The sequence below is a fragment of the Lampris incognitus genome, chromosome 1 (genome assembly GCF_029633865.1).
Source record: "Lampris incognitus isolate fLamInc1 chromosome 1, fLamInc1.hap2, whole genome shotgun sequence".
Classification (NCBI taxonomy): Eukaryota; Metazoa; Chordata; class Actinopteri; order Lampriformes; family Lampridae; genus Lampris; species Lampris incognitus.
The window spans coordinates 64213697-64285785 of NC_079211.1; positions in this window are offsets into that span (position 1 = coordinate 64213697).

Here is a 72089-nt window from a genome sequence, read left to right on the forward strand (position 1 = left end):
CCAGCACCTACTGAAACATCACTGTACCTACTGCCAGCACCTGCTGAAACATCACTGTACCTACTCCCAGCACATACAGAAACATCACTGTACCTACTGCCAGCACCTAGAGAAATATCACTACCTGCTCCTAGCACCTACTGAAACATCACTGTACCTGCTGCCAGCACCTACTGAAACATCACTGTACCTGCTGCCAGCACCTACAGAAACATCACTGTACCTACTGCCAGTACCTAGAGAAACATCACTGTACCTACTGCCAGCACCTAGAGAAACATCACTGTAGCTACTGCCAGCACCTAGAGAAACATCACTGTACCTGCTGCAAGCACCTAGTGAAACATCACTGTACCTGCTGCCAGCACCTACTGAAACATCACAGAACCTGCTGCCAGCACCTACTGAAACATCACTGTACCTACTGCCAGCACCTGCTGAAACATCACTGTACCTACTGCCAGCACCTGCTGAAATATCACTGTCCTGCTGCTAGCACCTACTGAAACATCACTGTACCTACTGCCAGCACCTACACAAACATCACTGTACCTTCTGTCAGCACCTACACAAACATCACTGTACCTGCTGCCAGCACCTTCTGAAACATCTCTGTACCTGCTGCCAGCACCTGCTGAAACATCACTGTACCTGCTGCCAGCACCTACTGAAACATCACTGTACCTACTGCCAGCACCTGCTGAAACATCACTGTACATGCTGCCAGCAACTGCTGAAACATAACTGTACCTGCTGCCAGCACCTACTGAAACATCAATGTACCTACTGCCAGCACCGAAAGAAACGTCACTGTACCTGCTGCCAGCACCTAGAGATACATCACTGTACCTGCTGCCAGCACCTAGAGAAACATCACTGTACCTGCTGTAAGCACCTACACAAACATCACTGTACCTACTGCCAGCACCTACAGAAACATCACTGTACCTGCTGCCAGCACCTACAGAATATCACTGTACCTGCTGCCAGCACCTGCTGAAACATCACTTTACCTGCTGCCAGCACCTGCTTAAATATCACTGTACCTGCTGCCAGCACCTACTGAAACATCACTGTACCTGCTGCCAGCACCTACCGAAACATCACTGTACCTGCTGCCAGCACCTGCTGACACATCACTTTACCTACTGCCAGCACCTGCTGAAACATCACTGGACCTGCTGCCAGCACCTACTGAAACATCACAGAACCTGCTGCCAGCACCTGCTGAAACATCACTTTACTTGCTGCCTGCACCTGCTGAAACATCACTGTAGCTGCTGCCAGCACCTACTGAAACATCACTGTACCTACTGACAGCACCTACTGAAACATCACTGTACCTACTGCCAGCACCTGCTGAAACATCACTGTACCTACTGCCAGCACCTGCTGAAATATCACTGTACCTGCTGCTAGCACCTACTGAAACATCACTGTACCTACTGCCAGCACCTACACAAACATCACTGTACCTGCTGTCAGCACCTACACAAACATCACTGTACCTGCTGCCAGCACCTTCAGAAACATCTCTGTACCTGCTGCCAGCACCTGCTGAAACATCACTGTACCTGCTGCCAGCACCTACCGAAACATCACTGTACCTACTGCCAGCACCTGCTGAAACATCACTGTACCTGCTGCCAGCTCCTAGAGAAACATCACTGTACCTACTGCCAGCACCTACTGAAACATCACTGTACCTGCTGCCAGCACCTACCGAAACATCACTGTACCTGCTGCCAGCACCTGCTGACACATCACTTTACCTACTGCCAGCACCTGCTGAAACATCACTGTACCTGCTGCCAGCACCTACTGAAACTTCACAGAACCTGCTGCCAGCACCTGCTGAAACATCACTTTACTTGCTGCCAGCACCTGCTGAAACATCACTGTACCTGCAGCCAGCACCTACTGAAACATCACTGTACCTGCTGACAGCACCTACTGAAACATCACTGTACCTACTGCCAGCACCTGCTGAAACATCACTGTACCTACTGCCAGCACCTGCTGAAATATCACTGTACCTGCTGCTAGCACCTACTGAAACTTCACTGTACCTGCTGCCAGCACCTAGAGAAACATCACTGTACCTGCTGCCAGCACCTACTGAAACATCACTGTACCTGCTGTCAGCACCTAGAGAAACATCACTGTACCTGCTGCCAGCACCTACTGAAACATCACTGTACCTGCTGCCAGCACCTACACAAACATCACTGTACCTACTGCCAGCACCTAGAGAAACATCACTGTACCTACTGCCAGCACCTAGAGAAACATCATTGTACCTGCTGCCAGCACCTAGAGATACATCACTGTACCTGCTGCCAGCACCTAGAGAAACATCACTGTACCTGCTGTAAGCACCTACACAAACATCACTGTACCTACTGCCAGCACCTACAGAAACATCACTGTACCTGCTGCCAGCACCTACAGAATATCACTGTACCTGCTGCCAGCACCTGCTGAAACATCACTTTACCTGCTGCCAGCACCTGCTTAAATATCACTGTACCTGCTGCCAGCACCTACTGAAACATCACTGTACCTGCTGCCAGCACCTACCGAAACATCACTGTACCTACTGCCAGCACCTGCTGAAACATCACTGTAGCTGCTGCCAGCACCTGCTGAAACATCACTTTACCTGCTGCCAGCACCTGCTGAAACATCACTGTACCTGCGGCTAGCACCTGCTGAAACATCACTGTACCACCTGCCAGCACCTACTGATACATCAATGTACCTGCTACCAGCGCCTACTGAAACATCACTGTACCTGCTGCCAGCACCTGCTGAAACATCACTGTACCTACTGCCAGCACCTACGGAAACATCACTGTACCTACTGCCAGCACGTAGAGAAACATCACTGTACCTGCTGCCAGCACCTACTGAAACATCACAGAACCTGCTGCCAGCACCTACTGAAACATCACTGTACCTACTGCCAGCACCTGCTGAAACATCACTGTACCTACTGCCAGCACCTGCTGAAATATCACTGTCCTGCTGCTAGCACCTACTGAAACATCACTGTACCTACTGCCAGCACCTACACAAACATCACTGTACCTTCTGTCAGCACCTACACAAACATCACTGTACCTGCTGCCAGCACCTTCTGAAACATCTCTGTACCTGCTGCCAGCACCTGCTGAAACATCACTGTACCTGCTGCCAGCACCTACTGAAACATCACTGTACCTACTGCCAGCACCTGCTGAAACATCACTGTACATGCTGCCAGCAACTGCTGAAACATAACTGTACCTGCTGCCAGCACCTACTGAAACATCAATGTACCTACTGCCAGCACCGAAAGAAACGTCACTGTACCTGCTGCCAGCACCTAGAGATACATCACTGTACCTGCTGCCAGCACCTAGAGAAACATCACTGTACCTGCTGTAAGCACCTACACAAACATCACTGTACCTACTGCCAGCACCTACAGAAACATCACTGTACCTGCTGCCAGCACCTACAGAATATCACTGTACCTGCTGCCAGCACCTGCTGAAACATCACTTTACCTGCTGCCAGCACCTGCTTAAATATCACTGTACCTGCTGCCAGCACCTACTGAAACATCACTGTACCTGCTGCCAGCACCTACCGAAACATCACTGTACCTGCTGCCAGCACCTGCTGACACATCACTTTACCTACTGCCAGCACCTGCTGAAACATCACTGGACCTGCTGCCAGCACCTACTGAAACATCACAGAACCTGCTGCCAGCACCTGCTGAAACATCACTTTACTTGCTGCCAGCACCTGCTGAAACATCACTGTAGCTGCTGCCAGCACCTACTGAAACATCACTGTACCTACTGACAGCACCTACTGAAACATCACTGTACCTACTGCCAGCACCTGCTGAAACATCACTGTACCTACTGCCAGCACCTGCTGAAATATCACTGTACCTACTGCTAGCACCTACTGAAACATCACTGTACCTACTGCCAGCACCTACACAAACATCACTGTACCTGCTGTCAGCACCTACACAAACATCACTGTACCTGCTGCCAGCACCTTCAGAAACATCTCTGTACCTGCTGCCAGCACCTGCTGAAACATCACTGTACCTGCTGCCAGCACCTACCGAAACATCACTGTACCTACTGCCAGCACCTGCTGAAACATCACTGTACCTGCTGCCAGCACGTAGAGATACATCACTGTACCTGCTGCCAGCACCTAGAGAAACATCACTGTACCTGCTGTAAGCACCTACACAAACATCACTGTACCTACTGCCAGCACCTACAGAATATCACTGTACCTGCTGCCAGCACCTGCTGAAACATCACTGTAGCTGCTGCCAGCACATACTGAAACATCAATGTACCTGCTGCCAGCACCTACTGAAACATCACTGTACCTACTGCCAGCACCTGCTGAAACATCACTGTACCTACTCCCAGCACATACAGAAACATCACTGTACCTACTGCCAGCACCTAGAGAAACATCACTACCTGCTCCTAGCACCTACTGAAACATCACTGTACCTGCTGCCAGCACCTACTGAAACATCACTGTACCTGCTGCCAGCACCTACAGAAACATCACTGTACCTACTGCCAGTACCTAGAGAAACATCACTGTACCTACTGCCAGCACCTAGAGAAACATCACTGTAGCTACTGCCAGCACCTAGAGAAACATCACTGTACCTGCTGCAAGCACCTAGTGAAACATCACTGTACCTGCTGCCAGCACCTACTGAAACATCACAGAACCTGCTGCCAGCACCTACTGAAACATCACTGTACCTACTGCCAGCACCTGCTGAAACATCACTGTACCTACTGCCAGCACCTGCTGAAATATCACTGTCCTGCTGCTAGCACCTACTGAAACATCACTGTACCTACTGCCAGCACCTACACAAACATCACTGTACCTTCTGTCAGCACCTACACAAACATCACTGTACCTGCTGCCAGCACCTTCTGAAACATCTCTGTACCTGCTGCCAGCACCTGCTGAAACATCACTGTACCTGCTGCCAGCACCTACTGAAACGTCACTGTACCTACTGCCAGCACCTGCTGAAACATCACTGTACATGCTGCCAGCAACTGCTGAAACATAACTGTACCTGCTGCCAGCACCTACTGAAACATCAATGTACCTACTGCCAGCACCGAAAGAAACGTCACTGTACCTGCTGCCAGCACCTAGAGATACATCACTGTACCTGCTGCCAGCACCTAGAGAAACATCACTGTACCTGCTGTAAGCACCTACACAAACATCACTGTACCTACTGCCAGCACCTACAGAAACATCACTGTACCTGCTGCCGGCACCTACAGAATATCACTGTACCTGCTGCCAGCACCTGCTGAAACATCACTTTACCTGCTGCCAGCACCTGCTTAAATATCACTGTACCTGCTGCCAGCACCTACTGAAACATCACTGTACCTGCTGCCAGCACCTACCGAAACATCACTGTACCTGCTGCCAGCACCTGCTGACACATCACTTTACCTACTGCCAGCACCTGCTGAAACATCACTGGACCTGCTGCCAGCACCTACTGAAACATCACAGAACCTGCTGCCAGCACCTGCTGAAACATCACTTTACTTGCTGCCTGCACCTGCTGAAACATCACTGTAGCTGCTGCCAGCACCTACTGAAACATCACTGTACCTACTGACAGCACCTACTGAAACATCACTGTACCTACTGCCAGCACCTGCTGAAACATCACTGTACCTACTGCCAGCACCTGCTGAAATATCACTGTACCTGCTGCTAGCACCTACTGAAACATCACTGTACCTACTGCCAGCACCTACACAAACATCACTGTACCTGCTGTCAGCACCTACACAAACATCACTGTACCTGCTGCCAGCACCTTCAGAAACATCTCTGTACCTGCTGCCAGCACCTGCTGAAACATCACTGTACCTGCTGCCAGCACCTACCGAAACATCACTGTACCTACTGCCAGCACCTGCTGAAACATCACTGTACCTGCTGCCAGCTCCTAGAGAAACATCACTGTACCTACTGCCAGCACCTACTGAAACATCACTGTACCTGCTGCCAGCACCTACCGAAACATCACTGTACCTGCTGCCAGCACCTGCTGACACATCACTTTACCTACTGCCAGCACCTGCTGAAACATCACTGTACCTGCTGCCAGCACCTACTGAAACTTCACAGAACCTGCTGCCAGCACCTGCTGAAACATCACTTTACTTGCTGCCAGCACCTGCTGAAACATCACTGTACCTGCAGCCAGCACCTACTGAAACATCACTGTACCTGCTGACAGCACCTACTGAAACATCACTGTACCTACTGCCAGCACCTGCTGAAACATCACTGTACCTACTGCCAGCACCTGCTGAAATATCACTGTACCTGCTGCTAGCACCTACTGAAACTTCACTGTACCTGCTGCCAGCACCTAGAGAAACATCACTGTACCTGCTGCCAGCACCTACTGAAACATCACTGTACCTGCTGTCAGCACCTAGAGAAACATCACTGTACCTGCTGCCAGCACCTACTGAAACATCACTGTACCTGCTGCCAGCACCTACACAAACATCACTGTACCTACTGCCAGCACCTAGAGAAACATCACTGTACCTACTGCCAGCACCTAGAGAAACATCATTGTACCTGCTGCCAGCACCTAGAGATACATCACTGTACCTGCTGCCAGCACCTAGAGAAACATCACTGTACCTGCTGTAAGCACCTACACAAACATCACTGTACCTACTGCCAGCACCTACAGAAACATCACTGTACCTGCTGCCAGCACCTACAGAATATCACTGTACCTGCTGCCAGCACCTGCTGAAACATCACTTTACCTGCTGCCAGCACCTGCTTAAATATCACTGTACCTGCTGCCAGCACCTACTGAAACATCACTGTACCTGCTGCCAGCACCTACCGAAACATCACTGTACCTACTGCCAGCACCTGCTGAAACATCACTGTAGCTGCTGCCAGCACCTGCTGAAACATCACTTTACCTGCTGCCAGCACCTGCTGAAACATCACTGTACCTGCGGCTAGCACCTGCTGAAACATCACTGTACCACCTGCCAGCACCTACTGATACATCAATGTACCTGCTACCAGCGCCTACTGAAACATCACTGTACCTGCTGCCAGCACCTGCTGAAACATCACTGTACCTACTGCCAGCACCTACGGAAACATCACTGTACCTACTGCCAGCACGTAGAGAAACATCACTGTACCTGCTGCCAGCACCTACTGAAACATCACAGAACCTGCTGCCAGCACCTACTGAAACATCACTGTACCTACTGCCAGCACCTGCTGAAACATCACTGTACCTACTGCCAGCACCTGCTGAAATATCACTGTCCTGCTGCTAGCACCTACTGAAACATCACTGTACCTACTGCCAGCACCTACACAAACATCACTGTACCTTCTGTCAGCACCTACACAAACATCACTGTACCTGCTGCCAGCACCTTCTGAAACATCTCTGTACCTGCTGCCAGCACCTGCTGAAACATCACTGTACCTGCTGCCAGCACCTACTGAAACATCACTGTACCTACTGCCAGCACCTGCTGAAACATCACTGTACATGCTGCCAGCAACTGCTGAAACATAACTGTACCTGCTGCCAGCACCTACTGAAACATCAATGTACCTACTGCCAGCACCGAAAGAAACGTCACTGTACCTGCTGCCAGCACCTAGAGATACATCACTGTACCTGCTGCCAGCACCTAGAGAAACATCACTGTACCTGCTGTAAGCACCTACACAAACATCACTGTACCTACTGCCAGCACCTACAGAAACATCACTGTACCTGCTGCCAGCACCTACAGAATATCACTGTACCTGCTGCCAGCACCTGCTGAAACATCACTTTACCTGCTGCCAGCACCTGCTTAAATATCACTGTACCTGCTGCCAGCACCTACTGAAACATCACTGTACCTGCTGCCAGCACCTACCGAAACATCACTGTACCTGCTGCCAGCACCTGCTGACACATCACTTTACCTACTGCCAGCACCTGCTGAAACATCACTGGACCTGCTGCCAGCACCTACTGAAACATCACAGAACCTGCTGCCAGCACCTGCTGAAACATCACTTTACTTGCTGCCAGCACCTGCTGAAACATCACTGTAGCTGCTGCCAGCACCTACTGAAACATCACTGTACCTACTGACAGCACCTACTGAAACATCACTGTACCTACTGCCAGCACCTGCTGAAACATCACTGTACCTACTGCCAGCACCTGCTGAAATATCACTGTACCTACTGCTAGCACCTACTGAAACATCACTGTACCTACTGCCAGCACCTACACAAACATCACTGTACCTGCTGTCAGCACCTACACAAACATCACTGTACCTGCTGCCAGCACCTTCAGAAACATCTCTGTACCTGCTGCCAGCACCTGCTGAAACATCACTGTACCTGCTGCCAGCACCTACCGAAACATCACTGTACCTACTGCCAGCACCTGCTGAAACATCACTGTACCTGCTGCCAGCTCCTAGAGAAACATCACTGTACCTACTGCCAGCACCTACTGAAACATCACTGTACCTGCTGCCAGCACCTACCGAAACATCACTGTACCTGCTGCCAGCACCTGCTGACACATCACTTTACCTACTGCCAGCACCTGCTGAAACATCACTGTACCTGCTGCCAGCACCTACTGAAACTTCACAGAACCTGCTGCCAGCACCTGCTGAAACATCACTTTACTTGCTGCCAGCACCTGCTGAAACATCACTGTACCTGCAGCCAGCACCTACTGAAACATCACTGTACCTGCTGACAGCACCTACTGAAACATCACTGTACCTACTGCCAGCACCTGCTGAAACATCACTGTACCTACTGCCAGCACCTGCTGAAATATCACTGTACCTGCTGCTAGCACCTACTGAAACTTCACTGTACCTGCTGCCAGCACCTAGAGAAACATCACTGTACCTGCTGCCAGCACCTACTGAAACATCACTGTACCTGCTGTCAGCACCTAGAGAAACATCACTGTACCTGCTGCCAGCACCTACTGAAACATCACTGTACCTGCTGCCAGCACCTACACAAACATCACTGTACCTACTGCCAGCACCTAGAGAAACATCACTGTACCTACTGCCAGCACCTAGAGAAACATCACTGTACCTGCTGCCAGCACCTAGAGATACATCACTGTACCTGCTGCCAGCACCTAGAGAAACATCACTGTACCTGCTGTAAGCACCTACACAAACATCACTGTACCTGCTGCCAGCACCTACTGAAACATCACTGTACCTACTGCCAGCACCTACAGAAACATCACTGTACCTGCTGCCAGCACCTACAGAATATCACTGTACCTGCTGCCAGCACCTGCTGAAACATCACTTTACCTGCTGCCAGCACCTGCTTAAATATCACTGTACCTGCTGCCAGCACCTACTGAAACATCACTGTACCTGCTGCCAGCACCTACCGAAACATCACTGTACCTACTGCCAGCACCTGCTGAAACATCACTGTAGCTGCTGCCAGCACCTGCTGAAACATCACTTTACCTGCTGCCAGCACCTGCTGAAACATCACTGTACCTGCGGCTAGCACCTGCTGAAACATCACTGTACCTACTGCCAGCACCTACTGAAACATCAATGTACCTGCTACCAGCGCCTACTGAAACATCACTGTACCTGCTGCCAGCACCTGCTGAAACATCACTGTACCTACTGCCAGCACCTACGGAAACATCACTGTACCTACTGCCAGCACGTAGAGAAACATCACTGTACCTGCTGCCAGCACCTGCTGAAACATCACTGTACCTACTGCCAGCATCTACGGAAACATCACTGTACCTACTGCCAGCACGTAGAGAAACATCACTGTACCTGCTGCCAGCACCTGCTGAAACATCACTGTAGCTGCTGCCAGCACATACTGAAACATCAATGTACCTGCTGCCAGCACCTACTGAAATATCACTGTACCTACTGCCAGCACCTGCTGAAACATCACTGTACCTACTCCCAGCACATACAGAAACATCACTGTACCTACTACCAGCACCTAGAGAATATCAATGTACCTGCTGCAAGCACCTAGAGAAACATCACTGTACCTTCTGCCAGCACCTACTGAAACATCACTGTTCCTGCTGATGGCACCTACTGAATCATCACTGTACCTACTGCCAGCACCTGCTGAAACATCACTGTACCTACTGCCAGCACCTACAGAAACATCACTGTACCTGCTGCCTGCACCTGCTGAAACATCACTGTACCTACTGCCAGCACCTAGAGAATATCACTGTACCTGCTGCCAGCACCTAGAGAAACATCACTGTACCCACTGCCAGCACCTACTGAAACATCACTGTACCTGCTGCCAGCACCTACTGAAACATCACTGTACCTGCTGCCAGCACCTAGAGAAACATCACTGTACCTGCTGCCACCACCTACTGAAACATCACTGAACCTGCTGCTAGCACCTACTGAATCATCACTGTACCTACTGCCAGCACCAACTGAAACATCACTGTACCTACTGCCAGCACCTAGAGAAACATCACTGTACCTACTGCCAGCACCTAGAGAAACATCACTGTACCTGCTGCCAGCACCTAGAGATACATCACTGTACCTGCTGCCAGCACCTAGAGAAACATCACTGTACCTGCTGTAAGCACCTACACAAACATCACTGTACCTACTGCCAGCACCTACAGAATATCACTGTACCTGCTGCCAGCACCTGCTGAAACATCACTTTACCTGCTGCCAGCACCTGCTTAAATATCACTGTACCTGCTGCCAGCACCTACTGAAACATCACTGTACCTGCTGCCAGCACCTGCTGAAACATCACTGTACCTGCGGCTAGCACCTGCTGAAACATCACTGTACCTACTGCCAGCACCTACTGAAACATCAATGTACCTGCTACCAGCGCCTACTGAAACATCACTGTACCTGCTGCCAGCACCTGCTGAAACATCACTGTACCTACTGCCAGCACCTACGGAAACATCACTGTACCTACTGCCAGCACGTAGAGAAACATCACTGTACCTGCTGCCAGCACCTTCTGAAACATCTCAATACCTGCTGCCAGCACCTACGGAAACATCACTGTACCTACTGCCAGCACGTAGAGAAACATCACTGTACCTGCTGCCAGCACCTGCTGAAACATCACTGTACATGCTGCCAGCAACTGCTGAAACATAACTGTACCTGCTGCCAGCACCTACTGAAACATCAATGTACCTACTGCCAGCACCGAAAGAAACGTCACTGTACCTGCTGCCAGCACCTAGAGATACATCACTGTACCTGCTGCCAGCACCTAGAGAAACATCACTGTACCTGCTGTAAGCACCTACACAAACATCACTGTACCTACTGCCAGCACCTACAGAAACATCACTGTACCTGCTGCCAGCACCTACAGAATATCACTGTACCTGCTGCCAGCACCTGCTGAAACATCACTTTACCTGCTGTCAGCACCTGCTTAAATATCACTGTACCTGCTGCCAGCACCTACTGAAACATCACTGTACCTGCTGCCAGCACCTACTGAAACATCAATGTACCTACTGCCAGCACCGAAAGAAACATCACTGTACCTGCTGCCAGCACCTAGAGATACATCACTGTACCTGCTGCCAGCACCTAGAGAAACATCACTGTACCTGCTGCAAGCACCTAGTGAAACATCACTGTACCTGCTGCCAGCACCTACTGAAACATCACAGAACCTGCTGCCAGCACCTACTGAAACATCACTGTACCTACTGCCAGCACCTGCTGAAACATCACTGTACCTACTGCCAGCACCTGCTGAAACATCACTGTACCTACTGCCAGCACCTGCTGAAATATCACTGTACCTGCTGCTAGCACCTACTGAAACATCACTGTACCTACTGCCAGCACCTACACAAACATCACTGTACCTGCTGTCAGCACCTACACAAACATCACTGTACCTGCTGCCAGCACCTTCAGAAACATCTCTGTACCTGCTGCCAGCACCTGCTGAAACATCACTGTACCTGCTGCCAGCACCTACCGAAACATCACTGTACCTACTGCCAGCACCTGCTGAAACATCACTGTACCTGCTGCCAGCTCCTAGAGAAACATCACTGTACCTGCTGCCAGCACCTACCGAAACATCACTGTACCTGCTGCCAGCACCTGCTGACACATCACTTTACCTACTGCCAGCACCTGCTGAAACATCACTGTACCTGCTGCCAGCACCTACTGAAACTTCACAGAACCTGCTGCCAGCACCTGCTGAAACATCACTTTACTTGCTGCCAGCACCTGCTGAAACATCACTGTACCTGCTGCCAGCACCTAGAGAAACATCACTGTACCTGCTGTAAGCACCTACACAAATATCACTGTACCTACTGCCAGCACCTACAGAAACATCACTGTACCTGCTGCCAGCACCTACAGAATATCACTGTACCTGCTGCCAGCACCTGCTGAAACATCACTTTACCTGCTGCCAGCACCTGCTTAAATATCACTGTACCTGCTGCCAGCACCTACTGAAACATCACTGTACCTGCTGCCAGCACCTACTGAAACATCAATGTACCTACTGCCAGCACCGAAAGAAACATCACTGTACCTGCTGCCAGCACCTAGAGATACATCACTGTACCTGCTGCCAGCACCTAGAGAAACATCACTGTACCTGCTGTAAGCACCTACACAAACATCACTGTACCTACTGCCAGCACCTACAGAAACATCACTGTACCTGCTGCCAGCACTTACAGAATATCACTGTACCTGCTGCCAGCACCTGCTGAAACATCACTTTACCTGCTGCCAGCACCTGCTTAAATATCACTGTACCTGCTGCCAGCACCTACTGAAACATCACTGTACCTGCTGCCTGCACCTGCTGAAACATCACTGTACCTACTGCCAGCACCTAGAGAATATCACTGTACCTGCTGCCAGCACCTAGAGAAACATCACTGTACCCACTGCCAGCACCTACTGAAACATCACTGTACCTGCTGCCAGCACCTACTGAAACATCACTGTACCTGCTGCCAGCACCTAGAGAAACATCACTGTACCTGCTGCCACCACCTACTGAAACATCACTGAACCTGCTGCTAGCACCTACTGAATCATCACTGTACCTACTGCCAGCACCAACTGAAACATCACTGTACCTACTGCCAGCACCTAGAGAAACATCACTGTACCTACTGCCAGCACCTAGAGAAACATCACTGTACCTGCTGCCAGCACCTAGAGATACATCACTGTACCTGCTGCCAGCACCTAGAGAAACATCACTGTACCTGCTGTAAGCACCTACACAAACATCACTGTACCTACTGCCAGCACCTACAGAATATCACTGTACCTGCTGCCAGCACCTGCTGAAACATCACTTTACCTGCTGCCAGCACCTGCTTAAATATCACTGTACCTGCTGCCAGCACCTACTGAAACATCACTGTACCTGCTGCCAGCACCTGCTGAAACATCACTGTACCTGCGGCTAGCACCTGCTGAAACATCACTGTACCTACTGCCAGCACCTACTGAAACATCAATGTACCTGCTACCAGCGCCTACTGAAACATCACTGTACCTGCTGCCAGCACCTGCTGAAACATCACTGTACCTACTGCCAGCACCTACGGAAACATCACTGTACCTACTGCCAGCACGTAGAGAAACATCACTGTACCTGCTGCCAGCACCTTCTGAAACATCTCAATACCTGCTGCCAGCACCTACGGAAACATCACTGTACCTACTGCCAGCACGTAGAGAAACATCACTGTACCTGCTGCCAGCACCTGCTGAAACATCACTGTACATGCTGCCAGCAACTGCTGAAACATAACTGTACCTGCTGCCAGCACCTACTGAAACATCAATGTACCTACTGCCAGCACCGAAAGAAACGTCACTGTACCTGCTGCCAGCACCTAGAGATACATCACTGTACCTGCTGCCAGCACCTAGAGAAACATCACTGTACCTGCTGTAAGCACCTACACAAACATCACTGTACCTACTGCCAGCACCTACAGAAACATCACTGTACCTGCTGCCAGCACCTACAGAATATCACTGTACCTGCTGCCAGCACCTGCTGAAACATCACTTTACCTGCTGTCAGCACCTGCTTAAATATCACTGTACCTGCTGCCAGCACCTACTGAAACATCACTGTACCTGCTGCCAGCACCTACTGAAACATCAATGTACCTACTGCCAGCACCGAAAGAAACATCACTGTACCTGCTGCCAGCACCTAGAGATACATCACTGTACCTGCTGCCAGCACCTAGAGAAACATCACTGTACCTGCTGCAAGCACCTAGTGAAACATCACTGTACCTGCTGCCAGCACCTACTGAAACATCACAGAACCTGCTGCCAGCACCTACTGAAACATCACTGTACCTACTGCCAGCACCTGCTGAAACATCACTGTACCTACTGCCAGCACCTGCTGAAACATCACTGTACCTACTGCCAGCACCTGCTGAAATATCACTGTACCTGCTGCTAGCACCTACTGAAACATCACTGTACCTACTGCCAGCACCTACACAAACATCACTGTACCTGCTGTCAGCACCTACACAAACATCACTGTACCTGCTGCCAGCACCTTCAGAAACATCTCTGTACCTGCTGCCAGCACCTGCTGAAACATCACTGTACCTGCTGCCAGCACCTACCGAAACATCACTGTACCTACTGCCAGCACCTGCTGAAACATCACTGTACCTGCTGCCAGCTCCTAGAGAAACATCACTGTACCTGCTGCCAGCACCTACCGAAACATCACTGTACCTGCTGCCAGCACCTGCTGACACATCACTTTACCTACTGCCAGCACCTGCTGAAACATCACTGTACCTGCTGCCAGCACCTACTGAAACTTCACAGAACCTGCTGCCAGCACCTGCTGAAACATCACTTTACTTGCTGCCAGCACCTGCTGAAACATCACTGTACCTGCAGCCAGCACCTACTGAAACATCACTGTACCTGCTGACAGCACCTACTGAAACATCACTGTACCTACTGCCAGCACCTGCTGAAACATCACTGTACCTAGTGCCAGCACCTGCTGAAATATCACTGTACCTGCTGCTAGCACCTACTGAAACTTCACTGTACCTGCTGCCAGCACCTAGAGAAACATCACTGTACCTGCTGCCAGCACCTACTGAAACATCACTGTACCTGCTGTCAGCACCTAGAGAAACATCACTGTACCTGCTGCCAGCACCTACTGAAACATCACTGTACCTGCTGCCAGCACCTACACAAACATCACTGTACCTACTGCCAGCACCTAGAGAAACATCACTGTACCTACTGCCAGCACCTAGAGAAACATCACTGTACCTGCTGCCAGCACCTAGAGATACATCACTGTACCTGCTGCCAGCACCTAGAGAAACATCACTGTACCTGCTGTAAGCACCTACACAAACATCACTGTACCTACTGCCAGCACCTACAGAAACATCACTGTACCTGCTGCCAGCACCTACAGAATATCACTGTACCTGCTGCCAGCACCTGCTGAAACATCACTTTACCTGCTGCCAGCACCTGCTTAAATATCACTGTACCTGCTGCCAGCACCTACTGAAACATCACTGTACCTGCTGCCAGCACCTACCGAAACATCACTGTACCTACTGCCAGCACCTGCTGAAACATCACTGTAGCTGCTGCCAGCACCTGCTGAAACATCACTTTACCTGCTGCCAGCACCTGCTGAAACATCACTGTACCTGCGGCTAGCACCTGCTGAAACATCACTGTACCTACTGCCAGCACCTACTGAAACATCAATGTACCTGCTACCAGCGCCTACTGAAACATCACTGTACCTGCTGCCAGCACCTGCTGAAACATCACTGTACCTACTGCCAGCACCTACGGAAACATCACTGTACCTACTGCCAGCACGTAGAGAAACATCACTGTACCTGCTGCCAGCACCTGCTGAAACATCACTGTACCTACTGCCAGCACCTACGGAAACATCACTGTACCTACTGCCAGCACGTAGAGAAACATCACTGTACCTGCTGCCAGCACCTGCTGAAACATCACTGTAGCTGCTGCCAGCACATACTGAAACATCAATGTACCTGCTGCCAGCACCTACTGAAACATCACTGTACCTACTGCCAGCACCTGCTGAAACATCACTGTACCTACTCCCAGCACATACAGAAACATCACTGTACCTACTACCAGCACCTAGAGAATATCAATGTACCTGCTGCAAGCACCTAGAGAAACATCACTGTACCTTCTGCCAGCACCTACTGAAACATCACTGTTCCTGCTGATGGCACCTACTGAATCATCACTGTACCTACTGCCAGCACCTGCTGAAACATCACTGTACCTACTGCCAGCACCTACAGAAACATCACTGTACCTGCTGCCTGCACCTGCTGAAACATCACTGTACCTACTGCCAGCACCTAGAGAATATCACTGTATCTGCTGCCAGCACCTAGAGAAACATCACTGTACCCACTGCCAGCACCTACTGAAACATCACTGTACCTGCTGCCAGCACCTACTGAAACATCACTGTACCTGCTGCCAGCACCTAGAGAAACATCACTGTACCTGCTGCCACCACCTACTGAAACATCACTGAACCTGCTGCTAGCACCTACTGAATCATCACTGTACCTACTGCCAGCACCAACTGAAACATCACTGTACCTACTGCCAGCACCTAGAGAAACATCACTGTACCTACTGCCAGCACCTAGAGAAACATCACTGTACCTGCTGCCAGCACCTAGAGATACATCACTGTACCTGCTGCCAGCACCTAGAGAAACATCACTGTACCTGCTGTAAGCACCTACACAAACATCACTGTACCTACTGCCAGCACCTACAGAATATCACTGTACCTGCTGCCAGCACCTGCTGAAACATCACTGTACCTGCTGCCAGCACCTGCTTAAATATCACTGTACCTGCTGCCAGCACCTACTGAAACATCACTGTACCTGCTGCCAGCACCTACCGAAACATCACTGTACCTACTGCCAGCACCTGCTGAAACATCACTGTAGCTGCTGCCAGCACCTGCTGAAACATCACTTTACCTGCTGCCAGCACCTGCTGAAACATCACTGTACCTGCGGCTAGCACCTGCTGAAACATCACTGTACCTACTGCCAGCACCTACTGAAACATCAATGTACCTGCTACCAGCGCCTACTGAAACATCACTGTACCTGCTGCCAGCACCTGCTGAAACATCACTGTACCTACTGCCAGCACCTACGGAAACATCACTGTACCTACTGCCAGCACGTAGAGAAACATCACTGTACCTGCTGCCAGCACCTTCTGAAACATCTCTGTACCTGCTGCCAGCACCTACGGAAACATCACTGTACCTACTGCCAGCACGTAGAGAAACATCACTGTACCTGCTGCCAGCACCTGCTGAAACATCACTGTACATGCTGCCAGCAACTGCTGAAACATAACTGTACCTGCTGCCAGCACCTACTGAAACATCAATGTACCTACTGCCAGCACCGAAAGAAACGTCACTGTACCTGCTGCCAGCACCTAGAGATACATCACTGTACCTGCTGCCAGCACCTAGAGAAACATCACTGTACCTGCTGTAAGCACCTACACAAATATCACTGTACCTACTGCCAGCACCTACAGAAACATCACTGTACCTGCTGCCAGCACCTACAGAATATCACTGTACCTGCTGCCAGCACCTGCTGAAACATCACTTTACCTGCTGCCAGCACCTGCTTAAATATCACTGTACCTGCTGCCAGCACCTACTGAAACATCACTGTACCTGCTGCCAGCACCTACTGAAACATCAATGTACCTACTGCCAGCACCGAAAGAAACATCACTGTACCTGCTGCCAGCACCTAGAGATACATCACTGTACCTGCTGCCAGCACCTAGAGAAACATCACTGTACCTGCTGTAAGCACCTACACAAACATCACTGTACCTACTGCCAGCACCTACAGAAACATCACTGTACCTGCTGCCAGCACTTACAGAATATCACTGTACCTGCTGCCAGCACCTGCTGAAACATCACTTTACCTGCTGCCAGCACCTGCTTAAATATCACTGTACCTGCTGCCAGCACCTACTGAAACATCACTGTACCTGCTGCCAGCACCTACCGAAACATCACTGTACCTACTGCCAGCACCTGCTGAAACATCACTGTAGCTGCTGCCAGCACCTGCTGAAACATCACTTTACCTGCTGCCAGCACCTGCTGAAACATCACTGTACCTGCGGCTAGCACCTGCTGAAACATCACTGTACCTACTGCCAGCACCTACTGAAACATAAATGTACCTGCTACCAGCGCCTACTGAAACATCACTGTACCTGCTGCCAGCACCTGCTGAAACATCACTGTACCTACTGCCAGCACCTACGGAAACATCACTGTACCTACTGCCAGCACGTAGAGAAACATCACTGTACCTGCTGCCAGCACCTGCTGAAACATCACTGTACCTACTGCCAGCACCTACGGAAACATCACTGTACCTACTGCCAGCACGTAGAGAAACATCACTGTACCTGCTGCCAGCACCTGCTGAAACATCACTGTAGCTGCTGCCAGCACATACTGAAACATCAATGTACCTGCTGCCTGCACCTACTGAAACATCACTGTACCTACTGCCAGCACCTGCTGAAACATCACTGTACCTACTCCCAGCACATACAGAAACATCACTGTACCTACTGCCAGCACCTAGAGAAACATCACTACCTGCTCCTAACACCTACTGAAACATCACTGTACCTGCTGCCAGCACCTACTGAAACATCACTGTACCTGCTGCCAGCACCTACAGAAACATCACTGTACCTACTGCCAGTACCTAGAGAAACATCACTGTACCTACTGCCAGCACCTACTGAAACATCACTGTACCTACTGCCAGCACCTAGAGAAACATCACTGTACCTGCTGCAAGCACCTAGTGAAACATCACTGTACCTGCTGCCAGCACCTACTGAAACATCACAGAACCTGCTGCCAGCACCTACTGAAACATCACTGTACCTACTGCCAGCACCTGCTGAAACATCACTGTACCTACTGCCAGCACCTGCTGAAATATCACTGTCCTGCTGCTAGCACCTACTGAAACATCACTGTACCTACTGCCAGCACCTACACAAACATCACTGTACCTTCTGTCAGCACCTACACAAACATCACTGTACCTGCTGCCAGCACCTTCTGAAACATCTCTGTACCTGCTGCCAGCACCTTCTGAAACATCACTGTACCTACTCCCAGCACATACAGAAACATCACTGTACCTACTACCAGCACCTAGAGAATATCAATGTACCTGCTGCAAGCACCTAGAGAAACATCACTGTACCTTCTGCCAGCACCTACTGAAACATCACTGTTCCTGCTGATGGCACCTACTGAATCATCACTGTACCTACTGCCAGCACCTGCTGAAACATCACTGTACCTACTGCCAGCACCTACAGAAACATCACTGTACCTGCTGCCTGCACCTGCTGAAACATCACTGTACCTACTGCCAGCACCTAGAGAATATCACTGTACCTGCTGCCAGCACCTAGAGAAACATCACTGTACCCACTGCCAGCACCTACTGAAACATCACTGTACCTGCTGCCAGCACCTACTGAAACATCACTGTACCTGCTGCCAGCACCTAGAGAAACATCACTGTACCTGCTGCCACCACCTACTGAAACATCACTGAACCTGCTGCTAGCACCTACTGAATCATCACTGTACCTACTGCCAGCACCAACTGAAACATCACTGTACCTACTGCCAGCACCTAGAGAAACATCACTGTACCTACTGCCAGCACCTAGAGAAACATCACTGTACCTGCTGCCAGCACCTAGAGATACATCACTGTACCTGCTGCCAGCACCTAGAGAAACATCACTGTACCTGCTGTAAGCACCTACACAAACATCACTGTACCTACTGCCAGCACCTACAGAATATCACTGTACCTGCTGCCAGCACCTGCTGAAACATCACTGTACCTGCTGCCAGCACCTGCTTAAATATCACTGTACCTGCTGCCAGCACCTACTGAAACATCACTGTACCTGCTGCCAGCACCTACCGAAACATCACTGTACCTACTGCCAGCACCTGCTGAAACATCACTGTAGCTGCTGCCAGCACCTGCTGAAACATCACTTTACCTGCTGCCAGCACCTGCTGAAACATCACTGTACCTGCGGCTAGCACCTGCTGAAACATCACTGTACCTACTGCCAGCACCTACTGAAACATCAATGTACCTGCTACCAGCGCCTACTGAAACATCACTGTACCTGCTGCCAGCACCTGCTGAAACATCACTGTACCTACTGCCAGCACCTACGGAAACATCACTGTACCTACTGCCAGCACGTAGAGAAACATCACTGTACCTGCTGCCAGCACCTTCTGAAACATCTCTGTACCTGCTGCCAGCACCTACGGAAACATCACTGTACCTACTGCCAGCACGTAGAGAAACATCACTGTACCTGCTGCCAGCACCTGCTGAAACATCACTGTACATGCTGCCAGCAACTGCTGAAACATAACTGTACCTGCTGCCAGCACCTACTGAAACATCAATGTACCTACTGCCAGCACCGAAAGAAACGTCACTGTACCTGCTGCCAGCACCTAGAGATACATCACTGTACCTGCTGCCAGCACCTAGAGAAACATCACTGTACCTGCTGTAAGCACCTACACAAATATCACTGTACCTACTGCCAGCACCTACAGAAACATCACTGTACCTGCTGCCAGCACCTACAGAATATCACTGTACCTGCTGCCAGCACCTGCTGAAACATCACTTTACCTGCTGCCAGCACCTGCTTAAATATCACTGTACCTGCTGCCAGCACCTACTGAAACATCACTGTACCTGCTGCCAGCACCTACTGAAACATCAATGTACCTACTGCCAGCACCGAAAGAAACATCACTGTACCTGCTGCCAGCACCTAGAGATACATCACTGTACCTGCTGCCAGCACCTAGAGAAACATCACTGTACCTGCTGTAAGCACCTACACAAACATCACTGTACCTACTGCCAGCACCTACAGAAACATCACTGTACCTGCTGCCAGCACTTACAGAATATCACTGTACCTGCTGCCAGCACCTGCTGAAACATCACTTTACCTGCTGCCAGCACCTGCTTAAATATCACTGTACCTGCTGCCAGCACCTACTGAAACATCACTGTACCTGCTGCCAGCACCTACCGAAACATCACTGTACCTACTGCCAGCACCTGCTGAAACATCACTGTAGCTGCTGCCAGCACCTGCTGAAACATCACTTTACCTGCTGCCAGCACCTGCTGAAACATCACTGTACCTGCGGCTAGCACCTGCTGAAACATCACTGTACCTACTGCCAGCACCTACTGAAACATAAATGTACCTGCTACCAGCGCCTACTGAAACATCACTGTACCTGCTGCCAGCACCTGCTGAAACATCACTGTACCTACTGCCAGCACCTACGGAAACATCACTGTACCTACTGCCAGCACGTAGAGAAACATCACTGTACCTGCTGCCAGCACCTGCTGAAACATCACTGTACCTACTGCCAGCACCTACGGAAACATCACTGTACCTACTGCCAGCACGTAGAGAAACATCACTGTACCTGCTGCCAGCACCTGCTGAAACATCACTGTAGCTGCTGCCAGCACATACTGAAACATCAATGTACCTGCTGCCTGCACCTACTGAAACATCACTGTACCTACTGCCAGCACCTGCTGAAACATCACTGTACCTACTCCCAGCACATACAGAAACATCACTGTACCTACTGCCAGCACCTAGAGAAACATCACTACCTGCTCCTAACACCTACTGAAACATCACTGTACCTGCTGCCAGCACCTACTGAAACATCACTGTACCTGCTGCCAGCACCTACAGAAACATCACTGTACCTACTGCCAGTACCTAGAGAAACATCACTGTACCTACTGCCAGCACCTACTGAAACATCACTGTACCTACTGCCAGCACCTAGAGAAACATCACTGTACCTGCTGCAAGCACCTAGTGAAACATCACTGTACCTGCTGCCAGCACCTACTGAAACATCACAGAACCTGCTGCCAGCACCTACTGAAACATCACTGTACCTACTGCCAGCACCTGCTGAAACATCACTGTACCTACTGCCAGCACCTGCTGAAATATCACTGTCCTGCTGCTAGCACCTACTGAAACATCACTGTACCTACTGCCAGCACCTACACAAACATCACTGTACCTTCTGTCAGCACCTACACAAACATCACTGTACCTGCTGCCAGCACCTTCTGAAACATCTCTGTACCTGCTGCCAGCACCTGCTGAAACATCACTGTACCTGCTGCCAGCACCTACTGAAACATCACTGTACCTACTGCCAGCACCTGCTGAAACATCACTGTACATGCTGCCAGCAACTGCTGAAACATAACTGTACCTGCTGCCAGCACCTACTGAAACATCAATGTACCTACTGCCAGCACCGAAAGAAACGTCACTGTACCTGCTGCCAGCACCTAGAGATACATCACTGTACCTGCTGCCAGCACCTAGAGAAACATCACTGTACCTGCTGTAAGCACCTACACAAACATCACTGTACCTACTGCCAGCACCTACAGAAACATCACTGTACCTGCTGCCAGCACCTACAGAATATCACTGTACCTGCTGCCAGCACCTGCTGAAACATCACTTTACCTGCTGCCAGCACCTGCTTAAATATCACTGTACCTGCTGCCAGCACCTACTGAAACATCACTGTACCTGCTGCCAGCACCTACCGAAACATCACTGTACCTGCTGCCAGCACCTGCTGACACATCACTTTACCTACTGCCAGCACCTGCTGAAACATCACTGGACCTGCTGCCAGCACCTACTGAAACATCACAGAACCTGCTGCCAGCACCTGCTGAAACATCACTTTACTTGCTGCCAGCACCTAGAGAAACATCACTGTACCTGCTGCCAGCACCTGGAGAAACATCACTGTACCTACTGCCAGCACCTAGAGAAACATCACTGTACCTACTGCCAGCACCTGGAGAAACATCACTGTACCTACTGCCAGCACCTAGAGAAACATCACTGTACCTGCTGCCAGCACCTAGTGAAACATCACTGTACCTGCTGCCAGCACCTACTGAAACATCACAGAACCTGCTGCCAGCACGAACTGAAACATCACAGTACCTGCTGACAGCACCTACTGAAACATCACTGTACCTACTGCCAGCACCTGCTGAAACATCACTGTACCTACTGCCAGCACCTGCTGAAATATCACTGTACCTGCTGCTAGCACCTACTGAAACATAACTGTACCTACTGCCAGCACCTACACAAACATCACTGTACCTGCTGTCAGCACCTACACAAACATCACTGTACCTGCCTCCAGCACCTTCTGAAACATCTCTGTACCTGCTGCCAGCACCTGCTGAAACATCACTGTACCTGCTGCCAGCACCTACCGAAACATCACTGTACCTACTGCCAGCACCTGCTGAAACATCACTGTACATGCTGCCAGCAACTGCTGAAACATAACTGTACCTGCTGCCAGCACCTACTGAAACATCAATGTACCTACTGCCAGCACCGAAAGAAACGTCACTGTACCTGCTGCCAGCACCTAGAGATACATCACTGTACCTGCTGCCAGCACCTAGAGAAACATCACTGTACCTGCTGCCAGCACCTACACAAACATCACTGTACCTACTGCCAGCACCTACAGAAACATCACTGTACCTGCTGCCAGCACCTACAGAATATCACTGTACCTGCTGCCAGCACCTGCTGAAACATCACTTTACCTGCTGCCAGCACCTGCTTAAATATCACTGTACCTGCTGCCAGCACCTACTGAAACATCACTGTACCTGCTGCCAGCACCTACTGAAACATCAATGTACCTACTGCCAGCACCGAAAGAAACATCACTGTACCTGCTGCCAGCACCTAGAGATACATCACTGTACCTGCTGCCAGCACCTAGAGAAACATCACTGTACCTGCTGTAAGCACCTACACAAACATCACTGTACCTACTGCCAGCACCTACAGAAACATCACTGTACCTGCTGCCAGCACTTACAGAAACATCACTGTACCTGCTGCCAGCACCTGCTGAAACATCACTTTACCTGCTGCCAGCACCTGCTTAAATATCACTGTACCTGCTGCCAGCACCTACTGAAACATCACTGTACCTGCTGCCAGCACCTACCGAAACATCACTGTACCTACTGCCAGCACCTGCTGAAACATCACTGTAGCTGCTGCCAGCACCTGCTGAAACATCACTTTACCTGCTGCCTGCACCTGCTGAAACATCACTGTACCTGCGGCTAGCACCTGCTGAAACATCACTGTACCTACTGCCAGCACCTACTGAAACATAAATGTACCTGCTACCAGCGCCTACTGAAACATCACTGTACCTGCTGCCAGCACCTGCTGAAACATCACTGTACCTACTGCCAGCACCTACGGAAACATCACTGTACCTACTGCCAGCACGTAGAGAAACATCACTGTACCTGCTGCCAGCACCTGCTGAAACATCACTGTACCTACTGCCAGCACCTACGGAAACATCACTGTACCTACTGCCAGCACGTAGAGAAACATCACTGTACCTGCTGCCAGCACCTGCTGAAACATCACTGTAGCTGCTGCCAGCACATACTGAAACATCAATGTACCTGCTGCCAGCACCTACTGAAACATCACTGTACCTACTGCCAGCACCTGCTGAAACATCACTGTACCTACTGCCAGCACCTACACAAACATCACTGAACCTGCTGCCAGCACCTACACAAACATCACTGTACCTGCTGCCAGCACCTTCTGAAACATCTCTGTACCTGCTGCCAGCACCTGCTGAAACATCACTGTACCTGCTGCCAGCACCTACTGAAACATCACTGTACCTACTGCCAGCACCTGCTGAAACATCACTGTACATGCTGCCAGCAACTGCTGAAACATAACTGTACCTGCTGCCAGCACCTACTGAAACATCAATGTACCTACTGCCAGCACCGAAAGAAACGTCACTGTACCTGCTGCCAGCACCTAGAGATACATCACTGTACCTGCTGCCAGCACCTAGAGAAACATCACTGTACCTGCTGTAAGCACCTACACAAACATCACTGTACCTACTGCCAGCACCTACAGAAACATCACTGTACCTGCTGCCAGCACCTACAGAATATCACTGTACCTGCTGCCAGCACCTGCTGAAACATCACTTTACCTGCTGCCAGCACCTGCTTAAATATCACTGTCCCTGCTGCCAGCACCTACTGAAACATCACTGTACCTGCTGCCAGCACCTACCGAAACATCACTGTACCTGCTGCCAGCACCTGCTGACACATCACTTTACCTACTGCCAGCACCTGCTGAAACATCACTGGACCTGCTGCCAGCACCTACTGAAACATCACAGAACCTGCTGCCAGCACCTGCTGAAACATCACTTTACTTGCTGCCAGCACCTAGAGAAACATCACTGTACCTGCTGCCAGCACCTGGAGAAACAGCACTGTACCTACAGCCAGCACCTAGAGAAACATCACTGTACCTACTGCCAGCACCTGGAGAAACATCACTGTACCTACTGCCAGCACCTAGAGAAACATCACTGTACCTGCTGCCAGCACCTAGTGAAACATCACTGTACCTGCTGCCAGCACCTACTGAAACATCACAGAACCTGCTGCCAGCACGAACTGAAACATCACTGTACCTGCTGACAGCACCTACTGAAACATCACTGTACCTACTGCCAGCACCTGCTGAAACATCAATGTACCTACTGCCAGCACCTGCTGAAATATCACTGTACCTGCTGCTAGCACCTACTGAAACATAACTGTACCTACTGCCAGCACCTACACAAACATCACTGTACCTGCTGTCAGCACCTACACAAACATCACTGTACCTGCCTCCAGCACCTTCTGAAACATCTCTGTACCTGCTGCCAGCACCTGCTGAAACATCACTGTACCTGCTGCCAGCACCTACCGAAACATCACTGTACCTACTGCCAGCACCTGCTGAAACATCACTGTACATGCTGCCAGCAACTGCTGAAACATAACTGTACCTGCTGCCAGCACCTACTGAAACATCAATGTACCTACTGCCAGCACCGAAAGAAACGTCACTGTACCTGCTGCCAGCACCTAGAGATACATCACTGTACCTGCTGCCAGCACCTAGAGAAACATCACTGTACCTGCTGCCAGCACCTACACAAACATCACTGTACCTACTGCCAGCACCTACAGAAACATCACTGTACCTGCTGCCAGCACCTACAGAATATCACTGTACCTGCTGCCAGCACCTGCTGAAACATCACTTTACCTGCTGCCAGCACCTGCTTAAATATCACTGTACCTGCTGCCAGCACCTACTGAAACATCACTGTACCTGCTGCCAGCACCTACTGAAACATCAATGTACCTACTGCCAGCACCGAAAGAAACATCACTGTACCTGCTGCCAGCACCTAGAGATACATCACTGTACCTGCTGCCAGCACCTAGAGAAACATCACTGTACCTGCTGTAAGCACCTACACAAACATCACTGTACCTACTGCCAGCACCTACAGAAACATCACTGTACCTGCTGCCAGCACTTACAGAATATCACTGTACCTGCTGCCAGCACCTGCTGAAACATCACTTTACCTGCTGCCAGCACCTGCTCAAATATCACTGTACCTGCTGCCAGCACCTACTGAAACATCACTGTACCTGCTGCCAGCACCTACCGAAACATCACTGTACCTACTGCCAGCACCTGCTGAAACATCACTGTAGCTGCTGCCAGCACCTGCTGAAACATCACTTTACCTGCTGCCAGCACCTGCTGAAACATCACTGTACCTGCGGCTAGCACCTGCTGAAACATCACTGTACCTACTGCCAGCACCTACTGAAACATAAATGTACCTGCTACCAGCGCCTACTGAAACATCACTGTACCTGCTGCCAGCACCTGCTGAAACATCACTGTACCTACTGCCAGCACCTACGGAAACATCACTGTACCTACTGCCAGCACGTAGAGAAACATCACTGTACCTGCTGCCAGCACCTGCTGAAACATCACTGTTCCTACTGCCAGCACCTACGGAAACATCACTGTACCTACTGCCAGCACGTAGAGAAACATCACTGTACCTGCTGCCAGCACCTGCTGAAACATCACTGTAGCTGCTGCCAGCACATACTGAAACATCAATGTACCTGCTGCCAGCACCTACTGAAACATCACTGTACCTACTGCCAGCACCTGCTGAAACATCACTGTACCTACTCCCAGCACATACAGAAACATCACTGTACCTACTGCCAGCACCTACAGAAACATCACTACCTGCTCCTAGCACCTACTGAAACATCACTGTACCTGCTGCCAGCACCTACTGAAACATCACTGTACCTGCTGCCAGCACCTACAGAAAAATCACTGTACCTACTGCCAGTACCTAGAGAAACATCACTGTACCTACTGCCAGCACCTAGAGAAACATCACTGTACCTACTGCCAGCACCTAGAGAAACATCACTGTACCTGCTGCAAGCACCTAGTGGAACATCACTGTACCTGCTGCCAGCACCTACTGAAACATCACAGAACCTGCTGCCAGCACCTACTGAAACATCACTGTACCTACTGCCAGCACCTGCTGAAACATCACTGTACCTACTGCCAGCACCTGCTGAAATATAACTGTCCTGCTGCTAGCACCTACTGAAACATCACTGTACCTACTGCCAGCACCTACACAAACATCACTGTACCTTCTGTCAGCACCTACACAAACATCACTGTACCTGCTGCCAGCACCTTCTGAAACATCTCTGTACCTGCTGCCAGCACCTGCTGAAACATCACTGTACCTGCTGCCAGCACCTACTGAAACATCACTGTACCTACTGCCAGCACCTGCTGAAACATCACTGTACATGCTGCCAGCAACTGCTGAAACATAACTGTGCCTGCTGCCAGCACCTACTGAAACATCAATGTACCTACTGCCAGCACCGAAAGAAACGTCACTGTACCTGCTGCCAGCACCTAGAGATACATCACTGTACCTGCTGCCAGCACCTAGAGAAACATCACTGTACCTGCTGCCAGCACCTACACAAACATCACTGTACCTACTGCCAGCACCTACAGAAACATCACTGTACCTGCTGCCAGCACCTACAGAATATCACTGTACCTGCTGCCAGCACCTGCTGAAACATCACTTTACCTGCTGCCAGCACCTGCTTAAATATCACTGTACCTGCTGCCAGCACCTACTGAAACATCACTGTACCTGCTGCCAGCACCTACCAAAACATCACTGTACCTGCTTCCAGCACCTGCTGACACATCACTTTACCTACTGCCAGCACCTGCTGAAACATCACTGGACCTGCTGCCAGCACCTACTGAAACATCACATAACCTGCTGCCAGCACCTGCTGAAACATCACTTTACTTGCTGCCAGCACCTGCTGAAACATCACTGTAGCTGCTGCCAGCACCTACTGAAACATCACTGTACCTACTGACAGCACCTACTGAAACATCACTGTACCTACTGCCAGCACCTGCTGAAACATCACTGTACCTACTGCCAGCACCTGCTGAAATATCACTGTACCTGCTGCTAGCACCTACTGAAACATCACTGTACCTACTGCCAGCACCTACACAAACATCACTGTACCTGCTGTCAGCACCTACACAAACATCACTGTACCTGCTGTCAGCACCTACACAAACATCACTGTACCTGCTGCCAGCACCTTCTGAAACATCTCTGTACCTGCTGCCAGCACCTGCTGAAACATCACTGTACCTGCTGCCAGCACCTACTGAAACATCACTGTACCTACTGCCAGCACCTGCTGAAACATCACTGTACATGCTGCCAGCAACTGCTGAAACATAACTGTACCTGCTGCCAGCACCTACTGAAACATCAATGTACCTACTGCCAGCACCGAAAGAAACGTCACTGTACCTGCTGCCAGCACCTAGAGATACATCACTGTACCTGCTGCCAGCACCTAGAGAAACATCACTGTACCTGCTGTAAGCACCTACACAAACATCACTGTACCTACTGCCAGCACCTACAGAAACATCACTGTACCTGCTGCCAGCACCTACAGAATATCACTGTACCTGCTGCCAGCACCTGCTGAAACATCACTTTACCTGCTGCCAGCACCTGCTTAAATATCACTGTACCTGCTGCCAGCACCTACTGAAACATCACTGTACCTGCTGCCAGCACCTACCGAAACATCACTGTACCTGCTGCCAGCACCTGCTGACACATCACTTTACCTACTGCCAGCACCTGCTGAAACATCACTGGACCTGCTGCCAGCACCTACTGAAACATCAGAGAACCTGCTGCCAGCACCTGCTGAAACATCACTTTACTTGCTGCCAGCACCTGCTGAAACATCACTGTAGCTGCTGCCAGCACCTACTGAAACATCACTGTACCTACTGACAGCACCTACTGAAACATCACTGTACCTACTGCCAGCACCTGCTGAAACATCACTGTACCTACTGCCAGCACCTGCTGAAATATCACTGTACCTGCTGCTAGCACCTACTGAAACATCACTGTACCTACTGCCAGCACCTACACAAACATCACTGTACCTGCTGTCAGCACCTACACAAACATCACTGTACCTGCTGCCAGCACCTTCAGAAACATCTCTGTACCTGCTGCCAGCACCTGCTGAAACATCACTGTACCTGCTGCCAGCACCTACCGAAACATCACTGTACCTACTGCCAGCACCTGCTGAAACATCACTGTACCTGCTGCCAGCTCCTAGAGAAACATCACTGTACCTACTGCCAGCACCTACTGAAACATCACTGTACCTGCTGCCAGCACCTACCGAAACATCACTGTACCTGCTGCCAGCACCTGCTGACACATCACTTTACCTACTGCCAGCACCTGCTGAAACATCACTGTACCTGCTGCCAGCACCTACTGAAACTTCACAGAACCTGCTGCCAGCACCTGCTGAAACATCACTTTACTTGCTGCCAGCACCTGCTGAAACATCACTGTACCTGCAGCCAGCACCTACTGAAACATCACTGTACCTACTGCCAGCACCGAAAGAAACATCACTGTACCTGCTGCCAGCACCTAGAGATACATCACTGTACCTGCTGCCAGCACCTAGAGAAACATCACTGTACCTGCTGTAAGCACCTACACAAACATCACTGTACCTACTGCCAGCACCTACAGAAACATCACTGTACCTGCTGCCAGCACTTACAGAATATCACTGTACCTGCTGCCAGCACCTGCTGAAACATCACTTTACCTGCTGCCAGCACCTGCTTAAATATCACTGTACCTGCTGCCAGCACCTACTGAAACATCACTGTACCTGCTGCCAGCACCTACCGAAACATCACTGTACCTACTGCCAGCACCTGCTGAAACATCACTGTAGCTGCTGCCAGCACCTGCTGAAACATCACTTTACCTGCTGCCAGCACCTGCTGAAACATCACTGTACCTGCGGCTAGCACCTGCTGAAACATCACTGTACCTACTGCCAGCACCTACGGAAACATCACTGTACCTACTGCCAGCACGTAGAGAAACATCACTGTACCTGCTGCCAGCACCTGCTGAAACATCACTGTACCTACTGCCAGCACCTACGGAAACATCACTGTACCTACTGCCAGCACGTAGAGAAACATCACTGTACCTGCTGCCAGCACCTGCTGAAACATCACTGTAGCTGCTGCCAGCACATACTGAAACATCAATGTACCTGCTGCCTGCACCTACTGAAACATCACTGTACCTACTGCCAGCACCTGCTGAAACATCACTGTACCTACTCCCAGCACATACAGAAACATCACTGTACCTACTGCCAGCACCTAGAGAAACATCACTACCTGCTCCTAGCACCTACTGAAACATCACTGTACCTGCTGCCAGCACCTACTGAAACATCACTGTACCTGCTGCCAGCACCTACAGAAACATCACTGTACCTACTGCCAGTACCTAGAGAAACATCACTGTACCTACTGCCAGCACCTACTGAAACATCACTGTACCTACTGCCAGCACCTAGAGAAACATCACTGTACCTGCTGCAAGCACCTAGTGAAACATCACTGTACCTGCTGCCAGCACCTACTGAAACATCACAGAACCTGCTGCCAGCACCTACTGAAACATCACTGTACCTACTGCCAGCACCTGCTGAAACATCACTGTACCTACTGCCAGCACCTGCTGAAATATCACTGTCCTGCTGCTAGCACCTACTGAAACATCACTGTACCTACTGCCAGCACCTACACAAACATCACTGTACCTTCTGTCAGCACCTACACAAACATCACTGTACCTGCTGCCAGCACCTTCTGAAACATCTCTGTACCTGCTGCCAGCACCTGCTGAAACATCACTGTACCTGCTGCCAGCACCTACTGAAACATCACTGTACCTACTGCCAGCACCTGCTGAAACATCACTGTACATGCTGCCAGCAACTGCTGAAACATAACTGTACCTGCTGCCAGCACCTACTGAAACATCAATGTACCTACTGCCAGCACCGAAAGAAACGTCACTGTACCTGCTGCCAGCACCTAGAGATACATCACTGTACCTGCTGCCAGCACCTAGAGAAACATCACTGTACCTGCTGTAAGCACCTACACAAACATCACTGTACCTACTGCCAGCACCTACAGAAACATCACTGTACCTGCTGCCAGCACCTACAGAATATCACTGTACCTGCTGCCAGCACCTGCTGAAACATCACTTTACCTGCTGCCAGCACCTGCTTAAATATCACTGTCCCTGCTGCCAGCACCTACTGAAACATCACTGTACCTGCTGCCAGCACCTACCGAAACATCACTGTACCTGCTGCCAGCACCTGCTGACACATCACTTTACCTACTGCCAGCACCTGCTGAAACATCACTGGACCTGCTGCCAGCACCTACTGAAACATCACAGAACCTGCTGCCAGCACCTGCTGAAACATCACTTTACTTGCTGCCAGCACCTAGAGAAACATCACTGTACCTGCTGCCAGCACCTGGAGAAACAGCACTGTACCTACAGCCAGCACCTAGAGAAACATCACTGTACCTACTGCCAGCACCTGGAGAAACATCACTGTACCTACTGCCAGCACCTAGAGAAACATCACTGTACCTGCTGCCAGCACCTAGTGAAACATCACTGTACCTGCTGCCAGCACCTACTGAAACATCACAGAACCTGCTGCCAGCACGAACTGAAACATCACTGTACCTGCTGACAGCACCTACTGAAACATCACTGTACCTACTGCCAGCACCTGCTGAAACATCACTGTACCTACTGCCAGCACCTGCTGAAATATCACTGTACCTGCTGCTAGCACCTACTGAAACATAACTGTACCTACTGCCAGCACCTACACAAACATCACTGTACCTGCTGTCAGCACCTACACAAACATCACTGTACCTGCCTCCAGCACCTTCTGAAACATCTCTGTACCTGCTGCCAGCACCTGCTGAAACATCACTGTACCTGCTGCCAGCACCTACCGAAACATCACTGTACCTACTGCCAGCACCTGCTGAAACATCACTGTACATGCTGCCAGCAACTGCTGAAACATAACTGTACCTGCTGCCAGCACCTACTGAAACATCAATGTACCTACTGCCAGCACCGAAAGAAACGTCACTGTACCTGCTGCCAGCACCTAGAGATACATCACTGTACCTGCTGCCAGCACCTAGAGAAACATCACTGTACCTGCTGCCAGCACCTACACAAACATCACTGTACCTACTGCCAGCACCTACAGAAACATCACTGTACCTGCTGCCAGCACCTACAGAATATCACTGTACCTGCTGCCAGCACCTGCTGAAACATCACTTTACCTGCTGCCAGCACCTGCTTAAATATCACTGTACCTGCTGCCAGCACCTACTGAAACATCACTGTACCTGCTGCCAGCACCTACTGAAACATCAATGTACCTACTGCCAGCACCGAAAGAAACATCGCTGTACCTGCTGCCAGCACCTAGAGATACATCACTGTACCTGCTGCCAGCACCTAGAGAAACATCACTGTACCTGCTGTAAGCACCTACACAAACATCACTGTACCTACTGCCAGCACCTACAGAAACATCACTGTACCTGCTGCCAGCACTTACAGAATATCACTGTACCTGCTGCCAGCACCTGCTGAAACATCACTTTACCTGCTGCCAGCACCTGCTCAAATATCACTGTACCTGCTGCCAGCACCTACTGAAACATCACTGTACCTGCTGCCAGCACCTACCGAAACATCACTGTACCTACTGCCAGCACCTGCTGAAACATCACTGTAGCTGCTGCCAGCACCTGCTGAAACATCACTTTACCTGCTGCCAGCACCTGCTGAAACATCACTGTACCTGCGGCTAGCACCTGCTGAAACATCACTGTACCTACTGCCAGCACCTACGGAAACATCACTGTACCTACTGCCAGCACGTAGAGAAACATCACTGTACCTGCTGCCAGCACCTGCTGAAACATCACTGTACCTACTGCCAGCACCTACGGAAACATCACTGTACCTACTGCCAGCACGTAGAGAAACATCACTGTACCTGCTGCCAGCACCTGCTGAAACATCACTGTAGCTGCTGCCAGCACATACTGAAACATCAATGTACCTGCTGCCTGCACCTACTGAAACATCACTGTACCTACTGCCAGCACCTGCTGAAACATCACTGTACCTACTCCCAGCACATACAGAAACATCACTGTACCTACTGCCAGCACCCAGAGAAACATCACTACCTGCTCCTAGCACCTACTGAAACATCACTGTACCTGCTGCCAGCACCTACTGAAACATCACTGTACCTGCTGCCAGCACCTACAGAAACATCACTGTACCTACTGCCAGTACCTAGAGAAACATCACTGTACCTACTGCCAGCACCTACTGAAACATCACTGTGCCTACTGCCAGCACCTAGAGAAACATCACTGTACCTGCTGCAAGCACCTAGTGAAACATCACTGTACCTGCTGCCAGCACCTACTGAAACATCACAGAACCTGCTGCCAGCACCTACTGAAACATCACTGTACCTACTGCCAGCACCTGCTGAAACATCACTGTACCTACTGCCAGCACCTGCTGAAATATCACTGTCCTGCTGCTAGCACCTACTGAAACATCACTGTACCTACTGCCAGCACCTACACAAACATCACTGTACCTTCTGTCAGCACCTACACAAACATCACTGTACCTGCTGCCAGCACCTTCTGAAACATCTCTGTACCTGCTGCCAGCACCTGCTGAAACATCACTGTACCTGCTGCCAGCACCTACTGAAACATCACTGTACCTACTGCCAGCACCTGCTGAAACATCACTGTACATGCTGCCAGCAACTGCTGAAACATAACTGTACCTGCTGCCAGCACCTACTGAAACATCAATGTACCTACTGCCAGCACCGAAAGAAACGTCACTGTACCTGCTGCCAGCACCTAGAGATACATCACTGTACCTGCTGCCAGCACCTAGAGAAACATCACTGTACCTGCTGTAAGCACCTACACAAACATCACTGTACCTACTGCCAGCACCTACAGAAACATCACTGTACCTGCTGCCAGCACCTACAGAATATCACTGTACCTGCTGCCAGCACCTGCTGAAACATCACTTTACCTGCTGCCAGCACCTGCTTAAATATCACTGTCCCTGCTGCCAGCACCTACTGAAACATCACTGTACCTGCTGCCAGCACCTACCGAAACATCACTGTACCTGCTGCCAGCACCTGCTGACACATCACTTTACCTACTGCCAGCACCTGCTGAAACATCACTGGACCTGCTGCCAGCACCTACTGAAACATCACAGAACCTGCTGCCAGCACCTGCTGAAACATCACTTTACTTGCTGCCAGCACCTAGAGAAACATCACTGTACCTGCTGCCAGCACCTGGAGAAACAGCACTGTACCTACAGCCAGCACCTAGAGAAACATCACTGTACCTACTGCCAGCACCTGGAGAAACATCACTGTACCTACTGCCAGCACCTAGAGAAACATCACTGTACCTGCTGCCAGCACCTAGTGAAACATCACTGTACCTGCTGCCAGCACCTACTGAAACATCACAGAACCTGCTGCCAGCACGAACTGAAACATCACTGTACCTGCTGACAGCACCTACTGAAACATCACTGTACCTACTGCCAGCACCTGCTGAAACATCACTGTACCTACTGCCAGCACCTGCTGAAATATCACTGTACCTGCTGCTAGCACCTACTGAAACATAACTGTACCTACTGCCAGCACCTACACAAACATCACTGTACCTGCTGTCAGCACCTACACAAACATCACTGTACCTGCCTCCAGCACCTTCTGAAACATCTCTGTACCTGCTGCCAGCACCTGCTGAAACATCACTGTACCTGCTGCCAGCACCTACCGAAACATCACTGTACCTACTGCCAGCACCTGCTGAAACATCACTGTACATGCTGCCAGCAACTGCTGAAACATAACTGTACCTGCTGCCAGCACCTACTGAAACATCAATGTACCTACTGCCAGCACCGAAAGAAACGTCACTGTACCTGCTGCCAGCACATAGAGATACATCACTGTACCTGCTGCCAGCACCTAGAGAAACATCACTGTACCTGCTGCCAGCACCTACACAAACATCACTGTACCTACTGCCAGCACCTACAGAAACATCACTGTACCTGCTGCCAGCACCTACAGAATATCACTGTACCTGCTGCCAGCACCTGCTGAAACATCACTTTACCTGCTGCCAGCACCTGCTTAAATATCACTGTACCTGCTGCCAGCACCTACTGAAACATCACTGTACCTGCTGCCAGCACCTACTGAAACATCAATGTACCTACTGCCAGCACCGAAAGAAACATCGCTGTACCTGCTGCCAGCACCTAGAGATACATCACTGTACCTGCTGCCAGCACCTAGAGAAACATCACTGTACCTGCTGTAAACACCTACACAAACATCACTGTACCTACTGCCAGCACCTACAGAAACATCACTGTACCTGCTGCCAGCACTTACAGAATATCACTGTACCTGCTGCCAGCACCTGCTGAAACATCACTTTACCTGCTGCCAGCACCTGCTCAAATATCACTGTACCTGCTGCCAGCACCTACTGAAACATCACTGTACCTGCTGCCAGCACCTACCGAAACATCACTGTACCTACTGCCAGCACCTGCTGAAACATCACTGTAGCTGCTGCCAGCACCTGCTGAAACATCACTTTACCTGCTGCCAGCACCTGCTGAAACATCACTGTACCTGCGGCTAGCACCTGCTGAAACATCACTGTACCTACTGCCAGCACCTACTGAAACATAAATGTACCTGCTACCAGCGCCTACTGAAACATCACTGTACCTGCTGCCAGCACCTGCTGAAACATCACTGTACCTACTGCCAGCACCTACGGAAACATCACTGTACCTACTGCCAGCACGTAGAGAAACATCACTGTACCTGCTGCCAGCACCTGCTGAAACATCACTGTTCCTACTGCCAGCACCTACGGAAACATCACTGTACCTACTGCCAGCACGTAGAGAAACATCACTGTACCTGCTGCCAGCACCTGCTGAAACATCACTGTAGCTGCTGCCAGCACATACTGAAACATCAATGTACCTGCTGCCAGCACCTACTGAAACATCACTGTACCTACTGCCAGCACCTGCTGAAACATCACTGTACCTACTCCCAGCACATACAGAAACATCACTGTACCTACTGCCAGCACCTACAGAAACATCACTACCTGCTCCTAGCACCTACTGAAACATCACTGTACCTGCTGCCAGCACCTACACAAACATCACTGTACCTACTGCCAGCACCTACAGAAACATCACTGTACCTGCTGCCAGCACCTACAGAATATCACTGTACCTGCTGCCAGCACCTGCTGAAACATCACTTTACCTGCTGCCAGCACCTGCTTAAATATCACTGTACCTGCTGCCAGCACCTACTGAAACATCACTGTACCTGCTGCCAGCACCTACTGAAACATCAATGTACCTACTGCCAGCACCGAAAGAAACATCGCTGTACCTGCTGCCAGCACCTAGAGATACATCACTGTACCTGCTGCCAGCACCTAGAGAAACATCACTGTACCTGCTGTAAACACCTACACAAACATCACTGTACCTACTGCCAGCACCTACAGAAACATCACTGTACCTGCTGCCAGCACTTACAGAATATCACTGTACCTGCTGCCAGCACCTGCTGAAACATCACTTTACCTGCTGCCAGCACCTGCTCAAATATCACTGTACCTGCTGCCAGCACCTACTGAAACATCACTGTACCTGCTGCCAGCACCTACCGAAACATCACTGTACCTACTGCCAGCACCTGCTGAAACATCACTGTAGCTGCTGCCAGCACCTGCTGAAACATCACTTTACCTGCTGCCAGCACCTGCTGAAACATCACTGTACCTGCGGCTAGCACCTGCTGAAACATCACTGTACCTACTGCCAGCACCTACTGAAACATAAATGTACCTGCTACCAGCGCCTACTGAAACATCACTGTACCTGCTGCCAGCACCTGCTGAAACATCACTGTACCTACTGCCAGCACCTACGGAAACATCACTGTACCTACTGCCAGCACGTAGAGAAACATCACTGTACCTGCTGCCAGCACCTGCTGAAACATCACTGTTCCTACTGCCAGCACCTACGGAAACATCACTGTACCTACTGCCAGCACGTAGAGAAACATCACTGTACCTGCTGCCAGCACCTGCTGAAACATCACTGTAGCTGCTGCCAGCACATACTGAAACATCAATGTACCTGCTGCCAGCACCTACTGAAACATCACTGTACCTACTGCCAGCACCTGCTGAAACATCACTGTACCTACTCCCAGCACATACAGAAACATCACTGTACCTACTGCCAGCACCTACAGAAACATCACTACCTGCTCCTAGCACCTACTGAAACATCACTGTACCTGCTGCCAGCACCTACTGAAACATCACTGTACCTGCTGCCAGCACCTACAGAAAAATCACTGTACCTACTGCCAGTACCTAGAGAAACATCACTGTACCTACTGCCAGCACCTAGAGAAACATCACTGTACCTACTGCCAGCACCTAGAGAAACATCACTGTACCTGCTGCAAGCACCTAGTGGAACATCACTGTACCTGCTGCCAGCACCTACTGAAACATCACAGAACCTGCTGCCAGCACCTACTGAAACATCACTGTACCTACTGCCAGCACCTGCTGAAACATCACTGTACCTACTGCCAGCACCTGCTGAAATATAACTGTCCTGCTGCTAGCACCTACTGAAACATCACTGTACCTACTGCCAGCACCTACACAAACATCACTGTACCTTCTGTCAGCACCTACACAAACATCACTGTACCTGCTGCCAGCACCTTCTGAAACATCTCTGTACCTGCTGCCAGCACCTGCTGAAACATCACTGTACCTGCTGCCAGCACCTACTGAAACATCACTGTACCTACTGCCAGCACCTGCTGAAACATCACTGTACATGCTGCCAGCAACTGCTGAAACATAACTGTGCCTGCTGCCAGCACCTACTGAAACATCAATGTACCTACTGCCAGCACCGAAAGAAACGTCACTGTACCTGCTGCCAGCACCTAGAGATACATCACTGTACCTGCTGCCAGCACCTAGAGAAACATCACTGTACCTGCTGCCAGCACCTACACAAACATCACTGTACCTACTGCCAGCACCTACAGAAACATCACTGTACCTGCTGCCAGCACCTACAGAATATCACTGTACCTGCTGCCAGCACCTGCTGAAACATCACTTTACCTGCTGCCAGCACCTGCTTAAATATCACTGTACCTGCTGCCAGCACCTACTGAAACATCACTGTACCTGCTGCCAGCACCTACCAAAACATCACTGTACCTGCTTCCAGCACCTGCTGACACATCACTTTACCTACTGCCAGCACCTGCTGAAACATCACTGGACCTGCTGCCAGCACCTACTGAAACATCACATAACCTGCTGCCAGCACCTGCTGAAACATCACTTTACTTGCTGCCAGCACCTGCTGAAACATCACTGTAGCTGCTGCCAGCACCTACTGAAACATCACTGTACCTACTGACAGCACCTACTGAAACATCACTGTACCTACTGCCAGCACCTGCTGAAACATCACTGTACCTACTGCCAGCACCTGCTGAAATATCACTGTACCTGCTGCTAGCACCTACTGAAACATCACTGTACCTACTGCCAGCACCTACACAAACATCACTGTACCTGCTGTCAGCACCTACACAAACATCACTGTACCTGCTGTCAGCACCTACACAAACATCACTGTACCTGCTGCCAGCACCTTCTGAAACATCTCTGTACCTGCTGCCAGCACCTGCTGAAACATCACTGTACCTGCTGCCAGCACCTACTGAAACATCACTGTACCTACTGCCAGCACCTGCTGAAACATCACTGTACATGCTGCCAGCAACTGCTGAAACATAACTGTACCTGCTGCCAGCACCTACTGAAACATCAATGTACCTACTGCCAGCACCGAAAGAAACGTCACTGTACCTGCTGCCAGCACCTAGAGATACATCACTGTACCTGCTGCCAGCACCTAGAGAAACATCACTGTACCTGCTGTAAGCACCTACACAAACATCACTGTACCTACTGCCAGCACCTACAGAAACATCACTGTACCTGCTGCCAGCACCTACAGAATATCACTGTACCTGCTGCCAGCACCTGCTGAAACATCACTTTACCTGCTGCCAGCACCTGCTTAAATATCACTGTACCTGCTGCCAGCACCTACTGAAACATCACTGTACCTGCTGCCAGCACCTACCGAAACATCACTGTACCTGCTGCCAGCACCTGCTGACACATCACTTTACCTACTGCCAGCACCTGCTGAAACATCACTGGACCTGCTGCCAGCACCTACTGAAACATCACAGAACCTGCTGCCAGCACCTGCTGAAACATCACTTTACTTGCTGCCAGCACCTGCTGAAACATCACTGTAGCTGCTGCCAGCACCTACTGAAACATCACTGTACCTACTGCCAGCACCTACTGAAACATCACTGTACCTACTGCCAGCACCTGCTGAAACATCACTGTACCTACTGCCAGCACCTGCTAAAATATCACTGTACCTGCTGCTAGCACCTACTGAAACATCACTGTACCTACTGCCAGCACCTACACAAACATCACTGTACCTGCTGTCAGCACCTACACAAACATCACTGTACCTGCTGCCAGCACCTTCAGAAACATCTCTGTACCTGCTGCCAGCACCTGCTGAAACATCACTGTACCTGCTGCCAGCACCTACCGAAACATCACTGTACCTACTGCCAGCACCTGCTGAAACATCACTGTACCTGCTGCCAGCTCCTAGAGAAACATCACTGTACCTACTGCCAGCACCTACTGAAACATCACTGTACCTGCTGCCAGCACCTACCGAAACATCACTGTACCTGCTGCCAGCACCTGCTGACACATCACTTTACCTACTGCCAGCACCTGCTGAAACATCACTGTACCTGCTGCCAGCACCTACTGAAACTTCACAGAACCTGCTGCCAGCACCTGCTGAAACATCACTTTACTTGCTGCCAGCACCTGCTGAAACATCACTGTACCTGCAGCCAGCACCTACTGAAACATCACTGTACCTGCTGACAGCACCTACTGAAACATCACTGTACCTACTGCCAGCACCTGCTGAAACATCACTGTACCTGCTGCCAGCACCTACACAAACATCACTGTACCTACTGCCAGCACCTAGAGAAACATCACTGTACCTACTGCCAGCACCTAGAGAAACATCACTGTACCTGCTGCCAGCACCTAGAGATACATCACTGTACCTGCTGCCAGCACCTAGAGAAACATCACTGTACCTGCTGTAAGCACCTACACAAACATCACTGTACCTACTGCCAGCACCTACAGAAACATCACTGTACCTGCTGCCAGCACTTACAGAATATCACTGTACCTGCTGCCAGCACCTGCTGAAACATCACTTTACCTGCTGCCAGCACCTGCTCAAATATCACTGTACCTGCTGCCAGCACCTACTGAAACATCACTGTACCTGCTGCCAGCACCTACCGAAACATCACTGTACCTACTGCCAGCACCTGCTGAAACATCACTGTAGCTGCTGCCAGCACCTGCTGAAACATCACTTTACCTGCTGCCAGCACCTGCTGAAACATCACTGTACCTGCGGCTAGCACCTGCTGAAACATCACTGTACCTACTGCCAGCACCTACTGAAACATCAATGTACCTGCTACCAGCGCCTACTGAAACATCACTGTACCTGCTGCCAGCACCTGCTGAAACATCACTGTACCTACTGCCAGCACCTACGGAAACATCACTGTACCTACTGCCAGCACGTAGAGAAACATCACTGTACCTGCTGCCAGCACCTGCTGAAACATCACTGTACCTACTGCCAGCACCTACGGAAACATCACTGTACCTACTGCCAGCACGTAGAGAAACATCACTGTACCTGCTGCCAGCACCTGCTGAAACATCACTGTAGCTGCTGCCAGCACATACTGAAACATCAATGTACCTGCTGCCAGCACCTACTGAAACATCACTGTACCTACTGCCAGCACCTGCTGAAACATCACTGTACCTACTCCCAGCACATACAGAAACATCACTGTACCTACTACCAGCACCTAGAGAATATCAATGTACCTGCTGCAAGCACCTAGAGAAACATCACTGTACCTTCTGCCAGCACCTACTGAAACATCACTGTTCCTGCTGATGGCACCTACTGAATCATCACTGTACCTACTGCCAGCACCTGCTGAAACATCACTGTACCTACTGCCAGCACCTACAGAAACATCACTGTACCTGCTGCCTGCACCTGCTGAAACATCACTGTACCTACTGCCAGCACCTAGAGAATATCACTGTACCTGCTGCCAGCACCTAGAGAAACATCACTGTACCCACTGCCAGCACCTACTGAAACATCACTGTACCTGCTGCCAGCACCTACTGAAACATCACTGTACCTGCTGCCAGCACCTAGAGAAACATCACTGTACCTGCTGCCACCACCTACTGAAACATCACTGAACCTGCTGCTAGCACCTACTGAATCATCACTGTACCTACTGCCAGCACCAACTGAAACATCACTGTACCTACTGCCAGCACCTAGAGAAACATCACTGTACCTACTGCCAGCACCTAGAGAAACATCACTGTACCTGCTGCCAGCACCTAGAGATACATCACTGTACCTGCTGCCAGCACCTAGAGAAACATCACTGTACCTGCTGTAAGCACCTACACAAACATCACTGTACCTACTGCCAGCACCTACAGAATATCACTGTACCTGCTGCCAGCACCTGCTGAAACATCACTTTACCTGCTGCCAGCACCTGCTCAAATATCACTGTACCTGCTGCCAGCACCTACTGAAACATCACTGTACCTGCTGCCAGCACCTACCGAAACATCACTGTACCTACTGCCAGCACCTGCTGAAACATCACTGTAGCTGCTGCCAGCACCTGCTGAAACATCACTTTACCTGCTGCCAGCACCTGCTGAAACATCACTGTACCTGCGGCTAGCACCTGCTGAAACATCACTGTACCTACTGCCAGCACCTACTGAAACATCAATGTACCTGCTACCAGCGTCTACTGAAACATCACTGTACCTGCTGCCAGCACCTGCTGAAACATCACTGTACCTACTGCCAGCACCTACGGAAACATCACTGTACCTACTGCCAGCATGTAGAGAAACATCACTGTACCTGCTGCCAGCACCTTCTGAAACATCTCTGTACCTGCTGCCAGCACCTACGGAAACATCACTGTACCTACTGCCAGCACATAGAGAAACATCACTGTACCTGCTGCCAGCACCTGCTGAAACATCACTGTACATGCTGCCAGCAACTGCTGAAACATAACTGTACCTGCTGCCAGCACCTACTGAAACATCAATGTACCTACTGCCAGCACCGAAAGAAACGTCACTGTACCTGCTGCCAGCACCTAGAGATACATCACTGTACCTGCTGCCAGCACCTAGAGAAACATCACTGTACCTGCTGTAAGCACCTACACAAACATCACTGTACCTACTGTCAGCACCTACAGAAACATCACTGTACCTGCTGCCAGCACCTACAGAATATCACTGTACCTGCTGCCAGCACCTGCTGAAACATCACTTTACCTGCTGCCAGCACCTGCTTAAATATCACTGTACCTGCTGCCAGCACCTACTGAAACATCACTGTACCTGCTGCCAGCACCTACTGAAACATCAATGTACCTACTGCCAGCACCGAAAGAAACATCACTGTACCTGCTGCCAGCACCTAGAGATACATCACTGTACCTGCTGCCAGCACCTAGAGAAACATCACTGTACCTGCTGCAAGCACCTAGTGAAACATCACTGTACCTGCTGCCAGCACCTACTGAAACATCACAGAACCTGCTGCCAGCACCTACCGAAACATCACTGTACCTACTGCCAGCACCTGCTGAAACATCACTGTACATACTGCCAGCACCTGCTGAAACATCACTGTACCTACTGCCAGCACCTGCTGAAACATCACTGTACATACTGCCAGCACCTGCTGAAACATCACTGTACCTACTGCCAGCACCTGCTGAAATATCACTGTACCTGCTGCTAGCACCTACTGAAACATCACTGTACCTACTGCCAGCACCTACACAAACATCACTGTACCTGCTGTCAGCACCTACACAAACATCACTGTACCTGCTGCCAGCACCTTCAGAAACATCTCTGTACCTGCTGCCAGCACCTGCTGAAACATCACTGTACCTGCTGCCAGCACCTACCGAAACATCACTGTACCTACTGCCAGCACCTGCTGAAACATCACTGTACCTGCTGCCAGCTCCTAGAGAAACATCACTGTACCTACTGCCAGCACCTACTGAAACATCACTGTACCTGCTGCCAGCACCTACCGAAACATCACTGTACCTGCTGCGAGCACCTGCTGACACATCACTTTACCTACTGCCAGCACCTGCTGAAACATCACTGTACCTGCTGCCAGCACCTACTGAAACTTCACAGAACCTGCTGCCAGCACCTGCTGAAACATCACTTTACTTGCTGCCAGCACCTGCTGAAACATCACTGTACCTGCAGCCAGCACCTACTGAAACATCACTGTACCTGCTGACAGCACCTACTGAAACATCACTGTACCTACTGCCAGCACCTGCTGAAACATCACTGTACCTACTGCCAGCACCTGCTGAAATATCACTGTACCTGCTGCTAGCACCTACTGAAACTTCACTGTACCTGCTGCCAGCACCTAGAGAAACATCACTGTACCTGCTGCCAGCACCGACTGAAACATCACTGTACCTGCTGTCAGCACCTAGAGAAACATCACTGTACCTGCTGCCAGCACCTACTGAAACATCACTGTACCTGCTGCCAGCACCTACACAAACATCACTGTCCCTACTGCCAGCACCTAGAGAAACATCACTGTACCTACTGCCAGCACCTAGAGAAACATCACTGTACCTGCTGCCAGCACCTAGAGATACATCACTGTACCTGCTGCCAGCACCTAGAGAAACATCACTGTACCTGCTGTAAGCACCTACACAAACATCACTGTACCTACTGCCAGCACCTACAGAAACATCACTGTACCTGCTGCCAGCACCTACAGAATATCACTGTACCTGCTGCCAGCACCTGCTGAAACATCACTTTACCTGCTGCCAGCACCTGCTCAAATATCACTGTACCTGCTGCCAGCACCTACTGAAACATCACTGTACCTGCTGCCAGCACCTACCGAAACATCACTGTACCTACTGCCAGCACCTGCTGAAACATCACTGTAGCTGCTGCCAGCACCTGCTGAAACATCACTTTACCTGCTGCCAGCACCTGCTGAAACATCACTGTACCTGCGGCTAGCACCTGCTGAAACATCACTGTACCTACTGCCAGCACCTACTGAAACATCAATGTACCTGCTACCAGCGCCTACTGAAACATCACTGTACCTGCTGCCAGCACCTGCTGAAACATCACTGTACCTACTGCCAGCACCTACGGAAACATCACTGTACCTACTGCCAGCACGTAGAGAAACATCACTGTACCTGCTGCCAGCACCTGCTGAAACATCACTGTACCTACTGCCAGCACCTACGGAAACATCACTGAACCTACTGCCAGCACGTAGAGAAACATCACTGTACCTGCTGCCAGCACCTGCTGAAACATCACTGTAGCTGCTGCCAGCACATACTGAAACATCAATGTACCTGCTGCCAGTACCTACTGAAACATCACTGTACCTACTGCCAGCACCTGCTGAAACATCACTGTACCTACTCCCAGCACATACAGAAACATCACTGTACCTACTACCAGAACCTAGAGAATATCAATGTACCTGCTGCCAGCACCTAGAGAAACATCACTGTACCTTCTGCCAGCACCTACTGAAACATCACTGTTCCTGCTGATGGCACCTACTGAATCATCACTGTACCTACTGCCAGCACCTGCTGAAACATCACTGTACCTACTGCCAGCACCTACAGAAACATCACTGTACCTGCTGCCTGCACCTGCTGAAACATCACTGTACCTACTGCCAGCACCTAGAGAATATCACTGTACCTGCTGCCAGCACCTAGAGAAACATCACTGTACCCACTGCCAGCACCTACTGAAACATCACTGTACCTGCTGCCAGCACCTACTGAAACATCACTGTACCTGCTGCCAGCACCTAGAGAAACATCACTGTACCTGCTGCCACCACCTACTGAAACATCACTGAACCTGCTGCTAGCACCTACTGAATCATCACTGTACCTACTGCCAGCACCAACTGAAACATCACTGTACCTACTGCCAGCACCTAGAGAAACATCACTGTACCTACTGCCAGCACCTAGAGAAACATCACTGTACCTGCTGCCAGCACCTAGAGATACATCACTGTACCTGCTGCCAGCACCTAGAGAAACATCACTGTACCTGCTGTAAGCACCTACACAAACATCACTGTACCTACTGCCAGCACCTACAGAATATCACTGTACCTGCTGCCAGCACCTGCTGAAACATCACTGTACCTACTGCCAGCACCTGCTCAAATATCACTGTACCTGCTGCCAGCACCTACTGAAACATCACTGTACCTGCTGCCAGCACCTACCGAAACATCACTGTACCTACTGCCAGCACCTGCTGAAACATCACTGTAGCTGCTGCCAGCACCTGCTGAAACATCACTTTACCTGCTGCCAGCACCTGCTGAAACATCACTGTACCTGCGGCTAGCACCTGCTGAAACATCACTGTACCTACTGCCAGCACCTACTGAAACATCAATGTACCTGCTACCAGCGCCTACTGAAACATCACTGTACCTGCTGCCAGCACCTGCTGAAACATCACTGTACCTACTGCCAGCACCTACGGAAACATCACTGTACCTACTGCCAGCACGTAGAGAAACATCACTGTACCTGCTGCCAGCACCTTCTGAAACATCTCTGTACCTGCTGCCAGCACCTACGGAAACATCACTGTACCTACTGCCAGCACGTAGAGAAACATCACTGTACCTGCTGCCAGCACCTGCTGAAACATCACTGTACATGCTGCCAGCAACTGCTGAAACATAACTGTACCTGCTGCCAGCACCTACTGAAACATCAATGTACCTACTGCCAGCACCGAAAGAAACGTCACTGTACCTGCTGCCAGCACCTAGAGATACATCACTGTACCTGCTGCCAGCACCTAGAGAAACATCACTGTACCTGCTGTAAGCACCTACACAAACATCACTGTACCTACTGCCAGCACCTACAGAAACATCACTGTACCTGCTGCCAGCACCTACAGAATATCACTGTACCTGCTGCCAGCACCTGCTGAAACATCACTTTACCTGCTGCCAGCACCTGCTTAAATATCACTGTACCTGCTGCCAGCACCTACTGAAACATCACTGTACCTACTGCCAGCACCTACTGAAACATCAATGTACCTACTGCCAGCACCGAAAGAAACATCACTGTACCTGCTGCCAGCACCTAGAGATACATCACTGTACCTGCTGCCAGCACCTAGAGAAACATCACTGTACCTGCTGTAAGCACCTACACAAACATCACTGTACCTACTGCCAGCACCTAAAGAAACATCACTGTACCTGCTGCCAGCACTTACAGAATATCACTGTACCTGCTGCCAGCACCTGCTGAAACATCACTTTACCTGCTGCCAGCACCTGCTTAAATATCACTGTACCTGCTGCCAGCACCTACTGAAACATCACTGTACCTGCTGCCAGCACCTACCGAAACATCACTGTACCTACTGCCAGCACCTGCTGAAACATCACTGTAGCTGCTGCCAGCACCTGCTGAAACATCACTTTACCTGCTGCCAGCACCTGCTGAAACATCACTGTACCTGCGGCTAGCACCTGCTGAAACATCACTGTACCTACTGCCAGCACCTACTGAAACATAAATGTACCTGCTACCAGCGCCCACTGAAACATCACTGTACCTACTGCTAGCACCTACTGAAACATAACTGTACCTACTGCCAGCACCTACACAAACATCACTGTACCTGCTGTCAGCACCTACACAAACATCACTGTACCTGCCTCCAGCACCTTCTGAAACATCTCTGTACCTGCTGCCAGCACCTGCTGAAACATCACTGTACCTGCTGCCAGCACCTACCGAAACATCACTGTACCTACTGCCAGCACCTGCTGAAACATCACTGTACATGCTGCCAGCAACTGCTGAAACATAACTGTACCTGCTGCCAGCACCTACTGAAACATCAATGTACCTACTGCCAGCACCGAAAGAAACGTCACTGTACCTGCTGCCAGCACCTAGAGATACATCACTGTACCTGCTGCCAGCACCTAGAGAAACATCACTGTACCTGCTGCCAGCACCTACACAAACATCACTGTACCTACTGCCAGCACCTACAGAAACATCACTGTACCTGCTGCCAGCACCTACAGAATATCACTGTACCTGCTGCCAGCACCTGCTGAAACATCACTTTACCTGCTGCCAGCACCTGCTTAAATATCACTGTACCTGCTGCCAGCACCTACTGAAACATCACTGTACCTGCTGCCAGCACCTACTGAAACATCAATGTACCTACTGCCAGCACCGAAAGAAACATCGCTGTACCTGCTGCCAGCACCTAGAGATACATCACTGTACCTGCTGCCAGCACCTAGAGAAACATCACTGTACCTGCTGTAAGCACCTACACAAACATCACTGTACCTACTGCCAGCACCTACAGAAACATCACTGTACCTGCTGCCAGCACTTACAGAATATCACTGTACCTGCTGCCAGCACCTGCTGAAACATCACTTTACCTGCTGCCAGCACCTGCTCAAATATCACTGTACCTGCTGCCAGCACCTACTGAAACATCACTGTACCTGCTGCCAGCACCTACCGAAACATCACTGTACCTACTGCCAGCACCTGCTGAAACATCACTGTAGCTGCTGCCAGCACCTGCTGAAACATCACTTTACCTGCTGCCAGCACCTGCTGAAACATCACTGTACCTGCGGCTAGCACCTGCTGAAACATCACTGTACCTACTGCCAGCACCTACGGAAACATCACTGTACCTACTGCCAGCACGTAGAGAAACATCACTGTACCTGCTGCCAGCACCTGCTGAAACATCACTGTACCTACTGCCAGCACCTACGGAAACATCACTGTACCTACTGCCAGCACGTAGAGAAACATCACTGTACCTGCTGCCAGCACCTGCTGAAACATCACTGTAGCTGCTGCCAGCACATACTGAAACATCAATGTACCTGCTGCCTGCACCTACTGAAACATCACTGTACCTACTGCCAGCACCTGCTGAAACATCACTGTACCTACTCCCAGCACATACAGAAACATCACTGTACCTACTGCCAGCACCTGCTGAAACATCACTACCTGCTCCTAGCACCTACTGAAACATCACTGTACCTGCTGCCAGCACCTACTGAAACATCACTGTACCTGCTGCCAGCACCTACAGAAACATCACTGTACCTACTGCCAGTACCTAGAGAAACATCACTGTACCTACTGCCAGCACCTACTGAAACATCACTGTGCCTACTGCCAGCACCTAGAGAAACATCACTGTACCTGCTGCAAGCACCTAGTGAAACATCACTGTACCTGCTGCCAGCACCTACTGAAACATCACAGAACCTGCTGCCAGCACCTACTGAAACATCACTGTACCTACTGCCAGCACCTGCTGAAACATCACTGTACCTACTGCCAGCACCTGCTGAAATATCACTGTCCTGCTGCTAGCACCTACTGAAACATCACTGTACCTACTGCCAGCACCTACACAAACATCACTGTACCTTCTGTCAGCACCTACACAAACATCACTGTACCTGCTGCCAGCACCTTCTGAAACATCTCTGTACCTGCTGCCAGCACCTGCTGAAACATCACTGTACCTGCTGCCAGCACCTACTGAAACATCACTGTACCTACTGCCAGCACCTGCTGAAACATCACTGTACATGCTGCCAGCAACTGCTGAAACATAACTGTACCTGCTGCCAGCACCTACTGAAACATCAATGTACCTACTGCCAGCACCGAAAGAAACGTCACTGTACCTGCTGCCAGCACCTAGAGATACATCACTGTACCTGCTGCCAGCACCTAGAGAAACATCACTGTACCTGCTGTAAGCACCTACACAAACATCACTGTACCTACTGCCAGCACCTACAGAAACATCACTGTACCTGCTGCCAGCACCTACAGAATATCACTGTACCTGCTGCCAGCACCTGCTGAAACATCACTTTACCTGCTGCCAGCACCTGCTTAAATATCACTGTCCCTGCTGCCAGCACCTACTGAAACATCACTGTACCTGCTGCCAGCACCTACCGAAACATCACTGTACCTGCTGCCAGCACCTGCTGACACATCACTTTACCTACTGCCAGCACCTGCTGAAACATCACTGGACCTGCTGCCAGCACCTACTGAAACATCACAGAACCTGCTGCCAGCACCTGCTGAAACATCACTTTACTTGCTGCCAGCACCTAGAGAAACATCACTGTACCTGCTGCCAGCACCTGGAGAAACAGCACTGTACCTACAGCCAGCACCTAGAGAAACATCACTGTACCTACTGCCAGCACCTGGAGAAACATCACTGTACCTACTGCCAGCACCTAGAGAAACATCACTGTACCTGCTGCCAGCACCTAGTGAAACATCACTGTACCTGCTGCCAGCACCTACTGAAACATCACAGAACCTGCTGCCAGCACGAACTGAAACATCACTGTACCTGCTGACAGCACCTACTGAAACATCACTGTACCTACTGCCAGCACCTGCTGAAACATCACTGTACCTACTGCCAGCACCTGCTGAAATATCACTGTACCTGCTGCTAGCACCTACTGAAACATAACTGTACCTACTGCCAGCACCTACACAAACATCACTGTACCTGCTGTCAGCACCTACACAAACATCACTGTACCTGCCTCCAGCACCTTCTGAAACATCTCTGTACCTGCTGCCAGCACCTGCTGAAACATCACTGTACCTGCTGCCAGCACCTACCGAAACATCACTGTACCTACTGCCAGCACCTGCTGAAACATCACTGTACATGCTGCCAGCAACTGCTGAAACATAACTGTACCTGCTGCCAGCACCTACTGAAACATCAATGTACCTACTGCCAGCACCGAAAGAAACGTCACTGTACCTGCTGCCAGCACCTAGAGATACATCACTGTACCTGCTGCCAGCACCTAGAGAAACATCACTGTACCTGCTGCCAGCACCTACACAAACATCACTGTACCTACTGCCAGCACCTACAGAAACATCACTGTACCTGCTGCCAGCACCTACAGAATATCACTGTACCTGCTGCCAGCACCTGCTGAAACATCACTTTACCTGCTGCCAGCACCTGCTTAAATATCACTGTACCTGCTGCCAGCACCTACTGAAACATCACTGTACCTGCTGCCAGCACCTACTGAAACATCAATGTACCTACTGCCAGCACCGAAAGAAACATCGCTGTACCTGCTGCCAGCACCTAGAGATACATCACTGTACCTGCTGCCAGCACCTAGAGAAACATCACTGTACCTGCTGTAAGCACCTACACAAACATCACTGTACCTACTGCCAGCACCTACAGAAACATCACTGTACCTGCTGCCAGCACTTACAGAATATCACTGTACCTGCTGCCAGCACCTGCTGAAACATCACTTTACCTGCTGCCAGCACCTGCTCAAATATCACTGTACCTGCTGCCAGCACCTACTGAAACATCACTGTACCTGCTGCCAGCACCTACCGAAACATCACTGTACCTACTGCCAGCACCTGCTGAAACATCACTGTAGCTGCTGCCAGCACCTGCTGAAACATCACTTTACCTGCTGCCAGCACCTGCTGAAACATCACTGTACCTGCGGCTAGCACCTGCTGAAACATCACTGTACCTACTGCCAGCACCTACTGAAACATAAATGTACCTGCTACCAGCGCCTACTGAAACATCACTGTACCTGCTGCCAGCACCTGCTGAAACATCACTGTACCTACTGCCAGCACCTACGGAAACATCACTGTACCTACTGCCAGCACGTAGAGAAACATCACTGTACCTGCTGCCAGCACCTGCTGAAACATCACTGTTCCTACTGCCAGCACCTACGGAAACATCACTGTACCTACTGCCAGCACGTAGAGAAACATCACTGTACCTGCTGCCAGCACCTGCTGAAACATCACTGTAGCTGCTGCCAGCACATACTGAAACATCAATGTACCTGCTGCCAGCACCTACTGAAACATCACTGTACCTACTGCCAGCACCTGCTGAAACATCACTGTACCTACTCCCAGCACATACAGAAACATCACTGTACCTACTGCCAGCACCTACAGAAACATCACTACCTGCTCCTAGCACCTACTGAAACATCACTGTACCTGCTGCCAGCACCTACTGAAACATCACTGTACCTGCTGCCAGCACCTACAGAAAAATCACTGTACCTACTGCCAGTACCTAGAGAAACATCACTGTACCTACTGCCAGCACCTAGAGAAACATCACTGTACCTACTGCCAGCACCTAGAGAAACATCACTGTACCTGCTGCAAGCACCTAGTGGAACATCACTGTACCTGCTGCCAGCACCTACTGAAACATCACAGAACCTGCTGCCAGCACCTACTGAAACATCACTGTACCTACTGCCAGCACCTGCTGAAACATCACTGTACCTACTGCCAGCACCTGCTGAAATATAACTGTCCTGCTGCTAGCACCTACTGAAACATCACTGTACCTACTGCCAGCACCTACACAAACATCACTGTACCTTCTGTCAGCACCTACACAAACATCACTGTACCTGCTGCCAGCACCTTCTGAAACATCTCTGTACCTGCTGCCAGCACCTGCTGAAACATCACTGTACCTGCTGCCAGCACCTACTGAAACATCACTGTACCTACTGCCAGCACCTGCTGAAACATCACTGTACATGCTGCCAGCAACTGCTGAAACATAACTGTGCCTGCTGCCAGCACCTACTGAAACATCAATGTACCTACTGCCAGCACCGAAAGAAACGTCACTGTACCTGCTGCCAGCACCTAGAGATACATCACTGTACCTGCTGCCAGCACCTAGAGAAACATCACTGTACCTGCTGCCAGCACCTACACAAATATCACTGTACCTACTGCCAGCACCTACAGAAACATCACTGTACCTGCTGCCAGCACCTGCTGAAACATCACTTTACCTGCTGCCAGCACCTGCTTAAATATCACTGTACCTGCTGCCAGCACCTACTGAAACATCACTGTACCTGCTGCCAGCACCTACCAAAACATCACTGTACCTGCTTCCAGCACCTGCTGACACATCACTTTACCTACTGCCAGCACCTGCTGAAACATCACTGGACCTGCTGCCAGCACCTACTGAAACATCACATAACCTGCTGCCAGCACCTGCTGAAACATCACTTTACTTGCTGCCAGCACCTGCTGAAACATCACTGTAGCTGCTGCCAGCACCTACTGAAACATCACTGTACCTACTGACAGCACCTACTGAAACATCACTGTACCTACTGCCAGCACCTGCTGAAACATCACTGTACCTACTGCCAGCACCTGCTGAAATATCACTGTACCTGCTGCTAGCACCTACTGAAACATCACTGTACCTACTGCCAGCACCTACACAAACATCACTGTACCTGCTGTCAGCACCTACACAAACATCACTGTACCTGCTGTCAGCACCTACACAAACATCACTGTACCTGCTGCCAGCACCTTCTGAAACATCTCTGTACCTGCTGCCAGCACCTGCTGAAACATCACTGTACCTGCTGCCAGCACCTACTGAAACATCACTGTACCTACTGCCAGCACCTGCTGAAACATCACTGTACATGCTGCCAGCAACTGCTGAAACATAACTGTACCTGCTGCCAGCACCTACTGAAACATCAATGTACCTACTGCCAGCACCGAAAGAAACGTCACTGTACCTGCTGCCAGCACCTAGAGATACATCACTGTACCTGCTGCCAGCACCTAGAGAAACATCACTGTACCTGCTGTAAGCACCTACACAAACATCACTGTACCTACTGCCAGCACCTACAGAAACATCACTGTACCTGCTGCCAGCACCTACAGAATATCACTGTACCTGCTGCCAGCACCTGCTGAAACATCACTTTACCTGCTGCCAGCACCTGCTTAAATATCACTGTACCTGCTGCCAGCACCTACTGAAACATCACTGTACCTGCTGCCAGCACCTACCGAAACATCACTGTACCTGCTGCCAGCACCTGCTGACACATCACTTTACCTACTGCCAGCACCTGCTGAAACATCACTGGACCTGCTGCCAGCACCTACTGAAACATCACAGAACCTGCTGCCAGCACCTGCTGAAACATCACTTTACTTGCTGCCAGCACCTGCTGAAACATCACTGTAGCTGCTGCCAGCACCTACTGAAACATCACTGTACCTACTGACAGCACCTACTGAAACATCACTGTACCTACTGCCAGCACCTGCTGAAACATCACTGTACCTACTGCCAGCACCTGCTAAAATATCACTGTACCTGCTGCTAGCACCTACTGAAACATCACTGTACCTACTGCCAGCACCTACACAAACATCACTGTACCTGCTGTCAGCACCTACACAAACATCACTGTACCTGCTGCCAGCACCTTCAGAAACATCTCTGTACCTGCTGCCAGCACCTGCTGAAACATCACTGTACCTGCTGCCAGCACCTACCGAAACATCACTGTACCTACTGCCAGCACCTGCTGAAACATCACTGTACCTGCTGCCAGCTCCTAGAGAAACATCACTGTACCTACTGCCAGCACCTACTGAAACATCACTGTACCTGCTGCCAGCACCTACCGAAACATCACTGTACCTGCTGCCAGCACCTGCTGACACATCACTTTACCTACTGCCAGCACCTGCTGAAACATCACTGTACCTGCTGCCAGCACCTACTGAAACTTCACAGAACCTGCTGCCAGCACCTGCTGAAACATCACTTTACTTGCTGCCAGCACCTGCTGAAACATCACTGTACCTGCAGCCAGCACCTACTGAAACATCACTGTACCTGCTGACAGCACCTACTGAAACATCACTGTACCTACTGCCAGCACCTGCTGAAACATCACTGTACCTGCTGCCAGCACCTACACAAACATCACTGTACCTACTGCCAGCACCTAGAGAAACATCACTGTACCTACTGCCAGCACCTAGAGAAACATCACTGTACCTGCTGCCAGCACCTAGAGATACATCACTGTACCTGCTGCCAGCACCTAGAGAAACATCACTGTACCTGCTGTAAGCACCTACACAAACATCACTGTACCTACTGCCAGCACCTACAGAAACATCACTGTACCTGCTGCCAGCACTTACAGAATATCACTGTACCTGCTGCCAGCACCTGCTGAAACATCACTTTACCTGCTGCCAGCACCTGCTCAAATATCACTGTACCTGCTGCCAGCACCTACTGAAACATCACTGTACCTGCTGCCAGCACCTACCGAAACATCACTGTACCTACTGCCAGCACCTGCTGAAACATCACTGTAGCTGCTGCCAGCACCTGCTGAAACATCACTTTACCTGCTGCCAGCACCTGCTGAAACATCACTGTACCTGCGGCTAGCACCTGCTGAAACATCACTGTACCTACTGCCAGCACCTACTGAAACATCAATGTACCTGCTACCAGCGCCTACTGAAACATCACTGTACCTGCTGCCAGCACCTGCTGAAACATCACTGTACCTACTGCCAGCACCTACGGAAACATCACTGTACCTACTGCCAGCACGTAGAGAAACATCACTGTACCTGCTGCCAGCACCTGCTGAAACATCACTGTACCTACTGCCAGCACCTACGGAAACATCACTGTACCTACTGCCAGCACGTAGAGAAACATCACTGTACCTGCTGCCAGCACCTGCTGAAACATCACTGTAGCTGCTGCCAGCACATACTGAAACATCAATGTACCTGCTGCCAGCACCTACTGAAACATCACTGTACCTACTGCCAGCACCTGCTGAAACATCACTGTACCTACTCCCAGCACATACAGAAACATCACTGTACCTACTACCAGCACCTAGAGAATATCAATGTACCTGCTGCAAGCACCTAGAGAAACATCACTGTACCTTCTGCCAGCACCTACTGAAACATCACTGTTCCTGCTGATGGCACCTACTGAATCATCACTGTACCTACTGCCAGCACCTGCTGAAACATCACTGTACCTACTGCCAGCACCTACAGAAACATCACTGTACCTGCTGCCTGCACCTGCTGAAACATCACTGTACCTACTGCCAGCACCTAGAGAATATCACTGTACCTGCTGCCAGCACCTAGAGAAACATCACTGTACCCACTGCCAGCACCTACTGAAACATCACTGTACCTGCTGCCAGCACCTACTGAAACATCACTGTACCTGCTGCCAGCACCTAGAGAAACATCACTGTACCTGCTGCCACCACCTACTGAAACATCACTGAACCTGCTGCTAGCACCTACTGAATCATCACTGTACCTACTGCCAGCACCAACTGAAACATCACTGTACCTACTGCCAGCACCTAGAGAAACATCACTGTACCTACTGCCAGCACCTAGAGAAACATCACTGTACCTGCTGCCAGCACCTAGAGATACATCACTGTACCTGCTGCCAGCACCTAGAGAAACATCACTGTACCTGCTGTAAGCACCTACACAAACATCACTGTACCTACTGCCAGCACCTACAGAATATCACTGTACCTGCTGCCAGCACCTGCTGAAACATCACTTTACCTGCTGCCAGCACCTGCTCAAATATCACTGTACCTGCTGCCAGCACCTACTGAAACATCACTGTACCTGCTGCCAGCACCTACCGAAACATCACTGTACCTACTGCCAGCACCTGCTGAAACATCACTGTAGCTGCTGCCAGCACCTGCTGAAACATCACTTTACCTGCTGCCAGCACCTGCTGAAACATCACTGTACCTGCGGCTAGCACCTGCTGAAACATCACTGTACCTACTGCCAGCACCTACTGAAACATCAATGTACCTGCTACCAGCGTCTACTGAAACATCACTGTACCTGCTGCCAGCACCTGCTGAAACATCACTGTACCTACTGCCAGCACCTACGGAAACATCACTGTACCTACTGCCAGCATGTAGAGAAACATCACTGTACCTGCTGCCAGCACCTTCTGAAACATCTCTGTACCTGCTGCCAGCACCTACGGAAACATCACTGTACCTACTGCCAGCACATAGAGAAACATCACTGTACCTGCTGCCAGCACCTGCTGAAACATCACTGTACATGCTGCCAGCAACTGCTGAAACATAACTGTACCTGCTGCCAGCACCTACTGAAACATCAATGTACCTACTGCCAGCACCGAAAGAAACGTCACTGTACCTGCTGCCAGCACCTAGAGATACATCACTGTACCTGCTGCCAGCACCTAGAGAAACATCACTGTACCTGCTGTAAGCACCTACACAAACATCACTGTACCTACTGTCAGCACCTACAGAAACATCACTGTACCTGCTGCCAGCACCTACAGAATATCACTGTACCTGCTGCCAGCACCTGCTGAAACATCACTTTACCTGCTGCCAGCACCTGCTTAAATATCACTGTACCTGCTGCCAGCACCTACTGAAACATCACTGTACCTGCTGCCAGCACCTACTGAAACATCAATGTACCTACTGCCAGCACCGAAAGAAACATCACTGTACCTGCTGCCAGCACCTAGAGATACATCACTGTACCTGCTGCCAGCACCTAGAGAAACATCACTGTACCTGCTGCAAGCACCTAGTGAAACATCACTGTACCTGCTGCCAGCACCTACTGAAACATCACAGAACCTGCTGCCAGCACCTACCGAAACATCACTGTACCTACTGCCAGCACCTGCTGAAACATCACTGTACATACTGCCAGCACCTGCTGAAACATCACTGTACCTACTGCCAGCACCTGCTGAAACATCACTGTACATACTGCCAGCACCTGCTGAAACATCACTGTACCTACTGCCAGCACCTGCTGAAATATCACTGTACCTGCTGCTAGCACCTACTGAAACATCACTGTACCTACTGCCAGCACCTACACAAACATCACTGTACCTGCTGTCAGCACCTACACAAACATCACTGTACCTGCTGCCAGCACCTTCAGAAACATCTCTGTACCTGCTGCCAGCACCTGCTGAAACATCACTGTACCTGCTGCCAGCACCTACCGAAACATCACTGTACCTACTGCCAGCACCTGCTGAAACATCACTGTACCTGCTGCCAGCTCCTAGAGAAACATCACTGTACCTACTGCCAGCACCTACTGAAACATCACTGTACCTGCTGCCAGCACCTACCGAAACATCACTGTACCTGCTGCGAGCACCTGCTGACACATCACTTTACCTACTGCCAGCACCTGCTGAAACATCACTGTACCTGCTGCCAGCACCTACTGAAACTTCACAGAACCTGCTGCCAGCACCTGCTGAAACATCACTTTACTTGCTGCCAGCACCTGCTGAAACATCACTGTACCTGCAGCCAGCACCTACTGAAACATCACTGTACCTGCTGACAGCACCTACTGAAACATCACTGTACCTACTGCCAGCACCTGCTGAAACATCACTGTACCTACTGCCAGCACCTGCTGAAATATCACTGTACCTGCTGCTAGCACCTACTGAAACTTCACTGTACCTGCTGCCAGCACCTAGAGAAACATCACTGTACCTGCTGCCAGCACCGACTGAAACATCACTGTACCTGCTGTCAGCACCTAGAGAAACATCACTGTACCTGCTGCCAGCACCTACTGAAACATCACTGTACCTGCTGCCAGCACCTACACAAACATCACTGTCCCTACTGCCAGCACCTAGAGAAACATCACTGTACCTACTGCCAGCACCTAGAGAAACATCACTGTACCTGCTGCCAGCACCTAGAGATACATCACTGTACCTGCTGCCAGCACCTAGAGAAACATCACTGTACCTGCTGTAAGCACCTACACAAACATCACTGTACCTACTGCCAGCACCTACAGAAACATCACTGTACCTGCTGCCAGCACCTACAGAATATCACTGTACCTGCTGCCAGCACCTGCTGAAACATCACTTTACCTGCTGCCAGCACCTGCTCAAATATCACTGTACCTGCTGCCAGCACCTACTGAAACATCACTGTACCTGCTGCCAGCACCTACCGAAACATCACTGTACCTACTGCCAGCACCTGCTGAAACATCACTGTAGCTGCTGCCAGCACCTGCTGAAACATCACTTTACCTGCTGCCAGCACCTGCTGAAACATCACTGTACCTGCGGCTAGCACCTGCTGAAACATCACTGTACCTACTGCCAGCACCTACTGAAACATCAATGTACCTGCTACCAGCGCCTACTGAAACATCACTGTACCTGCTGCCAGCACCTGCTGAAACATCACTGTACCTACTGCCAGCACCTACGGAAACATCACTGTACCTACTGCCAGCACGTAGAGAAACATCACTGTACCTGCTGCCAGCACCTGCTGAAACATCACTGTACCTACTGCCAGCACCTACGGAAACATCACTGAACCTACTGCCAGCACGTAGAGAAACATCACTGTACCTGCTGCCAGCACCTGCTGAAACATCACTGTAGCTGCTGCCAGCACATACTGAAACATCAATGTACCTGCTGCCAGTACCTACTGAAACATCACTGTACCTACTGCCAGCACCTGCTGAAACATCACTGTACCTACTCCCAGCACATACAGAAACATCACTGTACCTACTACCAGAACCTAGAGAATATCAATGTACCTGCTGCCAGCACCTAGAGAAACATCACTGTACCTTCTGCCAGCACCTACTGAAACATCACTGTTCCTGCTGATGGCACCTACTGAATCATCACTGTACCTACTGCCAGCACCTGCTGAAACATCACTGTACCTACTGCCAGCACCTACAGAAACATCACTGTACCTGCTGCCTGCACCTGCTGAAACATCACTGTACCTACTGCCAGCACCTAGAGAATATCACTGTACCTGCTGCCAGCACCTAGAGAAACATCACTGTACCCACTGCCAGCACCTACTGAAACATCACTGTACCTGCTGCCAGCACCTACTGAAACATCACTGTACCTGCTGCCAGCACCTAGAGAAACATCACTGTACCTGCTGCCACCACCTACTGAAACATCACTGAACCTGCTGCTAGCACCTACTGAATCATCACTGTACCTACTGCCAGCACCAACTGAAACATCACTGTACCTACTGCCAGCACCTAGAGAAACATCACTGTACCTACTGCCAGCACCTAGAGAAACATCACTGTACCTGCTGCCAGCACCTAGAGATACATCACTGTACCTGCTGCCAGCACCTAGAGAAACATCACTGTACCTGCTGTAAGCACCTACACAAACATCACTGTACCTACTGCCAGCACCTACAGAATATCACTGTACCTGCTGCCAGCACCTGCTGAAACATCACTGTACCTACTGCCAGCACCTGCTCAAATATCACTGTACCTGCTGCCAGCACCTACTGAAACATCACTGTACCTGCTGCCAGCACCTACCGAAACATCACTGTACCTACTGCCAGCACCTGCTGAAACATCACTGTAGCTGCTGCCAGCACCTGCTGAAACATCACTTTACCTGCTGCCAGCACCTGCTGAAACATCACTGTACCTGCGGCTAGCACCTGCTGAAACATCACTGTACCTACTGCCAGCACCTACTGAAACATCAATGTACCTGCTACCAGCGCCTACTGAAACATCACTGTACCTGCTGCCAGCACCTGCTGAAACATCACTGTACCTACTGCCAGCACCTACGGAAACATCACTGTACCTACTGCCAGCACGTAGAGAAACATCACTGTACCTGCTGCCAGCACCTTCTGAAACATCTCTGTACCTGCTGCCAGCACCTACGGAAACATCACTGTACCTACTGCCAGCACGTAGAGAAACATCACTGTACCTGCTGCCAGCACCTGCTGAAACATCACTGTACATGCTGCCAGCAACTGCTGAAACATAACTGTACCTGCTGCCAGCACCTACTGAAACATCAATGTACCTACTGCCAGCACCGAAAGAAACGTCACTGTACCTGCTGCCAGCACCTAGAGATACATCACTGTACCTGCTGCCAGCACCTAGAGAAACATCACTGTACCTGCTGTAAGCACCTACACAAACATCACTGTACCTACTGCCAGCACCTACAGAAACATCACTGTACCTGCTGCCAGCACCTACAGAATATCACTGTACCTGCTGCCAGCACCTGCTGAAACATCACTTTACCTGCTGCCAGCACCTGCTTAAATATCACTGTACCTGCTGCCAGCACCTACTGAAACATCACTGTACCTACTGCCAGCACCTACTGAAACATCAATGTACCTACTGCCAGCACCGAAAGAAACATCACTGTACCTGCTGCCAGCACCTAGAGATACATCACTGTACCTGCTGCCAGCACCTAGAGAAACATCACTGTACCTGCTGTAAGCACCTACACAAACATCACTGTACCTACTGCCAGCACCTAAAGAAACATCACTGTACCTGCTGCCAGCACTTACAGAATATCACTGTACCTGCTGCCAGCACCTGCTGAAACATCACTTTACCTGCTGCCAGCACCTGCTTAAATATCACTGTACCTGCTGCCAGCACCTACTGAAACATCACTGTACCTGCTGCCAGCACCTACCGAAACATCACTGTACCTACTGCCAGCACCTGCTGAAACATCACTGTAGCTGCTGCCAGCACCTGCTGAAACATCACTTTACCTGCTGCCAGCACCTGCTGAAACATCACTGTACCTGCGGCTAGCACCTGCTGAAACATCACTGTACCTACTGCCAGCACCTACTGAAACATAAATGTACCTGCTACCAGCGCCCACTGAAACATCACTGTACCTACTGCCAGCACCTGCTGAAACATCACTGTACCTACTCCCAGCACATACAGAAACATCACTGTACCTACTACCAGCACCTAGAGAATATCAATGTACCTGCTGCAAGCACCTAGAGAAACATCACTGTACCTTCTGCCAGCACCTACTGAAACATCACTGTTCCTGCTGATGGCACCTACTGAATCATCACTGTACCTACTGCCAGCACCTGCTGAAACATCACTGTACCTACTGCGAGCACCTACAGAAACATCACTGTACCTGCTGCCTGCACCTGCTGAAACATCACTGTACCTACTGCCAGCACCTCGAGAATATCACTGTACCTGCTGCCAGCACCTAGAGAAACATCACTGTACCCACTGCCAGCACCTACTGAAACATCACTGTACCTGCTGCCAGCACCTACTGAAACATCACTGTACCTGCTGCCAGCACCTAGAGAAACATCACTGTACCTGCTGCCACCACCTACTGAAACATCACTGAACCTGCTGCTAGCACCTACTGAATCATCACTGTACCTACTGCCAGCACCAACTGAAACATCACTGTACCTACTGCCAGCACCTAGAGAAACATCACTGTACCTACTGCCAGCACCTAGAGAAACATCACTGTACCTGCTGCCAGCACCTAGAGATACATCACTGTACCTGCTGCCAGCACCTAGAGAAACATCACTGTACCTGCTGTAAGCACCTACACAAACATCACTGTACCTACTGCCAGCACCTACAGAATATCACTGTACCTGCTGCCAGCACCTGCTGAAACATCACTGTACCTGCTGCCAGCACCTGCTTAAATATCACTGTACCTGCTGCCAGCACCTACTGAAACATCACTGTACCTGCTGCCAGCACCTACCGAAACATCACTGTACCTACTGCCAGCACCTGCTGAAACATCACTGTAGCTGCTGCCAGCACCTGCTGAAACATCACTTTACCTGCTGCCAGCACCTGCTGAAACATCACTGTACCTGCGGCTAGCACCTGCTGAAACATCACTGTACCTACTGCCAGCACCTACTGAAACATCAATGTACCTGCTACCAGCGCCTACTGAAACATCACTGTACCTGCTGCCAGCACCTGCTGAAACATCACTGTACCTACTGCCAGCACCTACGGAAACATCACTGTACCTACTGCCAGCACGTAGAGAAACATCACTGTACCTGCTGCCAGCACCTTCATAAACATCTCTGTACCTGCTGCCAGCACCTACGGAAACATCACTGTACCTACTGCCAGCACGTAGAGAAACATCACTGTACCTGCTGCCAGCACCTGCTGAAACATCACTGTACATGCTGCCAGCAACTGCTGAAACATAACTGTACCTGCTGCCAGCACCTACTGAAACATCAATGTACCTACTGCCAGCACCGAAAGAAACGTCACTGTACCTGCTGCCAGCACCTAGAGATACATCACTGTACCTGCTGCCAGCACATAGAGAAACATCACTGTACCTGCTGTAAGCACCTACACAAACATCACTGTACCTACTGCCAGCACCTACAGAAACATCACTGTACCTGCTGCCAGCACCTACAGAATATCACTGTACCTGCTGCCAGCACCTGCTGAAACATCACTTTACCTGCTGCCAGCACCTGCTTAAATATCACTGTACCTGCTGCCAGCACCTACTGAAACATCACTGTACCTGCTGCCAGCACCTACTGAAACATCAATGTACCTACTGCCAGCACCGAAAGAAACATCACTGTACCTGCTGCCAGCACCTAGAGATACATCACTGTACCTGCTGCCAGCACCTAGAGAAACATCACTGTACCTGCTGTAAGCACCTACACAAACATCACTGTACCTACTGCCAGCACCTACAGAAACATCACTGTACCTGCTGCCAGCACTTACAGAATATCACTGTACCTGCTGCCAGCACCTGCTGAAACATCACTTTACCTGCTGCCAGCACCTGCTTAAATATCACTGTACCTGCTGCCAGCACCTACTGAAACATCACTGTACCTGCTGCCAGCACCTACCGAAACATCACTGTACCTACTGCCAGCACCTGCTGAAACATCACTGTAGCTGCTGCCAGCACCTGCTGAAACATCACTTTACCTGCTGCCAGCACCTACAGAAACATCACTGTACCTACTGCCAGCACCTACTGAAACATAAATGTACCTGCTACCAGCGCCTACTGAAACATCACTGTACCTGCTGCCAGCACCTGCTGAAACATCACTGTACCTACTGCCAGCACCTACGGAAACATCACTGTACCTACTGCCAGCACGTAGAGAAACATCACTGTACCTGCTGCCAGCACCTGCTGAAACATCACTGTAGCTGCTGCCAGCACATACTGAAACATCAATGTACCTGCTGCCTGCAGCTACTGAAACATCACTGTACCTACTGCCAGCACCTGCTGAAACATCACTGTACCTACTCCCAGCACATACAGAAACATCACTGTACCTACTGCCAGCACCTAGAGAAACATCACTACCTGCTCCTAGCACCTACTGAAACATCACTGTACCTGCTGCCAGCACCTACTGAAACATCACTGTACCTGCTGCCAGCACCTACAGAAACATCACTGTACCTACTGCCAGTACCTAGAGAAACATCACTGTACCTACTGCCAGCACCTACTGAAACATCACTGTACCTACTGCCAGCACCTAGAGAAACATCACTGTACCTGCTGCAAGCACCTAGTGAAACATCACTGTACCTGCTGCCAGCACCTACTGAAACATCACAGAACCTGCTGCCAGCACCCACTGAAACATCACTGTACCTACTGCCAGCACCTGCTGAAACATCACTGTACCTACTGCCAGCACCTGCTGAAATATCACTGTCCTGCTGCTAGCACCTACTGAAACATCACTGTACCTACTGCCAGCACCTACACAAATATCACTGTACCTTCTGTCAGCACCTACACAAACATCACTGTACCTGCTGCCAGCACCTTCTGAAACATCTCTGTACCTGCTGCCAGCACCTGCTGAAACATCACTGTACCTGCTGCCAGCACCTACTGAAACATCACTGTACCTACTGCCAGCACCTGCTGAAACATCACTGTACATGCTGCCAGCAACTGCTGAAACATAACTGTACCTGCTGCCAGCACCTACTGAAACATCAATGTACCTACTGCCAGCACCGAAAGAAACGTCACTGTACCTGCTGCCAGCACCTAGAGATACATCACTGTACCTGCTGCCAGCACCTAGAGAAACATCACTGTACCTGCTGTAAGCACCTACACAAACATCACTGTACCTACTGCCAGCACCTACAGAAACATCACTGTACCTGCTGCCAGCACCTACAGAATATCACTGTACCTGCTGCCAGCACCTGCTGAAACATCACTTTACCTGCTGCCAGCACCTGCTTAAATATCACTGTACCTGCTGCCAGCACCTACTGAAACATCACTGTACCTGCTGCCAGCACCTACCGAAACATCACTGTACCTGCTGCCAGCACCTGCTGACACATCACTTTACCTACTGCCAGCACCTGCTGAAACATCACTGGACCTGCTGCCAGCACCTACTGAAACATCACAGAACCTGCTGCCAGCACCTGCTGAAACATCACTTTACTTGCTGCCAGCACCTAGAGAAACATCACTGTACCTGCTGCCAGCACCTGGAGAAACATCACTGTACCTACTGCCAGCACCTAGAGAAACATCACTGTACCTACTGCCAGCACCTGGAGAAACATCACTGTACCTACTGCCAGCACCTAGAGAAACATCACTGTACCTGCTGCCAGCACCTAGTGAAACATCACTGTACCTGCTGCCAGCACCTACTGAAACATCACAGAACCTGCTGCCAGCACGAACTGAAACATCACAGTACCTGCTGACAGCACCTACTGAAACATCACTGTACCTACTGCCAGCACCTGCTGAAATATCACTGTACCTGCTGCTAGCACCTACTGAAACATAACTGTACCTACTGTCAGCACCTACACAAACATCACTGTACCTGCTGTCAGCACCTACACAAACATCACTGTACCTGCCTCCAGCACCTTCTGAAACATCTCTGTACCTGCTGCCAGCACCTACCGAAACATCACTGTACCTACTGCCAGCACCTGCTGAAACATCACTGTACATGCTGCCAGCAACTGCTGAAACATAACTGTACCTGCTGCCAGCACCTACTGAAACATCAATGTACCTACTGCCAGCACCGAAAGAAACGTCACTGTACCTGCTGCCAGCACCTAGAGATACATCACTGTACCTGCTGCCAGCACCTAGAGAAACATCACTGTACCTGCTGCCAGCACCTACACAAACATCACTGTACCTACTGCCAGCACCTACAGAAACATCACTGTACCTGCTACCAGCACCTACAGAATATCACTGTACCTGCTGCCAGCACCTGCTGAAACATCACTTTACCTGCTGCCAGCACCTGCTTAAATATCACTGTACCTGCTGCCAGCACCTACTGAAACATCACTGTACCTGCTGTCAGCACCTACTGAAACATCAATGTACCTACTGCCAGCACCGAAAGAAACATCACTGTACCTGCTGCCAGCACCTAGAGATACATCACTGTACCTGCTGCCAGCACCTAGAGAAACATCACTGTACCTGCTGTAAGCACCTACACAAACATCACTGTACCTACTGCCAGCACCTACAGAAACATCACTGTACCTGCTGCCAGCACTTACAGAATATCACTGTACCTGCTGCCAGCACCTGCTGAAACATCACTTTACCTGCTGCCAGCACCTGCTTAAATATCACTGTACCTGCTGCCAGCACCTACTGAAACATCACTGTACCTGCTGCCAGCACCTACCGAAACATCACTGTACCTACTGCCAGCACCTGCTGAAACATCACTGTAGCTGCTGCCAGCACCTGCTGAAACATCACTTTACCTGCTGCCAGCACCTGCTGAAACATCACTGTACCTGCGGCTAGCACCTGCTGAAACATCACTGTACCTACTGCCAGCACCTACTGAAACATCAATGTACCTGCTACCAGCGCCTACTGAAACATCACTGTACCTGCTGCCAGCACCTGCTGAAACATCACTGTACCTACTGCCAGCACCTACGGAAACATCACTGTACCTACTGCCAGCACGTAGAGAAACATCACTGTACCTGCTGCCAGCACCTGCTGAAACATCACTGTACCTACTGCCAGCACCTACGGAAACATCACTGTACCTACTGCCAGCACGTAGAGAAACATCACTGTACCTGCTGCCAGCACCTGCTGAAACATCACTGTAGCTGCTGCCAGCACATACTGAAACATCAATGTACCTGCTGCCAGCACCTACTGAAACATCACTGTACCTACTGCCAGCACCTGCTGAAACATCACTGTACCTACTGCCAGCACCTACACAAACATCACTGTACCTTCTGTCAGCACCTACACAAACATCACTGTACCTGCTGCCAGCACCTTCTGAAACATCTCTGTACCTGCTGCCAGCACCTGCTGAAACATCACTGTACCTGCTGCCAGCACCTACTGAAACATCACTGTACCTACTGCCAGCACCTGCTGAAACATCACTGTACATGCTGCCAGCAACTGCTGAAACATAACTGTACCTGCTGCCAGCACCTACTGAAACATCAATGTACCTACTGCCAGCACCGAAAGAAACGTCACTGTACCTGCTGCCAGCACCTAGAGATACATCACTGTACCTGCTGCCAGCACCTAGAGAAACATCACTGTACCTGCTGTAAGCACCTACACAAACATCACTGTACCTACTGCCAGCACCTACAGAAACATCACTGTACCTGCTGCCAGCACCTACAGAATATCACTGTACCTGCTGCCAGCACCTGCTGAAACATCACTTTACCTGCTGCCAGCACCTGCTTAAATATCACTGTCCCTGCTGCCAGCACCTACTGAAACATCACTGTACCTGCTGCCAGCACCTACCGAAACATCACTGTACCTGCTGCCAGCACCTGCTGACACATCACTTTACCTACTGCCAGCACCTGCTGAAACATCACTGGACCTGCTGCCAGCACCTACTGAAACATCACAGAACCTGCTGCCAGCACCTGCTGAAACATCACTTTACTTGCTGCCAGCACCTAGAGAAACATCACTGTACCTGCTGCCAGCACCTGGAGAAACAGCACTGTACCTACAGCCAGCACCTAGAGAAACATCACTGTACCTACTGCCAGCACCTGGAGAAACATCACTGTACCTACTGCCAGCACCTAGAGAAACATCACTGTACCTGCTGCCAGCACCTAGTGAAACATCACTGTACCTGCTGCCAGCACCTACTGAAACATCACAGAACCTGCTGCCAGCACGAACTGAAACATCACTGTACCTGCTGACAGCACCTACTGAAACATCACTGTACCTACTGCCAGCACCTGCTGAAACATCACTGTACCTACTGCCAGCACCTGCTGAAATATCACTGTACCTGCTGCTAGCACCTACTGAAACATAACTGTACCTACTGCCAGCACCTACACAAACATCACTGTACCTGCTGTCAGCACCTACACAAACATCACTGTACCTGCCTCCAGCACCTTCTGAAACATCTCTGTACCTGCTGCCAGCACCTGCTGAAACATCACTGTACCTGCTGCCAGCACCTACCGAAACATCACTGTACCTACTGCCAGCACCTGCTGAAACATCACTGTACATGCTGCCAGCAACTGCTGAAACATAACTGTACCTGCTGCCAGCACCTACTGAAACATCAATGTACCTACTGCCAGCACCGAAAGAAACGTCACTGTACCTGCTGCCAGCACCTAGAGATACATCACTGTACCTGCTGCCAGCACCTACACAAACATCACTGTACCTGCTGCCAGCACCTACACAAACATCACTGTACCTACTGCCAGCACCTACAGAAACATCACTGTACCTGCTGCCAGCACCTACAGAATATCACTGTACCTGCTGCCAGCACCTGCTGAAACATCATTTTACCTGCTGCCAGCACCTACAGAGACATCACTGTACCTGCTGCCAGCACCTACTGAAACATCACTTTACTTGCTGCCAGCACCTGCTGAAACATCACTGTACCTACTGCCAGCACCTGCTGAAATATCACTGTACCTGCTGCTAGCACCTACTGAAACATCACTGTACCTACTGCCAGCACCTACACAAACATCACTGTACCTGCTGTCAGCACCTACACAAACATCACTGTACCTGCTGCCAGCACCTTCAGAAACATCTCTGTACCTGCTGCCAGCACCTGCTGAAACATCACTGTACCTGCTGCCAGCACCTACCGAAACATCACTGTACCTACTGCCAGCACCTGCTGAAACATCACTGTACCTGCTGCCAGCTCCTAGAGAAACATCACTGTACCTACTGCCAGCACCTACTGAAACATCACTGTACCTGCTGTCAGCACCTACCGAAACATCACTGTACCTACTGCCAGCACCTGCTGAAACATCACTGTACCTGCTGCCAGCACCTACTGAAACTTCACAGAATCTGCTGCCAGCACCTGCTGAAACATCACTTTACTTGCTGCCAGCACCTGCTGAAACATCACTGTACCTGCTGCCAGCACCTACTGAAACATCACTGTACCTGCTGACAGCACCTACTGAAACATCACTGTACCTACTGCCAGCACCTGCTGAAACATCACTGTACCTACTGCCAGCACCTGCTGAAATATCACTGTACCTGCTGCTAGCACCTACTGAAACTTCACTGTACCTGCTGCCAGCACCTAGAGAAACATCACTGTACCTGCTGCCAGCACCTACTGAAACATCACTGTACCTGCTGTCAGCACCTAGAGAAACATCACTGTACCTGCTACCAGGACCTACTGAAACATCACTGTACCTGCTGCCAGCACCTAGAGAAACATCACTGTACCTGCTGCCAGCACCTACAGAACATCATTTTACCTGCTGCCAGCACCTACAGAAACATCACTGTACCTGCTGCCAGCACCTACTGAAACATCACTGTACCTGCTGCCAGTACCTGCTGAAACATCACTGTACCTGCTGCCAGCAACTGCTGAAACATCACTTTACCTGCTGCCAGCACCTGCTGAAACATCACTGTACCTGCTGCCAGCACCTACTGAAACATCACTGTACCTGCTGACAGCACCTACTGAAACATCACTGTACCTACTGCCAGCACCTACTGAAACATCACTGTACCTACTGCCAGCACCTGCTGAAACATAACTGTACCTGCTGCCAGCACCTACTGAAACATCACTGTACCTACTGCCAGCACCGAAAGAAACATCACTGTACCTACTGCCAGCTCCTAGAGATACATCACTGTACCTGCTGCCAGCACCTAGAGAAACATCAATGTACCTGCTGTAAGCACCTACACAAACATCATTGTACCTACTGCCAGCACCTACAGAAACATCACTGTACCTGCTGACAGCACCTACTGAAACATCACTGTACCTGCTGCCAGCACCTGCTGAAACATCACTTTACTTGCTGCCAGCACCTAGAGAAACATCACTGTACCTGCTGCCAGCACCTACCAAAACATCACTGTACCTGCTGCCAGCACCTGCTGACACATCACTTTACCTACTGCCAGCACCTGCTGAAACATCACTGGACCTGCTGCCAGCACCTACTGAAACATCACATAACCTGCTGCCAGCACCTGCTGAAACATCACTTTACTTGCTGCCAGCACCTGCTGAAACATAACTGTAGCTGCTGCCAGCACCTACTGAAACATCACTGTACCTACTGACAGCACCTACTGAAACATCACTGTACCTACTGCCAGCACCTGCTGAAACATCACTGTACCTACTGCCAGCACCTGCTGAAATATCACTGTACCTGCTGCTAGCACCTACTGAAACATCACTGTACCTACTGCCAGCACCTACACAAACATCACTGTACCTGCTGTCAGCACCTACACAAACATCACTGTACCTGCCTCCAGCACCTTCTGAAACATCTCTGTACCTGCTGCCAGCTCCTAGAGAAACATCACTGTACCTACTGCCAGCACCTACTGAAACATCACTGTACCTGCTGTCAGCACCTACCGAAACATCACTGTACCTACTGCCAGCACCTGCTGAAACATCACTGTACCTGCTGCCAGCACCTACTGAAACTTCACAGAATCTGCTGCCAGCACCTGCTGAAACATCACTTTACTTGCTGCCAGCACCTGCTGAAACATCACTGTACCTGCTGCCAGCACCTACTGAAACATCACTGTACCTGCTGACAGCACCTACTGAAACATCACTGTACCTACTGCCAGCACCTGCTGAAACATCACTGTACCTACTGCCAGCACCTGCTGAAATATCACTGTACCTGCTGCTAGCACCTACTGAAACTTCACTGTACCTGCTGCCAGCACCTAGAGAAACATCACTGTACCTGCTGCCAGCACCTACTGAAACATCACTGTACCTGCTGTCAGCACCTAGAGAAACATCACTGTACCTGCTACCAGGACCTACTGAAACATCACTGTACCTGCTGCCAGCACCTAGAGAAACATCACTGTACCTGCTGCCAGCACCTACAGAACATCATTTTACCTGCTGCCAGCACCTACAGAAACATCACTGTACCTGCTGCCAGCACCTACTGAAACATCACTGTACCTGCTGCCAGTACCTGCTGAAACATCACTGTACCTGCTGCCAGCAACTGCTGAAACATCACTTTACCTGCTGCCAGCACCTGCTGAAACATCACTGTACCTGCTGCCAGCACCTACTGAAACATCACTGTACCTGCTGACAGCACC